The sequence below is a fragment of the Mixophyes fleayi genome (genome assembly GCF_038048845.1).
Source record: "Mixophyes fleayi isolate aMixFle1 chromosome 4 unlocalized genomic scaffold, aMixFle1.hap1 SUPER_4_unloc_4, whole genome shotgun sequence".
Classification (NCBI taxonomy): domain Eukaryota; kingdom Metazoa; phylum Chordata; class Amphibia; order Anura; family Limnodynastidae; genus Mixophyes; species Mixophyes fleayi.
In genome coordinates this window covers 246644-307219 of record NW_027445890.1, presented here as the reverse complement: position 1 = coordinate 307219, position 60576 = coordinate 246644, and the positions used below count along the sequence as shown (strand labels likewise).

General features: G+C 47.4%; 13 protein-coding genes across 14 annotated transcripts in view; 5 read left to right on the top strand and 8 right to left on the bottom strand.

The window, feature by feature from the left end:
* Positions 1–11582: 11582 nt before the first annotated feature.
* On the bottom strand, positions 11583–11894 carry LOC142111713 (histone H4-like). The gene has a single exon (XM_075193870.1). It carries the CDS (start codon positions 11892–11894, stop codon positions 11583–11585), a length of 312 nt encoding a protein of 103 aa, XP_075049971.1.
* A 1070-nt stretch (positions 11895–12964) lies between these two features.
* On the top strand, positions 12965–13667 carry LOC142111696 (histone H1.01-like). The gene has a single exon (XM_075193855.1). It carries the CDS (start codon positions 12965–12967, stop codon positions 13643–13645), a length of 681 nt encoding a protein of 226 aa, XP_075049956.1. The 3' UTR covers positions 13646–13667.
* A 428-nt stretch (positions 13668–14095) lies between these two features.
* Positions 14096–14653, bottom strand: LOC142111726 (histone H2A type 1-like). The gene has a single exon (XM_075193881.1). It carries the CDS (start codon positions 14538–14540, stop codon positions 14148–14150), a length of 393 nt encoding a protein of 130 aa, XP_075049982.1. The 5' UTR covers positions 14541–14653; the 3' UTR covers positions 14096–14147.
* Positions 14654–14800: 147 nt separating this feature from the next.
* On the top strand, positions 14801–15269 carry LOC142111727 (histone H2B 1.1). The gene has a single exon (XM_075193882.1). It carries the CDS (start codon positions 14842–14844, stop codon positions 15220–15222), a length of 381 nt encoding a protein of 126 aa, XP_075049983.1. The 5' UTR covers positions 14801–14841; the 3' UTR covers positions 15223–15269.
* A 514-nt stretch (positions 15270–15783) lies between these two features.
* On the bottom strand, positions 15784–16196 carry LOC142111683 (histone H3). The gene has a single exon (XM_075193842.1). It carries the CDS (start codon positions 16192–16194, stop codon positions 15784–15786), a length of 411 nt encoding a protein of 136 aa, XP_075049943.1. The 5' UTR covers positions 16195–16196.
* Positions 16197–34586: 18390 nt separating this feature from the next.
* On the bottom strand, positions 34587–34898 carry LOC142111712 (histone H4). The gene has a single exon (XM_075193869.1). The coding sequence runs from the start codon at positions 34896–34898 to the stop codon at positions 34587–34589; it is 312 nt and encodes a 103-aa protein (XP_075049970.1).
* Positions 34899–35968: 1070 nt separating this feature from the next.
* LOC142111695 (histone H1.01-like) lies at positions 35969–36671 on the top strand. The gene has a single exon (XM_075193854.1). The coding sequence runs from the start codon at positions 35969–35971 to the stop codon at positions 36647–36649; it is 681 nt and encodes a 226-aa protein (XP_075049955.1). The 3' UTR covers positions 36650–36671.
* Positions 36672–37099: 428 nt separating this feature from the next.
* LOC142111728 (histone H2A type 1-like) lies at positions 37100–37657 on the bottom strand. The gene has a single exon (XM_075193883.1). The coding sequence runs from the start codon at positions 37542–37544 to the stop codon at positions 37152–37154; it is 393 nt and encodes a 130-aa protein (XP_075049984.1). The 5' UTR covers positions 37545–37657; the 3' UTR covers positions 37100–37151.
* A 147-nt stretch (positions 37658–37804) lies between these two features.
* LOC142111729 (histone H2B 1.1) lies at positions 37805–38273 on the top strand. Its single transcript, XM_075193884.1, has one exon. It carries the CDS (start codon positions 37846–37848, stop codon positions 38224–38226), a length of 381 nt encoding a protein of 126 aa, XP_075049985.1. The 5' UTR covers positions 37805–37845; the 3' UTR covers positions 38227–38273.
* A 514-nt stretch (positions 38274–38787) lies between these two features.
* Positions 38788–39200, bottom strand: LOC142111684 (histone H3). Its single transcript, XM_075193843.1, has one exon. The coding sequence runs from the start codon at positions 39196–39198 to the stop codon at positions 38788–38790; it is 411 nt and encodes a 136-aa protein (XP_075049944.1). The 5' UTR covers positions 39199–39200.
* Positions 39201–57582: 18382 nt separating this feature from the next.
* On the bottom strand, positions 57583–57894 carry LOC142111711 (histone H4). Its single transcript, XM_075193868.1, has one exon. It carries the CDS (start codon positions 57892–57894, stop codon positions 57583–57585), a length of 312 nt encoding a protein of 103 aa, XP_075049969.1.
* A 1070-nt stretch (positions 57895–58964) lies between these two features.
* On the top strand, positions 58965–59667 carry LOC142111694 (histone H1.01-like). 2 transcript variants are annotated; one of them, XM_075193853.1, is made up of 2 exons: positions 58965–59543; positions 59607–59645. In XM_075193853.1, exons 1-2 carry the CDS (start codon positions 58965–58967, stop codon positions 59643–59645), a joined length of 618 nt encoding a protein of 205 aa, XP_075049954.1. The 2 variants fall into 2 exon arrangements, with proteins under 2 accessions (XP_075049954.1, XP_075049953.1); XM_075193852.1 differs by having other exon boundaries at positions 58965–59667.
* A 428-nt stretch (positions 59668–60095) lies between these two features.
* Positions 60096–60576, bottom strand: part of LOC142111721 (histone H2A type 1-like) — a 558-nt gene continuing 77 nt past the window's right edge. The window contains exon 1 of the mRNA XM_075193877.1: positions 60096–60576. This exon is cut by the window's right edge and continues 77 nt beyond it. Coding sequence (XP_075049978.1) covers positions 60148–60540 — 393 coding nt within the window. The 5' untranslated portion in view covers positions 60541–60576 and the 3' untranslated portion in view covers positions 60096–60147.

The window sequence follows — 60576 nt, the reverse complement described above, 5'->3', positions numbered from 1 at the left end:
TTCATTCCTGGATTATCCTTGTCTGCTGCCAGTCCTGACATCTTGCCTGGCCTTGACCACAATACCTGCTCCTGGACCCAGACCGTGGCCTATCTTTTGACCATGCTAGATTCTACACCCCGTTACTCTACGCTACAGTACGTTCATACACCTGTACAACCGCGAGTATAAGTCCTTGCCTGTACAACCGCGAGTATAAGTCCTGGGGGCAACCAAGTACCTGTGAGCATAACGAGCTCTACTGGAAAGGCGGCTGCTAGAGGTGAAGAACTCTCTACCTGGTTCTACAGGTTGATGACAAGTCGTAGCATTATAACCGGTCAGTGAAGTTCTGGAAGAGTTCGCTTCCATGGATGAAAGCGGGACGAACCCCACTCCAGCCCAAGTTGTTGCAGGCCAGATCCAGACCATATCACAGGTGGTCCAGAACCTAGTTCAGCATTTGTCTGCCCAGGAAGAGGCCACCAGAGCCTCGCAAGCCCAGCAAGGCCTTCCGGGTCCTGCAATGGAGCCCAAATTGAAGCTACAAGACCGCGTCTACGGTGACAAGGCTTCTTTTCACAATTTTAAGGAGAGCTGCAAACTCTACTTTCGCTTGAGACCACGCTTCTCTGGCTCTGAACAGCAAAGAGTTGGCATCATTATCTCCCTGCTCCAGGGTGATCCTCAGTCCTGGGCGTTTAGCCTTGCTTCCACATGCCCTCCACTATAGTCCGTTGATGCATTATTTGATGCCCTGGGGTTGCTTTATGAAGAGCCTGACAGAGCTGCATCGGCTGAATCACATCTCAGGGCACTAAAACGGGGTCACCGCTCTGCTGAGGAATATTGTGCTGAGTTCAGGCGCTGGTCCACAGATAACGAGTGGAATGATCTGGCACTCCGGAGCCAGTTCCGTTTGGGTCTCTCGGAACACATAAAAGACTCCCTGTTGTAATATCCTATTCCTGCTACACTGGAGAGTCTAATGCAATTGGTCATTAAAATTGACCGTAGATTTAAAGAGAGAAAAGCTGAGAGGGATACTACCGTCACCTCATGCTCTTTTTAGACTCCTCCTGCTGCACCTTTTGAAGCTGCTGAGCCCATGCAGCTAAGTGCTTATCGCCTTTCTTCGGAAGAGAAAACCCAGAGACGAACCTTAGCCCGTTGTCTATATTGTGGCAACTGGTGTCATCTCCTCCAAAACTGTGCCAACAAGTCAGACCAGCCGGGAAAAGAACAGGCCTAGAGATGGTGGAAGAGGTTTGTCTAGGTCTGCAGATTATATCTTCCAATAAAGCACTCTTGGTTCCTGCAGTAATTTCCTTTGGTGCACAATCCACATCTGTCTCTGCTTTCCTAGACAGCGGTGCTGCAGGGAATTTTCTGGATCTGGATTTCGCTTGTACTTTGGGATTTCCTGCCATTAAGCTCGAGTCGCCCATCACTGTATGTGGTCTGGATGGTGGTCCTTTACCAGGTGGTAAAATTTGTTCCCAACCACAACTGTTGCCGCTCACAGTGGGGGCGCTACATTCTGAAGTCTTGTCCATTGTTATGAATCCCAGTGCATTCACAAAGTGCAACGGAAGTGTAAGGCTAAGTGTCTTTATTCAGGTAAATATATTAACAAAGATAACTCAAATCCACGGATAACAGGTTCCAAAAGAGACTGTATAGTAAAATGTCAGGAACAAGTATAATAAGTTTACCCCAGTCCAGAAGGCACAAGGCTGTCCAGGAAAGCAGACAGAGTCCAGGGATCAAATAGAGACCAGACAAACAAATCCAAATAGCCAGGCAGAGATCAAGCAAATAGGCGAGGTCCAGAAGTCTTTTCAAAAGGTCAGGGCAACAGGCAAAACAGTGTGGTCCAAGGTACAGGCAAATGATTCAGGGTCTCAGGCAAGCAGGCAAGGTCCAAGGTACAGGCAGGGGTCATACACAGAAGTTCAGTCCAGCAGGTATATACCAAATAGCACAAGAGCAGGTTAGCAGCAGCCAGGAACAAATGGATGAACTGCTCAGAGCACAGCTAGAGGCAGGTACTTAAAACAGTGTACAAGGTGCAGTTCTAATTAGCATCAGACAAGGAGATTAACTCCTTCAGGCATGTTGCAGAGTTCAGGTGCAGGACAGCAGCAGCACCTCTGATGGATTATAGGTACTGCTGCCAGATACAAAACAAAGGCAGTCATAACATAGCCGCCCCTTTAAGGAGCGGATTCCAGACGCTCCATACATGCTCCCTTCAGGTTTTTCTCCTCTTCTTTTTCTTTTTATAAGATCTCCCTGGAGACACAATTGGGCTCTTCTCTAATGGAGTACAGAGAAGACCCCATTCTTCAGAAGCAGAAGAATTGTAAAGTTTGTCCACTAACTCTCTAGTATCCTCCACAAATTCAATTTCAGAGTCTGAGTCCCAGCCTAGAGTCGGGATAGGACCTTTTATTTTATCACCCGATGATGATATGCCCAAAAAGCCAGTCACCAAGGTTGGTGTTTGTTGTGACTGAAGTGGCAAAGCAAAGGTTTTTCCATTCTTGTTAACCTTCTCCCTAGGTGACCTAGACTGTCTGATGGAAGACACATTCATAGAGGTCTTATGGACAGGTGCAGGAACTGACGCACAGGTTGGAACGGGCACAGAAAAATCGTGATCAAATGACTTGACTGTGGATGGAGTGTACTTCTGACAAACAGTATTAACAGTCCATGGTATTATGAATAATGGGGTCATCGGAATTTAGTAATGAGAAGTCCCAGGTTTGTGGCTCCCCTCTAAAACACATAATAATTGAACCCACTTGGTTAAATTGATCAACAAAATAAACCGGACAATCTTGAAACTGTTTCATGGAAAGTTTGAGTACCATAACAAACTGTTTGATGTCTCCATCAAAGAAGACTGGAGGAGGATCTGATGACTCGGAAAAGGCTTTTGGGCATTCAGGCTCAATAGCAGTCTCTGGAGAGTACCCAGCTTGTGCAGCAGTCTCTGGAGAGTCCTCAACTGGAACGGCAGAGCAGGAGTCCCGACTGGGATGGCAAGTTGGGCACACTTGATGGGAAGCCCGTACTGGGCACAGAACTCTGACTGGATTGCACTGTGAGATGCCTCAGAGCAGACAGCACTATGAGATGCCTCAGAGCAGACAGCACTGTGAGATGCCTCAGAGCAAACAGCACTGTGAGATGCCTCAATGCAGACAGTAGCAAGTGGTAACTCGGGCTAAACCGCATGGACAGTCAACTCGGGCTGAAACGCATGGGCAGGCAACTCGGGCTGGACCGCATGGACAAGCAACTCGGGCTGGACCGCATGGACAGGCAACTCGGGCTGAACCGCATGGAGAGGCAACCCGGGCTGAACCGCATGGACAGGCAACTCGATAGGGGACTGGAGGTACAGGGCCCTCTCTGGAACGGGCTGGAGGGACAGGGCCCTCTCTGGAACAGGCTGGAGGGACAGGGTCCTCTCTGGAATGGGCTGGAGGGACAGAGCCCTCTCTGGAGGAGACTGTAAGGGCAGCGCCCCCTCTGGAGCAGACTGTAAGGGCAGCGCCCCCTCTGGAGCAGATTTTAAGGGCAGCACCCTCTCTGGAGCAGATTGTAAGGGCAGCGCCCCCTCTGGAGCTGAAGACTCGGGAGTAGAGGCAGCGGCTGAAGCCCAGGGAGTAGAGGCAGCGGCTGAAGACCCGGGAGTAGAGGCAGCGGCTAAAGACCTGGGAGTAGAGGCAGCGGCTGAAGACTCGGGAGTAGAGGGAGCAGACTCAGGACCGGACACAGCGGACTCAGAACCGGACACAGCGGACTCGGGACAGACACAGCTGACTCAGGACCGGACACAGCGGACTCAGGACTGAAGGCAGAGGCTGGCACCTCGGAACAGGAGGCAATGGCCGGAGACCCAGTCCTGGCGGTAGCTGGAACTGGCATCACAGGATAGGCAGTAGCTGGAACTGGCACCGCAGGACAGGCGGCAACTGGAACTGGCACCGCAGGAAAGACGGCAACTGGAACTGGCACCGCAGGACAGGTGGCAACTGGAACTGGCACCGCAGGACAGGTGGCAACTGGAACTGGCAGATTAGGCTGAAGTAAAGCAACAGGAGGTGCTGTGCAGAACAATCTAGGGTCTGGAGAGGAGCACACTGAAGGCTGCTCCATAGGATGTTGTTGTCTGCGGAGCGGACAACTTTGTAAGAGATGTTCGCCACTGGCGCAGTAGAGGCATAGTTTAACAATCCTTCTGCGCCATCGTTCCTCCTCAGTGAGAGGGGGACGCAGGTAGCTTGGTCGTTTAGAATCCCTAATGGTAGGGACCGCTGGCAATATCATAGATGCAGCACCAATGTCAGAAAAAGTTCTGGGAGAATTCTCTGCAGTCTGAATGCTTTCATTAGAGGAGTTTGTTGCTTTAAAATCAGAATTAGTGTTGAAATTACTTATCACAGCAGCAGGAAGAGTTTTAAGTAGTTCTTGGAGTAAAATGGATAGTTGTATGATTTGGTAACAGAGCTGAACAATGTCCATTTGCAGCATTTGTAATTGTGGATTTACAGACATGTCTAATAGCCAAACACAGAGTTCAATGCAACAACACTAGGAATTCCAGGACTAAGGCAGAGAGTGTGCAATCAGCAGGCCCAGATTGTATGGCAGTTCATCATGTTATGAATCCCAGTGCAGTCACAAAGTGCAACAGAAGTGTAAGGCAAAGTGTATTTATTCAGGTTAATATATTAACAAAGATAACTGAAATAAACGGATAACAGGTTCCAAAAGAGACTGTATAGTAAAATGGCAGGAACAAGTATGATAAGTTTACCCCAGTCCAGAAGGCACAAGGATGTCCAGGAAAGCAGACAGAGTCCAGGGATCAAATAGAGACCAGACAAACAAATCCAAATAGCCAGGCAGATATCAAGCAAATAGGCGAGGTCCAGAAGTCTGTCCAAAAGGTCAGGGCAACAGGTAAAACAGCGTGGTCCAAGGTACAGGCAAATGATTTGGGGTCTCAGGCAAGCAGGCAAGGTCCAAGGTAAAGGCAGGGGCAGGGCCATCTTTTCCATTGGGCACGGTGGGCAGCTGCCCGGGGGGCCCCACGAGCAAGTGGGCCCCATAGGCACTTCTCTTAATGAGAATAAATAATCCTGCAAAAGAAAAAAAAAACAACAAAAAAAAACTACACCGGTCACTGAGCAAGTACATCTATCTATCTATATATATCTATATCTGTATCTGTATCTGTATCTGTATCTGCATACATCTAAATATCTATATCTATATCTATATCTATGGGCCCCGGTGCACTGCTTTTCCCAGGGGCCCATAATGTTGTTAAGATGGCCCTGTGCAGGGGTCATACACAGAAGTTCAGTCCAGCAGGTATACCAAATAGCACAGGAGCAGGTTAGCAGCAGCCAGGAACAAATGGATGAACTGCTCAGAGCACAGCTAGAGGCAGGTACTTAAAGCAGTGCAACAGGTGCAGTTCTAATTAGCATCAGACAAGGAGATTAACTCCTTCAGGCATGTTGCAGAGTTCAGGAGCAGGACAGCAGCAGCACCTCTGATGGATTATAGGTTCTGCTGCCAGATACAAAACAAAGACAGTCATAACATCCATTTATCTAATTAATTGCTCTTCCGTTCTGGTGATCTTGGGGCATACCTGGCTGCAGCTCCACAGTCCGGTCATCGATTGGAACAAGGGAGACATCATTCATTGGAGTCCTTCTTGTTCTTCATCCTGCTTATCTGTGCCTGTTAGTCTGCTCCAGGTTCCTCTAGATCAGCTTCCGTCACCCTACAATAAGTTTTCTGATGTATTCTCTAAGCAGTCAGCTGACACGCTACCTCCTCATCATGATTACGATTGCACTATTGACATAGATCCTGGCTCTAAAACTCCCAAAAGGGAGACTGTACTCTCTCTCGTTACCAGAAACACATTCCATGGAGGAGTATATTAAGGATAACCTTAAAATGGGCTTTATTAGGCCTTCTAAATCCCCGGTAGGAGCCAGGTTCTTCTTTGTGACTAAAAAAGGACGGTTCTCTTCGACCTTGAATTGACTTTCGTGGGTTAAGTACAATCACATCAGAAACACCTACCCACTTCCACTCATATCAGTCCTTTTTTTTTATAAACTCAGAAGTGCTTCAGTATTCACCAAGATTGATCTACGAGGAGCATACAACCTTATACGTATCAAGGACAGGGATGAAGGGAAGAACGCATTCAACACCCACTCAGGTCACTATGAGTACCTGTCCATGCCTTTTCGTTTATGCAACGCACATGCTGTCTTTCAGGATCTAATAAGCAATGTTCTACGAGAGTTATTAGGGCGCTTTGTCGTGTTATACCTGATATATTCTTCATCCGTGGACCAACACCGCCTTCACGTGAAACATGTCCTTTCTAAACTTCGGCAACATCAACTCATTGCCAAGCTAGAAAAGTGTGAATTTGAGATCCATAAGGTCTCATTTCTAGGTTATATTTCTAGGATGGGTTACTCATGGATCCCAGCAAGGTCCAAGCAGTCTTAGATTGGGTATGCCCAACCAATCTGAAGGCCGTACAAAGATTCCTGGGCTTTAGAATTATTACCTGATATTTATTAATTCCTTCTTGGACCTGGTAGCTCCTCTAACTGCCCTAATCTGGCAAACGTCTAAATTCCAGACAAGCACGCTGGGCCTTGTTTTCTACCCGCTTCAAGTTTATTATTTCTTACAGACCTGGTTCCAAGAATGTTTAAGCGGATGCACGGACGCACTCTCCTGCCGCTTTATGACCTCTCATGCCCCTTCCACTGTTCTGCTGTCTACAGTTCCTTCATCCTCAATTCATTTAGGATTTACCCAGGATTTGGGTGCTGCTCTCCACCATTTCCAAAGAATTGCTCCTCCTCAGACTCCTTCAGATAAATTGTTTGTACCAGTCCATCTCAGGAAGGCTGTACTATCTGAGGCTCATGACAACAAGATTGTCGGACATCCTGGAGTTTTCAAAACCACTGAAGTCCTCCTGCGCACAGTTTTGTGGCCCTATTTGGCCACTGATTTTAAAGAGTTTGCACTCTCATGTAGAGATTGTGCTAGAAACAAGAGTATCAGAAGCTCTCCGTCGGGACAAATAATGTCGTTGTCCACTCCAAGTAAACCTTGGTCACATCTGTCGATGGACCTCATTGTAGATTTACCCTGGTCACCCGGTCACAAAACAATCTGGGTGGTGGTAGATGAATTTAACAAGATGGCCCACTTTATCGCTTTGGCAGGTCTACCCAATGCCCGAACTCTGGCATCACTATTCATTCGCTATATCTTCCATCTCCACGGTCTGCCTGAAGATATTGATTCTGATCGTGGGTCTCAGTTCATGGCTCAGTTTTGGAGATCTTTCTGCAACCACCTTGACATCAACATCAGTCTGTCTTTTGCTTACCATCCACAGTCAAACAGAAAAAGACAATCAGTCATTGGAACAATTCATCTTATTATATTTTTCCAAATGTCATAACAATTGATCTTCTTTACTTCCGTGGGACGAATTTGCCTATAATAACTCTTGCCATTTTTCCACCCGCACATCTCCATTCTTTTGCAACTATGGCCTCCATCCCAGGTCTAATTCTCTTGCTTCAATCAACTCTTCTGGTTCTCCTGGGGTACGCCAAACAGCCTCCCATCTCACAATTATTTGGAAGAAGTTCCATTCCGCCCTGCTTCAGGCCACCTCTCGGTCAATTTTTTTTGCAGATCGTCATTTCAGGAACTGTTCTCTTAAGGTGTGAGACAAAGTCTGGTTGTCCACCCGGAATATTAGGCTCAAACAACCCTGCAAGAAATTGGGACCTAGGTTCATTAGACCGTTTTCTATTGTTAAAAAAAGTTAACCCTGTTGCCTTCAGGCTGAAGATTCCACCTTCTTTGAGAATCCCTAATATGTTTTACTGTTCCCTCCTGAAACTTGTTGTCTTGTCCTCCAAGTTTGAGACTCCTGAACAACCCAAACCCCGACCAGTCAACTTGCATGGTTCTCATGAATTTATTGTGGAAAAATTCTCGACTCCAAGCGGATTCAGGGACAAACCCATTTTCTGGTGCATCCGAAGGGATCCAGTCCAGAAGAACGCTCTTGGGTTCCTGAGAGGCGCCTGCACGCTGACAGACTGCTCAAGAGATTATTTAAACAATTCCCTGGAAAACTTGGTTTTTGAGGTTCCTTGATCCCTCCTCAAGGGGGGGGTGGGAAGTACTGTAACAGGTCGTGGTGGTCCCTCAGGTCACCGCAACTATCCATGCCCGCAGAAAGTGTCCAGGCTGTCTCCATGCCGGGACGTCACTTCCTGTATCACCCCGGCCGTTGCCTAGACAACAGTCTGGACGCTGTGAGTGATAGTGCCGGGTCTCGGCATTAGGGGCAACCAGGCACGTGCGCAAGTAATTGAATTAATTAATCAATCAGCTTCTGGGGCTGATTATCATGCTGTCCTCTCTGTTTTGACATTGGTCAGTGTCTGTTTATAAGGCAGTGAGGGCTTAGCCTCCCTGCAGGTTATAGTTCCTGTTTTCTGTGTCTTAGCCTGCTGCTGTGCTTGGCTTTGTTCTTGTGGATTTGATTCTTGCCTGTTGCCCTGACCCTTGCTTTGTTCCTGCTTTATCCCAGTCTGCTGCCATTCCTGACCTTGACCATGATATCTGCTCTGGACCCAGACCTTGGCCTGTCTTTTTACCACGCTAGACTCTACACCACATTACTCTACGCTACGGTACGTTCATACACCTGTACCACCGCGAGAATAAGTCCTGGGGGCATCCGAGTACCTTTGAGCATAACAAGCTCTACGGGGAAGGCGGCTGCTAGAGGTGAGGAACTCTCTACCTGATTCTACAGGTTGAATATAAGACCGTTAGTCGTAACACTTCCATCGTACATTCATAGTTGACTTCTTTGTCCTCTTTTTCACTGTTCGCTGAACACCTAAATTGTCCACCAGTAGCGGTGTTGCATAATGCCCCTCAAGGGGAGCCGCGTTGTTCCAATAACGTACCGTCTAGGGATATCACTGGATGACGTCATCCACACGCAGTTCGATGGACCGTGATGCAACCGGAACCAAAGTGTCGCCAGTCCTGGCTCTTAAACTCCCACTGTTTTGTCCTTTGTAGTCCCTATAAAGAGAGTCTAAGACCACACGTAACTTGCAATCCGGTTGCTGGGGCTACCCAAGATTGTCCTCAGGGGCCTTATGGGAGGCAGGATAGCGGGCAAGGCCCTGTGGGGCTGTCTCCTACTAGGACTGGAAGAGGGGTCTGGATGACCGTATCTTTGGCAGGTGGGGGATTTGCTACATCCTCAATGTGTGGGAACATGAACCAGAAGTCCTCCATCACCACCAGTGGGTCAACTTGTTCTTCCGCAATTGGTACCACCAAGTGTGATTCTGAAAATAAACAGGGTCGCAGCATATTCCTGTGCTGTACTGTCACCCGTCCATCTCCATGTTCGGGCACTATATCATGCACCGGCCATCTGGATACATGTGCCTTCAGACTACGTACGGTGTTACCTGTCAGCGATCACTCAACTTGTAGCTCAGCCTCTTCATGCATACCTGCACCCTCTGTCCCAAGCGTCATGCTCCTGACGTTGCTAGCGACAGACCTTGGTGCAACCGTTTGCTAACCACATTGTGAGCTACCCCCAACTGGTGGTTACTGCTGCTAGACACAGCTGGTTGGTTCCATTTTCTTCATTATCAGGGGATGTGAGTGAGAGATAGGTCTTGCATCTCCCTTCCCTGGCAGTTGAACACTAAAATTTACGGTGTGTACCCAGTGGTGTATTGAACGCAGTTGTTATAAAACTATGCCACTTCTTGCACACATTTAACCCTTATTACTCAGTGTCTCGACTTATCCCAAGCACATCTTCCTTCTCCAGGTCCAAAGACTCTGGCCTAAGCCACTGATCTGTCCCGTAAGGATCTCACCTGGTTCTGGTGGTGGGGTAGACAGCAGTACACAGTTCCTGGATGTCCCATTGGAACTCATTAGTGCGGTCACTCAGCTAGAGTGGAGGTTGACACTGTCATGTAGCAAAGTATGAGGCAACAGGGGAGAAATTGGGCCACGCATATGTGCAAAATAGTGGTAGCAGAGTTGTTGTCTGACATTCGTTGGGTGACTTCCCCAACCCCAAATCCCCAATTGCAAGTAACCCATTGGCAGACGGGGCTTCTCGATGCCTATCTCCTGGTTAACCCTGTGGCTGGCTGTCTGACTGGTTTGCTGGCTGTCGAGATTATGAGCCAAATATATGAAATGTGATATCAGGGATAAAGTTGCCTGTACTACTATGTGACATGTAGTGGAATGCAAAGCAACCTCATCTATGACATAACTTTAAAGCTACAATGAACCGCTATAGGAGACAAAAGCTTTCACTGTAAACAATGTCCTGTCATTGAAGTAACTCTTAACACATAACAAGACACCAGGGATCCAGATCAGAGAGGGGGGCTGCCAATCACACACAAAGGGACCATGTGATCCGAGAGCGCATGCATGTTTCCTATAATCCACATAAGAAAAATCTAATCCTTCCTAAATATACTTCCTATAATTGATATTAATACTTAACAAACATGTGTCCATTAATTATGAATATAATTTCTCCCCCTAATCTTCGCTCCTAATAAAGAGAGAACAATGTTATACAGCTAATATGTCAGTTATACAGCTAATATGTCACAATACAAAAACAGGACTAACATCTGTATTGAGGCACATTGTAACAGTCTCTCTTAGAATGCAGGGAAGTGTACAGACTGAAACAAAGAACAGATTTAATATACAGTGTCAAATCACATATTATATTTACTATGTATCATAACCGCTGCATGAACAGTGGCAATCACATCTCCATTTTCACAGTGCTACATTGTCCCATGCTATGAATTAAAACTATTGTATGTATGATTAAAACAAATACCCAGTTCTGTGGTGAATGCTTTCTGCTGTCCTTTGAAATGTAAGAGGGAATGAGCCAGGCTGACTTAAACTTTACTTTCATTCATGCCATCTCCCTGCTCTTACCAGACCTCACATATATTATAAAGTCTGCACCAAGATATCAATTATAGGGACACATATTTAGAGTTTTCTGGAAAGATAATATATTGTTCAAATCGTGAGTTGCACCGTTTAATGTTTTACACAGACTGCAATACCACTGGTCACATTTACTCAGCAAAGGTATCTGTGCAAGATGTAATTATTATATAATCTGGTATGCTTTACAATCGTGCATTGTTACCAGCAGGACACGATAGTCTCTTATTAACAAACTTTTCTAAGGCAACACTGACACGCAGCGATCACCTTTGCATATGTTTCAAATAGCTAATCGTGTATCCTCGAGGATACAAAAGTTAAACAGATCACCGATATATAGTGGGGAGAATTCCACACATTCTACCGAGTACTAGGGCAATATTACAGCTCTCTAATGGAAGAGATGGGCGGCCCTGAAAAGGACCTTTGTGTGTGTAATGAAATTAGACGAGAGGAGTCAGTGCTCAGCCTCCGAATCCATACAGAGTGCGGCCCTGTCTCTTCAGAGCATAGACCACATCCATAGCGGTGACAGTCTTCCGCTTGGCGTGCTCAGTGTAGGTGACGGCGTCCCGGATGACGTTCTCCAGGAAAACCTTCAGCACCCCACGGGTCTCTTCATAAACGAGGCCAGAAATACGCTTCACACCTCCTCTACGAGCCAGGCGGCGGATCGCGGGCTTTGTGATACCCTGGATATTATCCCGCAAGACTTTCCTGTGCCTCTTGGCGCCTCCTTTTCCGAGTCCTTTACCGCCTTTCCCTCTGCCAGACATGTTCAAAGGTAATCTTCTTTCCGTCTACAACAAACGAACTAAGTTACACGCTAGACAAGCTGTCCTTTTATACAGGAGAGGCGGACCTGATTGGGAACTTGAGGGAAATAGGGGAGGAGCACCAAGCAACAGGTTCCTGAGTCATACCAACACTGCCAGTTTTCAGGCCGTTGTAGTACAATTATATTTTGGTCCTGTAATGTCAATCAGGGCGACCTTTTGTTGTTAGAACGCAGAACGTAGATGTGTTCGGTTAACTCAGTATATGTTTCTGTTTTCTGAGCTCTCAGGCTGGGAATAAAGCTCTGCTTGCACTTTCACTCACTTTCTGTACCAGTGTGTGACCATTTATTCAGCGGCGGTGGCTGCATTCTGCATGCTCCGTGTTCAAACTGCCGTGTGACCATCCTTTCAGTGTTGTCTGGTAGGAGACTGTCGCAAATGTTAAATCGGGAATAGTGATTACTGGACATATACAGAGCTGACGATTGTGATGCATGACTGTATGCCTGTCAGTATGGAACATCTGTGTAACGTGACAGTCTCACACGAGTCTGAAGGTTTAAAAAGGTAGAAATAAGACGTGAGAAGTGAAACATGACATAAAAGGAGAAGTAGGAAGGTTTACTCTGCTCAGTCACTGGGGGATCCGGGAGCTTTCTTTGGGCGCATCCACGTATTTGATCATAAGTTAAGATACAGAGAGGAGATTTAGGGAGATGGGGGTGTTGGGTGTATTTTCAGTGTATTTGCCCGGGGTTCCTCAATATAAAAAGTCTACACACGACGAAAGGGCGTCACAATGTGCTGATGAAATAAAGGACAACGAGCCGGTATTATTACACTTCATATTAAACTCATTTCTTTCAGCCATAGAAACACAAAGCGGGAGCCGACATTCTAGAACGGCGTCCATGAGGATAATGGGCGTGGTAACAATACCCCCGGAATCTGCGCACATGATTGGCTCTTCACCACAGCCAATGGCTTCGCATTCCTGGGCTCTATATAACAACTCAGTTGATGATTATCTGCATGTAAAAGTTTTGTTTCTATTTGGTGCACGGAAAATGTCAGAGACAGCTCCCGCCGCAGCGCCCGCTGCTCCAGCAGAGGCCCCCGTCAAGGGAAAGCGTCAGCCGAAGAAAGCAGCTGCAGGAAGCTCCAAGAAGGGCAACAAAACGTCCGGTCCAAGCGTGTCTGAGCAGATTGTTAAATGCGTGTCCGCATCCAAGGAGCGCAGCGGTGTTTCCCTGGCCGCCCTGAAGAAGACCCTCGCTGCTGGAGGTTACGATGTGGAGAAGAATAACAGCCGCCTGAAAGTGGCGCTCAAGAGCTTGGTGACGAAAGAGACCCTGATCCAGGTGAAAGGCAGCGGCGCCTCCGGTTCCTTCAAGCTGAACAAGAAGCAGCTGGAGAGCAAGGATAAGGCAGCTAAGAAGAAGGTGGCGGTGGTTAAACCCAAGAAAGCGGCAGCCAAGAAAGTGCCCAAGTCCCCGAAGAAGTCTCCCAGCGCAGCCAAGAGCCCGAAAAAGGCCAAGAAACCGGCAGCAGCCAAGAAAGCAGTAAAAAGCCCTAAGAAGCCGAAACCTGCTGTGAAACCCAAGAAGGCGGCCAAGAGCCCGGCTAAAAAGGCAGCTAAGCCCAAAGTGGCTAAGAGTCCGGCTAAAAAGGCAGCTAAGCCCAAAGTAGCCAAGAGCCCGGCTAAAAAGGCAGCTAAGCCGAAGAAGGCTGCTCCTAAGAAGAAGTAACTTGGAGCCGCACTCCTGTCAATCACACAAAGGCTCTTTTCAGAGCCACCCACTCGGTCTCGACAGAGCTATATAGTATATATTCCCCTCCACACACACTTTTCTGTTACTCTATGGGGGTGGATGTGTGCGCTATGAAGCTGAGCTCTAGAGTAGCTGTTTCTTTCCGGCGGTGGTGCGAGAAAAGAGATTATAGCCGTATATACTGACTCCTGCCGTCTTATTATAAAGTGTCTGCAGCTTGTTTAAACGTAACGTCAGTGCACCGTGACAGTGCCATATATGGTTCACTTTTGTTTAATAGACGACACCGCCAATCTGGATGGGGGAGTTTAGTTCAACTGTGTCCGTTATCTAACGAGCATTACAATGTAACCTCGTCTAACTCGAGTTAACACACAGCTAAAGCGGGATGTTATAGTCGTGGATCAGCTCTTTAGGGACGGGGTGGGTGGCTCTGAAAAGAGCCTTTGTGTTGTGGGGACAATTATCCAGCAGGAAATTACTTGCTCTTGGTTGGTTTATGGCTCTCGGTTTTCTTGGGCAGTAGGACGGCCTGGATGTTGGGCAGGACTCCTCCTTGGGCGATAGTCACCCCACCGAGTAGCTTGTTGAGCTCTTCATCGTTGCGCACAGCCAGCTGTAGGTGACGGGGGATGATGCGGGTCTTCTTGTTATCACGGGCGGCATTCCCAGCCAGCTCCAGAATCTCAGCAGTCAGGTACTCCAGCACCGCTGCCAGATACACCGGGGCGCCAGCTCCCACACGCTCCGCATAGTTCCCCTTCCTCAGCAGACGGTGAACGCGACCGACCGGGAATTGGAGACCGGCTCGAGATGAGCGAGTCTTGGCCTTAGCACGGGTCTTACCGCCCTGTTTGCCTCTTCCAGACATTTCAACTTATGTGTAAGTCAATCTACAACAATAAGGCTATCTGTCCCGCCTCCGTATATTTATACGCTGTAGGGACAGACACCCTTCTCTCATTGGTCCGCTATCAAATTAGCTAGTGCCGCTCAAGTTCAAACAAACACCAATCCGCAGCAGCGGGTGGGATTTGACATCGCACAACATCCAATAGTGCACAGAGCAGACTGTGGGTCTCATTTACATGGGCTGCCTATAAATAGAGCGGCTGTGGGAGGTATCAGGAACAGTTTCTGCACATTGTGATTGGGATCGTTTTGTCGCTATAATGCCTGAACCAGCCAAGTCTGCCCCAGCAGCCAAAAAGGGCTCAAAGAAAGCCGTCACCAAGACCCAGAAGAAAGATGGCAAGAAGCGGAGAAAGAGCAGGAAGGAGAGTTATGCTATTTATGTCTACAAGGTGCTTAAGCAGGTCCACCCCGACACCGGCATCTCCTCTAAGGCCATGGGCATCATGAACTCCTTCGTCAACGACATCTTTGAGCGCATTGCTGGAGAAGCTTCCCGCCTGGCTCACTACAACAAGCGCTCCACCATCACCTCCAGGGAGATCCAGACCGCCGTACGTCTGCTGCTGCCCGGAGAGCTGGCCAAGCACGCCGTGTCCGAGGGCACCAAGGCCGTCACCAAATACACCAGCGCCAAATAATTCACCCGTGATATCCTGAGACCACAAAGGCTCTTTTCAGAGCCACCCACCTTCTCTCTGATCGGGCTGTATTCACATTCCCTGTAAGTCATGGATAACAGGTTTTCCTATACTGTACCACCACCATCCCCTGTACGAATGTTTATTACAATACATACAATTCTACCAGCCAACGTTCTAAATAAGCCGACTTCAATTTAATATTTTGTCTGTCTTGCAGCATCTATTTAACGGCTTGTAGTATGAATCAGCTCTCGCCCATTGGGTAACCCAGACGTACTTTAGTTACTCTAGGAATCAGTATAGACCCAGGCAATGTTTCGTCCTGCACCGAAGGGAGAACTGTTGTTAAAATGAATTTTAGGGACGTTACAGTAACACTTAAAAAAACGGGATAACTTTTAAAACAGGTTTTAGATCTCAACATGTATAAAGCACCCGCCCCTCCCAGGTCATATAATGTCGGAAAGCTGGGTAGATGGGAGGATACAGCTCGTTCGAATGCGCATTTGGTGGCTCTGAAAAGAGCCTTTGTGCTGTGTACGTAGGAGGGACGAGTATCTATGCTCTCTCCCCTCGGATCCTGCGGGCCAGCTGGATGTCTTTTGGCATGATGGTCACTCTCTTGGCGTGGATGGCGCACAGGTTGGTGTCCTCGAAGAGCCCCACCAGATAAGCCTCGCTGGCCTCTTGCAGAGCCATGACTGCTGAGCTCTGGAAGCGCAGGTCGGTCTTGAAGTCCTGGGCGATCTCACGTACTAAGCGCTGGAAGGGCAACTTGCGGATCAGCAGCTCGGTGGACTTCTGGTAGCGGCGGATCTCTCGCAGAGCAACAGTGCCGGGACGGTAGCGGTGAGGCTTCTTCACGCCGCCAGTAGCTGGGGCGCTTTTCCTGGCAGCTTTGGTCGCCAGCTGCTTGCGGGGAGCTTTCCCGCCGGTGGACTTGCGAGCGGTTTGCTTAGTTCTAGCCATTATTCAAAATTATAATGAATATTAAAGACGGCAGCTTAACAATCCTATTTAGACATAGCGCTGCACGATGATTGGATGAGTTAAGCATGCCCCCCTCCTTTGATTGGCTTAAATAAACTGTGGACTATTTCAAATTAACCCGCCAGTAGTAACGTACTTCCCAGATCAACGGTATACTAAGTCTTATTAGCAACTCGGGAATGAAAGGATTTGAGCGGGAAAGCATTACTTTGTTTCCACGCAGCGTTCAAACAGATGTTCTATTTACTGTGTGGGAAAAAACAGCCACCATTAACCCCATGCTCACCACCAGTTATTGGGATCCGCCGATCATTTGTTGCCACCGAACAGCCTGAAATTGCAGTCAACACTTTCTTCACATTTTAGTTTTTTCTTATTTTTATTGGTATTCTCTTAAAACTAAGCCGATATCAATCCATCACACAAGTACCCAGCAACATCAATAAAGGTCCAGTACCCGTTGGAGTCCCCCTGTTCTCTGAAATATGCCAGTCACACTTCTCCAAAATGCTCCACGTGTATAGTATAACCATGTATGTCACCGTGCCATTAGAATATGGTCTCTCAGGGTTATATCATAGGACAAAAGGTTTCCCTTTCTGAGGCAGGTGATAGCTTGGCAAATAAGGTTGCTTTTGGGCCAGTCAGTAAGCTGGCAACAAACATGGGCTATGCGTTACCCTGGTATCCTCACAGATGCCAAGCAATATAGAGCAGACGGATTACCTTTTATCCAGAGACACATAAAATAACACAACTTAAGTTTTCACATGTAACATAATTTGTGGGCAGTGTTAGAGCACAGTTACAATCTGTTTGTTCCTTTTTAAGCTAAACTGTGGTCATCATAAACACGCACAACTCTTTGTTCCCTCATGCTCCCCTCCCCTTCTCATATACCCCTCCTCCACTCCATGCAGTCCTTCCATTCCCTCTCCTTTATCTACCCTCTGTCTCTCACCATGGGGTATATTTAAGAAAGCATGATAGTGCTCTTACCGGCAAATTAAGCTTCCTGGGTGTCCTCCGCAAATTTATGAAAGGTGCATTGCAGCAGATATCGTGGATATCTGCTGCTTTGCACTCATCTTCGTTTTTAGGAGTAGTTGACATTCAACAGTATGGTGACTGCTCCCAGCTCAAATCTAACAAGTTCCGAAAAAATCCAATGCTGTCATCTCTGCTCCGAAGAGCAGAGCTGGACAGCGCATGTGTGGAGGGATCACAGGATCCCTCCCTGTCACTTACAGCTCTATCTCTGCAACGATAGTTGCAGAGACAGAGCAGGGATCTCTGTGCGCATGTGCAGTTCTTCGAAATGCACATGCGCAATTGAAGGATGAAGAGAACGAGGAGTAGATCCGGAGACAGCGCTTCCGAAGAGGGGGGGTAAGTATGATTTTTTTGTAATCACAGAAACAGCAGTTTTTCGAAACAGCTGTTCCTATGATCTGTTGTTCATAAATTTGAGAAATAGTTCAATCCTTATCCATGCGATAAGGATTGATAACTATTTCTCACTTTTGCCGATGATTGATAAATGCGCCCCATGTCTCCTTGCTCAAGTCCTATACCCATCCTCACCCCCAGCTCCCCCCGTCCTACCCTAATCACAACCCACCTCCCCGCTCAAGTAACCCTGCCAATCTCATCCATATCTCCCCACTTCCCTCCCTCGCTTTCTCCTGTGCCCTCTGGAACTGCAGTGTCATGTGCAATAAACTGCCCTCTGTCCGCAACCTCTTCATCTCCATCTCTCTTAGGGGTCTATTATTACCCTTCGCTTTTTCAGTATAAACTTTTCAATCCCCATCCCATAGATGCGGATTCAAAAGTTTCTCAAATTTATTAACTCTCCGTTGGTGCCCCCTTTGGTTCCTTCCACTTACCTTGTCTTCCGATCAGCACCTGTAAGACAAGAGAGACAGCACAATGACAGCCCTTCCCAACACCTCTGTTACTTACCCGATCCAGAGGGACCGCTATGGAACTCACCACACCGGACGTTACCTTAGACCGACCACTCTCACGTCCTGAGACGCTGTGCCCCACAGGCCTGCGCCCGCGGCCGTTAAGCCCGTCTTGTCCTGAACTTGGGTGCCCTTCCGGACGGATGGATGGGGTTCTATAAACCGCTCCAGAACTCTTCTTAGTACCTACTTAGGAACCGAGTGTTCCGTACTCTACGTCAGGTCCTAGCGTCCTGCTAAAAGAGTAATTGGTACTCACTTGTTCCGCGCAGGAAACTCAGCTTGACCCGCCTTCTTCGGGTCTTCCAGGCTCTCCAACCGCCGGCGCCTCTTCTCCTGTTTGGCGCTGTCAAAGGCTGCTTTGCGGGGGCGCTCTTAGCCCTTACAAGGGCTCCCCACCGACGATCTCTGCTCCGGCGTCTTGCTTGAAGTCTTCGGGCATCAGGGTAGCTCACAGCCCTTACAAGGGCTCCCTAACGCTTCCGCCGCTGCTGGACGTCTGGACGCGACGTCCTCCTACTTCCCCTCCGCCGCCGCACAGCCCTCGCGTTGGCGCCCGGCGACAGAAAAAGCCGCGGGCACACTGACGATATCAGCCGTTGCCGCGAGCCCTGATTGGCTAGCGGTGGCACCAGTAGTTTGAATGGCCGGAGGCGAGCCAGGATTGGTTCGCCGACCCGGCCGCTGATTGGCCAGCAGCGGGAAGTAAGCCGGGATTGGCTCATTTGCCCGCTGCCACCGGGACCTTTCCAGGGAGGAATGAATACTCACCGCTGGACTGGTGAGTAGCTTTGTCCTGCGCCTCCCTCTCGGCCGCCTTGTCGCCGGGGCACTTCTCCACACTGCTCACCCCTCTTTCAATCCCTTTGCGCATGCTTCGACCGGTGACCTCGGGCATGCGCACAGAAATCCCTGAATGAAGAACATGCGGAAAGTGACATGGAGGGATCATGTGATCCCTTCACACATGCGCTGTGCAGCTCTGCTCTTCTGAGCAGAGCTGTTTTCAGTGAAAGTTTTCAATCATGTTAATGTTCGCCAGCTTCAGATGGCGTATATTAACATGGTTGAAAGCTAAGTTTCGGTCACTGTTGCATAGAGTTACTGAGCACTTCCCATGCACTGTTATGGGGAGTGCTCAGTAAAACGATGAGAGATGCAAAGCAGCAGATATCTGAGATATCTGCAGCGATGCTAGAATAATACATAGTAATTTAGCAGATAATCCTCGAAAACTGTTGTTTTCGAGGATTTACCGCTAAATTAAAAGACGGATAGCTTTGATAAATAGGCCCCTCTACCTTCTAGCCATCACTGAAACTTGGCTCTCTTTTTCCGACACAGCTTCCCCCACTGCTCTCTCCCATGGGGGCATATACTTTAACCCATTCCACCAGACCGGATGACCCTCCAGGAGATGGAGTATTGACATTACCATAACTAGCCATTTTAGTGCCCTGGACGAGACAGGGAACCGGCGCCCCCCATCTAAGTGGGAGTGCCAGTCGTCGAGTGGGCGTGATCAACCTTATGTGGGGGGCGTGGCTAGCGCTTTACAAGTTCTAGACCGCACTGAAGCCCCCTCCCTCCCCATTCTTCTCGGTCTGGCTTTGTAAGGATCTTTATGTAATAAGCCTCCATAGAATCAAAGTACTTTAAATGCAGATATCACATGCTAGCTGTATAAAAATTAATTGGTTATTGAAATAAAACTCACTGAAACAAATTAAAACATAAATGTAACGGTACCATCTGTATCACACTGCCCAATCATCACACTGTGCCCTCCATCACAGTTTCTCCTTTATCACACCGTGCCATGGAGCCATCTCTATCATTGTGCCCCCTTATCACCACCACACGAAATGAATTATATATATATATATATATATATATATATATATATATATATATATATATATATATATATATATATATATATATATACACATACATACACATATATACACACACATACAATATAAAGAGCCTCCTAGTGTCCGCCATACCTTACAGAGAGCATTCCTGTGACCTCCATACAATACAGAGAGCATTAGTTTGATCACCATACAATACAGAGAGCATTCCTATGACCCCATACTATACAGAGAGCATTCCTATAACCACCATACTATACAGAGAGCATTCCTATGACCGCCATACTATACAGAGAGCATTTCTATGACCACCATACTATACAGAGAGCATTCCTATGACCACCATACAATACAGAGAGCATTCTTATGACTGCAATACAGATAAATACCTCACCTGAAATTAAATCAACTAATTGGCTGGAATAATCATATGACTGGATGGTCGCCACTAACATTACTAAGTGACGCTAGTAAATCAGACAATTCGCTTATACAGTCACATGACCGGACGGTTGCCATCAACATCGTTAGGCGACGTCAGCAAATCAGATTATTGGCTGATGCAGTCCCATGACCGGACGGTTGCTATCAATGTCGCTGAGTGACGTCACCAATTATGGGAGGATTTTCCCATTTATAAAGCCAATTAACACACATCCCGGCTTGCCTCGAAAAAGCCTCTTAGCGAAACGCGCGTCGACGGACGCTGCGTATGCTACTCATGATAGATTTAGATTGTGAAAGCATTTAAGATTATCTAGAGAGACAACCAACTACTAAGTAGCTATGAAGTGATGCTCATTAGATATAGCGCTTTTTCATTGAAGTAATGTGTGAATGAGAATTCCAAAAAAGTAGCTCTGTATGAATGATATCTATACTAAGGAACAAGTAAATATATACTAGATAGAAAATCAGTCCCTAAAACGTGGGGAAGTGACCAATGATCCCTAAAAGGTGGAGTGAATGAAGTTTTGAGTATTATATACATGTACCAATGACAATAATTGAGCTATACAAATACTCTAGAAATAGACATTTGGGGGAAAAAACTTTTACTCAATAGTAATGGTTTGATGTGGATTGGATTAACAATTCCCACTGAAACTTTATAAATAAGCAACTTCTTTTGCTGCAGTAATTGAGCAACATTAGCTCTGAATAAATATCACTTGTTCTGAAATACAAAAATACTTCTTACCAAACAGACTTTAAAAAAAGTGGACCTGTAAAGTATAACTAGAAATGGATAACTGAGTTCTATATTTCACTATATTTCAAGGGTCCCGTATAATACGTTCATACCATATATAGTGACTATTGGTACAATATAATATATCACTTATAGGACGTCATGCCGCCAATGACCAAAGGTGGCAGACATCCCAGTTAATCCAATTTGTTCTCTTTAGTACATTTAGAAGTATCAGCTATACTTCAGAGTAGCAGCGCAGCAAGGTATTTTTTCCTGTTTCTACCTTCTTAACAGTACATATTAACCTGGTAAATACAATTCACATTCTATTTTAATATTTCGCTACAGGCCTACTGGAAAACACTCTCCATATAATAAATAAATAATATACTTTTGAATGCAAATTAATAAAGTTATATATTTAAAAAAATTCTGGCCATTAGAGTGCCTCTATTCTAAGACACACTTTTATTTTTCTCCTTTTTTGTCAATTGTTACCTCGCCAGCTGACTGATACTGAGGGCCGCGACTTGCATGTCCCTTGCAGCGAAGTCCATACCTTCTTGCGGTGGTTCCTGGTGAAAACCATGGGCGTGTTAGACTCTGCGCCTAAGTACTCAGTAGCGCCAACTGCTGGCAGGTATCATCAATTCCACCTAGTGATTCTGACAAACGTAGTCTCTCCCTGACCCCTAGTTGGTTTGTGGTTAGGTCCCTGGTGGATCCGCTGGTAACAGTGTAAGAGTGCCCCACCATAGCCTCACAGTTGGAGTTGGTGGGAGGCTGGGTAGTGTCATTACAGGTGACGTTAGGACGCAAGGAGTCAGGAGCTAAGGAGATGAGTGATCAGGTGAGTAAAACACTAAGTCCCCTTTTTCAGAACGGGCTCCCACCTTTTGGTGGGTGGAGTACTTGGGCGGGATTGTTCCTAGGCCCTCGTACTCTCGGCGCCGAAGTATTAGACTAGAGCAAAATAAGGTGTCGGCAGCCGGGGTAGAGTCAGTGTCTCTGACTCGCAGCCGTCACCTCGGACATTGCCCTTTCGTCGAAGGGTAGTAGAGCCTCCAGTTTGTTTCCCCGTGCAAGGGTCGTACCGATGGCGTGCAGGAGGAGGAGGAGCAAGGCGAGCCTCAGATCATGGGAGGTGGTTTTCCATAGTATTCCCTCGGGATCAGGTGAGTAACTGGGGGTGGGATAGGGGATTGTGCTGCACGCTTTGTACCATTTTTAGCACCCCTTACATTCTTCTCCTGCCCTCCCCTCTCACCCAAATCTAGCTTTCCTAGGTGCAATCTAGATGCTCTTGACCCCACTACTTTCTCCTCCTCTCTCGATCCTCATGCCACCGCGATTCTCCGAGCCTGCAGGAAGTGTCCCGGCCGTCTCCTCGGCGACCGGGTTGTCACTTACTGGTTCGCCCCGGCCGTTTCCTAGACAAGAGTGGGGACGTTGTGAGTGATAGCGCCGCGTCCCAACATTAGGGGCAGCCGGGCGCGTGCGCTAGTACTTGAATTAATTAATTAAACAGCTCCTGGGGCCGATTATCATGCTGTCCTCTGTGTTTTGCCATTGATCAGTCTCTGTATATAAGGCATGGATGGCTTAGCCTCCCTGTCGGTTATAGTTCCAATTTTCTGTGTATTAGCCTGGTGCTGTGCTTGAACAAATATTTCTATTAGGCTTCCTGTGTATGACCTTTGGCTTTGTTCTTGTGGACTTGATTCTTGCCTGTTGCCCTGACCCTTGCTTCATTCCTGGATTATCCTTGTCTGCTGCCAGTCCTGACATCTTGCCTGGCCTTGACCACAATACCTGCTCCTGGACCCAGACCGTGGCCTATCTTTTGACCATGCTAGATTCTACACCCCGTTACTCTACGCTACAGTACGTTCATACACCTGTACAACCGCGAGTATAAGTCCTTGCCTGTACAACCGCGAGTATAAGTCCTGGGGGCAACCAAGTACCTGTGAGCATAACGAGCTCTACTGGAAAGGCGGCTGCTAGAGGTGAAGAACTCTCTACCTGGTTCTACAGGTTGATGACAAGTCGTAGCATTATAACCGGTCAGTGAAGTTCTGGAAGAGTTCGCTTCCATGGATGAAAGCGGGACGAACCCCACTCCAGCCCAAGTTGTTGCAGGCCAGATCCAGACCATATCACAGGTGGTCCAGAACCTAGTTCAGCATTTGTCTGCCCAGGAAGAGGCCACCAGAGCCTCGCAAGCCCAGCAAGGCCTTCCGGGTCCTGCAATGGAGCCCAAATTGAAGCTACAAGACCGCGTCTACGGTGACAAGGCTTCTTTTCACAATTTTAAGGAGAGCTGCAAACTCTACTTTCGCTTGAGACCACGCTTCTCTGGCTCTGAACAGCAAAGAGTTGGCATCATTATCTCCCTGCTCCAGGGTGATCCTCAGTCCTGGGCGTTTAGCCTTGCTTCCACATGCCCTCCACTATAGTCCGTTGATGCATTATTTGATGCCCTGGGGTTGCTTTATGAAGAGCCTGACAGAGCTGCATCGGCTGAATCACATCTCAGGGCACTAAAACGGGGTCACCGCTCTGCTGAGGAATATTGTGCTGAGTTCAGGCGCTGGTCCACAGATAACGAGTGGAATGATCTGGCACTCCGGAGCCAGTTCCGTTTGGGTCTCTCGGAACACATAAAAGACTCCCTGTTGTAATATCCTATTCCTGCTACACTGGAGAGTCTAATGCAATTGGTCATTAAAATTGACCGTAGATTTAAAGAGAGAAAAGCTGAGAGGGATACTACCGTCACCTCATGCTCTTTTTAGACTCCTCCTGCTGCACCTTTTGAAGCTGCTGAGCCCATGCAGCTAAGTGCTTATCGCCTTTCTTCGGAAGAGAAAACCCAGAGACGAACCTTAGCCCGTTGTCTATATTGTGGCAACTGGTGTCATCTCCTCCAAAACTGTGCCAACAAGTCAGACCAGCCGGGAAAAGAACAGGCCTAGAGATGGTGGAAGAGGTTTGTCTAGGTCTGCAGATTATATCTTCCAATAAAGCACTCTTGGTTCCTGCAGTAATTTCCTTTGGTGCACAATCCACATCTGTCTCTGCTTTCCTAGAAAGCGGTGCTGCAGGGAATTTTCTGGATCTGGATTTCGCTTGTACTTTGGGATTTCCTGCCATTAAGCTCGAGTCGCCCATCACTGTATGTGGTCTGGATGGTGGTCCTTTACCAGGTGGTAAAATTTGTTCCCAACCACAACTGTTGCCGCTCACAGTGGGGGCGCTACATTCTGAAGTCTTGTCCATTGTTATGAATCCCAGTGCATTCACAAAGTGCAACGGAAGTGTAAGGCTAAGTGTCTTTATTCAGGTAAATATATTAACAAAGATAACTCAAATCCACGGATAACAGGTTCCAAAAGAGACTGTATAGTAAAATGTCAGGAACAAGTATAATAAGTTTACCCCAGTCCAGAAGGCACAAGGCTGTCCAGGAAAGCAGACAGAGTCCAGGGATCAAATAGAGACCAGACAAACAAATCCAAATAGCCAGGCAGAGATCAAGCAAATAGGCGAGGTCCAGAAGTCTTTTCAAAAGGTCAGGGCAACAGGCAAAACAGTGTGGTCCAAGGTACAGGCAAATGATTCAGGGTCTCAGGCAAGCAGGCAAGGTCCAAGGTACAGGCAGGGGTCATACACAGAAGTTCAGTCCAGCAGGTATATACCAAATAGCACAAGAGCAGGTTAGCAGCAGCCAGGAACAAATGGATGAACTGCTCAGAGCACAGCTAGAGGCAGGTACTTAAAACAGTGTACAAGGTGCAGTTCTAATTAGCATCAGACAAGGAGATTAACTCCTTCAGGCATGTTGCAGAGTTCAGGTGCAGGACAGCAGCAGCACCTCTGATGGATTATAGGTACTGCTGCCAGATACAAAACAAAGGCAGTCATAACATAGCCGCCCCTTTAAGGAGCGGATTCCAGACGCTCCATACATGCTCCCTTCAGGTTTTTCTCCTCTTCTTTTTCTTTTTATAAGATCTCCCTGGAGACACAATTGGGCTCTTCTCTAATGGAGTACAGAGAAGACCCCATTCTTCAGAAGCAGAAGAATTGTAAAGTTTGTCCACTAACTCTCTAGTATCCTCCACAAATTCAATTTCAGAGTCTGAGTCCCAGCCTAGAGTCGGGATAGGACCTTTTATTTTATCACCCGATGATGATATGCCCAAAAAGCCAGTCACCAAGGTTGGTGTTTGTTGTGACTGAAGTGGCAAAGCAAAGGTTTTTCCATTCTTGTTAACCTTCTCCCTAGGTGACCTAGACTGTCTGATGGAAGACACATTCATAGAGGTCTTATGGACAGGTGCAGGAACTGACGCACAGGTTGGAACGGGCACAGAAAAATCGTGATCAAATGACTTGACTGTGGATGGAGTGTACTTCTGACAAACAGTATTAACAGTCCATGGTATTATGAATAATGGGGTCATCGGAATTTAGTAATGAGAAGTCCCAGGTTTGTGGCTCCCCTCTAAAACACATAATAATTGAACCCACTTGGTTAAATTGATCAACAAAATAAACCGGACAATCTTGAAACTGTTTCATGGAAAGTTTGAGTACCATAACAAACTGTTTGATGTCTCCATCAAAGAAGACTGGAGGAGGATCTGATGACTCGGAAAAGGCTTTTGGGCATTCAGGCTCAATAGCAGTCTCTGGAGAGTACCCAGCTTGTGCAGCAGTCTCTGGAGAGTCCTCAACTGGAACGGCAGAGCAGGAGTCCCGACTGGGATGGCAAGTTGGGCACACTTGATGGGAAGCCCGTACTGGGCACAGAACTCTGACTGGATTGCACTGTGAGATGCCTCAGAGCAGACAGCACTATGAGATGCCTCAGAGCAGACAGCACTGTGAGATGCCTCAGAGCAAACAGCACTGTGAGATGCCTCAATGCAGACAGTAGCAAGTGGTAACTCGGGCTAAACCGCATGGACAGTCAACTCGGGCTGAAACGCATGGGCAGGCAACTCGGGCTGGACCGCATGGACAAGCAACTCGGGCTGGACCGCATGGACAGGCAACTCGGGCTGAACCGCATGGAGAGGCAACCCGGGCTGAACCGCATGGACAGGCAACTCGATAGGGGACTGGAGGTACAGGGCCCTCTCTGGAACGGGCTGGAGGGACAGGGCCCTCTCTGGAACAGGCTGGAGGGACAGGGTCCTCTCTGGAATGGGCTGGAGGGACAGAGCCCTCTCTGGAGGAGACTGTAAGGGCAGCGCCCCCTCTGGAGCAGACTGTAAGGGCAGCGCCCCCTCTGGAGCAGATTTTAAGGGCAGCACCCTCTCTGGAGCAGATTGTAAGGGCAGCGCCCCCTCTGGAGCTGAAGACTCGGGAGTAGAGGCAGCGGCTGAAGCCCAGGGAGTAGAGGCAGCGGCTGAAGACCCGGGAGTAGAGGCAGCGGCTAAAGACCTGGGAGTAGAGGCAGCGGCTGAAGACTCGGGAGTAGAGGGAGCAGACTCAGGACCGGACACAGCGGACTCAGAACCGGACACAGCGGACTCGGGACAGACACAGCTGACTCAGGACCGGACACAGCGGACTCAGGACTGAAGGCAGAGGCTGGCACCTCGGAACAGGAGGCAATGGCCGGAGATCCAGTCCTGGCGGTAGCTGGAACTGGCATCACAGGATAGGCAGTAGCTGGAACTGGCACCGCAGGACAGGCGGCAACTGGAACTGGCACCGCAGGAAAGACGGCAACTGGAACTGGCACCGCAGGACAGGTGGCAACTGGAACTGGCACCGCAGGACAGGTGGCAACTGGAACTGGCAGATTAGGCTGAAGTAAAGCAACAGGAGGTGCTGTGCAGAACAATCTAGGGTCTGGAGAGGAGCACACTGAAGGCTGCTCCATAGGATGTTGTTGTCTGCGGAGCGGACAACTTTGTAAGAGATGTTCGCCACTGGCGCAGTAGAGGCATAGTTTAACAATCCTTCTGCGCCATCGTTCCTCCTCAGTGAGAGGGGGACGCAGGTAGCTTGGTCGTTTAGAATCCCTAATGGTAGGGACCGCTGGCAATATCATAGATGCAGCACCAATGTCAGAAAAAGTTCTGGGAGAATTCTCTGCAGTCTGAATGCTTTCATTAGAGGAGTTTGTTGCTTTAAAATCAGAATTAGTGTTGAAATTACTTATCACAGCAGCAGGAAGAGTTTTAAGTAGTTCTTGGAGTAAAATGGATAGTTGTATGATTTGGTAACAGAGCTGAACAATGTCCATTTGCAGCATTTGTAATTGTGGATTTACAGACATGTCTAATAGCCAAACACAGAGTTCAATGCAACAACACTAGGAATTCCAGGACTAAGGCAGAGAGTGTGCAATCAGCAGGCCCAGATTGTATGGCAGTTCATCATGTTATGAATCCCAGTGCAGTCACAAAGTGCAACAGAAGTGTAAGGCAAAGTGTATTTATTCAGGTTAATATATTAACAAAGATAACTGAAATAAACGGATAACAGGTTCCAAAAGAGACTGTATAGTAAAATGGCAGGAACAAGTATGATAAGTTTACCCCAGTCCAGAAGGCACAAGGATGTCCAGGAAAGCAGACAGAGTCCAGGGATCAAATAGAGACCAGACAAACAAATCCAAATAGCCAGGCAGATATCAAGCAAATAGGCGAGGTCCAGAAGTCTGTCCAAAAGGTCAGGGCAACAGGTAAAACAGCGTGGTCCAAGGTACAGGCAAATGATTTGGGGTCTCAGGCAAGCAGGCAAGGTCCAAGGTAAAGGCAGGGGCAGGGCCATCTTTTCCATTGGGCACGGTGGGCAGCTGCCCGGGGGGCCCCACGAGCAAGTGGGCCCCATAGGCACTTCTCTTAATGAGAATAAATAATCCTGCAAAAGAAAAAAAAAACAACAAAAAAAAACTACACCGGTCACTGAGCAAGTACATCTATCTATCTATATATATCTATATCTGTATCTGTATCTGTATCTGTATCTGCATACATCTAAATATCTATATCTATATCTATATCTATGGGCCCCGGTGCACTGCTTTTCCCAGGGGCCCATAATGTTGTTAAGATGGCCCTGTGCAGGGGTCATACACAGAAGTTCAGTCCAGCAGGTATACCAAATAGCACAGGAGCAGGTTAGCAGCAGCCAGGAACAAATGGATGAACTGCTCAGAGCACAGCTAGAGGCAGGTACTTAAAGCAGTGCAACAGGTGCAGTTCTAATTAGCATCAGACAAGGAGATTAACTCCTTCAGGCATGTTGCAGAGTTCAGGAGCAGGACAGCAGCAGCACCTCTGATGGATTATAGGTTCTGCTGCCAGATACAAAACAAAGACAGTCATAACATCCATTTATCTAATTAATTGCTCTTCCGTTCTGGTGATCTTGGGGCATACCTGGCTGCAGCTCCACAGTCCGGTCATCGATTGGAACAAGGGAGACATCATTCATTGGAGTCCTTCTTGTTCTTCATCCTGCTTATCTGTGCCTGTTAGTCTGCTCCAGGTTCCTCTAGATCAGCTTCCGTCACCCTACAATAAGTTTTCTGATGTATTCTCTAAGCAGTCAGCTGACACGCTACCTCCTCATCATGATTACGATTGCACTATTGACATAGATCCTGGCTCTAAAACTCCCAAAAGGGAGACTGTACTCTCTCTCGTTACCAGAAACACATTCCATGGAGGAGTATATTAAGGATAACCTTAAAATGGGCTTTATTAGGCCTTCTAAATCCCCGGTAGGAGCCAGGTTCTTCTTTGTGACTAAAAAAGGACGGTTCTCTTCGACCTTGAATTGACTTTCGTGGGTTAAGTACAATCACATCAGAAACACCTACCCACTTCCACTCATATCAGTCCTTTTTTTTTATAAACTCAGAAGTGCTTCAGTATTCACCAAGATTGATCTACGAGGAGCATACAACCTTATACGTATCAAGGACAGGGATGAAGGGAAGAACGCATTCAACACCCACTCAGGTCACTATGAGTACCTGTCCATGCCTTTTCGTTTATGCAACGCACATGCTGTCTTTCAGGATCTAATAAGCAATGTTCTACGAGAGTTATTAGGGCGCTTTGTCGTGTTATACCTGATATATTCTTCATCCGTGGACCAACACCGCCTTCACGTGAAACATGTCCTTTCTAAACTTCGGCAACATCAACTCATTGCCAAGCTAGAAAAGTGTGAATTTGAGATCCATAAGGTCTCATTTCTAGGTTATATTTCTAGGATGGGTTACTCATGGATCCCAGCAAGGTCCAAGCAGTCTTAGATTGGGTATGCCCAACCAATCTGAAGGCCGTACAAAGATTCCTGGGCTTTAGAATTATTACCTGATATTTATTAATTCCTTCTTGGACCTGGTAGCTCCTCTAACTGCCCTAATCTGGCAAACGTCTAAATTCCAGACAAGCACGCTGGGCCTTGTTTTCTACCCGCTTCAAGTTTATTATTTCTTACAGACCTGGTTCCAAGAATGTTTAAGCGGATGCACGGACGCACTCTCCTGCCGCTTTATGACCTCTCATGCCCCTTCCACTGTTCTGCTGTCTACAGTTCCTTCATCCTCAATTCATTTAGGATTTACCCAGGATTTGGGTGCTGCTCTCCACCATTTCCAAAGAATTGCTCCTCCTCAGACTCCTTCAGATAAATTGTTTGTACCAGTCCATCTCAGGAAGGCTGTACTATCTGAGGCTCATGACAACAAGATTGTCGGACATCCTGGAGTTTTCAAAACCACTGAAGTCCTCCTGCGCACAGTTTTGTGGCCCTATTTGGCCACTGATTTTAAAGAGTTTGCACTCTCATGTAGAGATTGTGCTAGAAACAAGAGTATCAGAAGCTCTCCGTCGGGACAAATAATGTCGTTGTCCACTCCAAGTAAACCTTGGTCACATCTGTCGATGGACCTCATTGTAGATTTACCCTGGTCACCCGGTCACAAAACAATCTGGGTGGTGGTAGATGAATTTAACAAGATGGCCCACTTTATCGCTTTGGCAGGTCTACCCAATGCCCGAACTCTGGCATCACTATTCATTCGCTATATCTTCCATCTCCACGGTCTGCCTGAAGATATTGATTCTGATCGTGGGTCTCAGTTCATGGCTCAGTTTTGGAGATCTTTCTGCAACCACCTTGACATCAACATCAGTCTGTCTTTTGCTTACCATCCACAGTCAAACAGAAAAAGACAATCAGTCATTGGAACAATTCATCTTATTATATTTTTCCAAATGTCATAACAATTGATCTTCTTTACTTCCGTGGGACGAATTTGCCTATAATAACTCTTGCCATTTTTCCACCCGCACATCTCCATTCTTTTGCAACTATGGCCTCCATCCCAGGTCTAATTCTCTTGCTTCAATCAACTCTTCTGGTTCTCCTGGGGTACGCCAAACAGCCTCCCATCTCACAATTATTTGGAAGAAGTTCCATTCCGCCCTGCTTCAGGCCACCTCTCGGTCAATTTTTTTTGCAGATCGTCATTTCAGGAACTGTTCTCTTAAGGTGTGAGACAAAGTCTGGTTGTCCACCCGGAATATTAGGCTCAAACAACCCTGCAAGAAATTGGGACCTAGGTTCATTAGACCGTTTTCTATTGTTAAAAAAAGTTAACCCTGTTGCCTTCAGGCTGAAGATTCCACCTTCTTTGAGAATCCCTAATATGTTTTACTGTTCCCTCCTGAAACTTGTTGTCTTGTCCTCCAAGTTTGAGACTCCTGAACAACCCAAACCCCGACCAGTCAACTTGCATGGTTCTCATGAATTTATTGTGGAAAAATTCTCGACTCCAAGCGGATTCAGGGACAAACCCATTTTCTGGTGCATCCGAAGGGATCCAGTCCAGAAGAACGCTCTTGGGTTCCTGAGAGGCGCCTGCACGCTGACAGACTGCTCAAGAGATTATTTAAACAATTCCCTGGAAAACTTGGTTTTTGAGGTTCCTTGATCCCTCCTCAAGGGGGGGGTGGGAAGTACTGTAACAGGTCGTGGTGGTCCCTCAGGTCACCGCAACTATCCATGCCCGCAGAAAGTGTCCAGGCTGTCTCCATGCCGGGACGTCACTTCCTGTATCACCCCGGCCGTTGCCTAGACAACAGTCTGGACGCTGTGAGTGATAGTGCCGGGTCTCGGCATTAGGGGCAACCAGGCACGTGCGCAAGTAATTGAATTAATTAATCAATCAGCTTCTGGGGCTGATTATCATGCTGTCCTCTCTGTTTTGACATTGGTCAGTGTCTGTTTATAAGGCAGTGAGGGCTTAGCCTCCCTGCATGTTATAGTTCCTGTTTTCTGTGTCTTAGCCTGCTGCTGTGCTTGGCTTTGTTCTTGTGGATTTGATTCTTGCCTGTTGCCCTGACCCTTGCTTTGTTCCTGCTTTATCCCAGTCTGCTGCCATTCCTGACCTTGACCATGATATCTGCTCTGGACCCAGACCTTGGCCTGTCTTTTTACCACGCTAGACTCTACACCACATTACTCTACGCTACGGTACGTTCATACACCTGTACCACCGCGAGAATAAGTCCTGGGGGCATCCGAGTACCTTTGAGCATAACAAGCTCTACGGGGAAGGCGGCTGCTAGAGGTGAGGAACTCTCTACCTGATTCTACAGGTTGAATATAAGACCGTTAGTCGTAACACTTCCATCGTACATTCATAGTTGACTTCTTTGTCCTCTTTTTCACTGTTCGCTGAACACCTAAATTGTCCACCAGTAGCGGTGTTGCATAATGCCCCTCAAGGGGAGCCGCGTTGTTCCAATAACGTACCGTCTAGGGATATCACTGGATGACGTCATCCACACGCAGTTCGATGGACCGTGATGCAACCGGAACCAAAGTGTCGCCAGTCCTGGCTCTTAAACTCCCACTGTTTTGTCCTTTGTAGTCCCTATAAAGAGAGTCTAAGACCACACGTAACTTGCAATCCGGTTGCTGGGGCTACCCAAGATTGTCCTCAGGGGCCTTATGGGAGGCAGGATAGCGGGCAAGGCCCTGTGGGGCTGTCTCCTACTAGGACTGGAAGAGGGGTCTGGATGACCGTATCTTTGGCAGGTGGGGGATTTGCTACATCCTCAATGTGTGGGAACATGAACCAGAAGTCCTCCATCACCACCAGTGGGTCAACTTGTTCTTCCGCAATTGGTACCACCAAGTGTGATTCTGAAAATAAACAGGGTCGCAGCATATTCCTGTGCTGTACTGTCACCCGTCCATCTCCATGTTCGGGCACTATATCATGCACCGGCCATCTGGATACATGTGCCTTCAGACTACGTACGGTGTTACCTGTCAGCGATCACTCAACTTGTAGCTCAGCCTCTTCATGCATACCTGCACCCTCTGTCCCAAGCGTCATGCTCCTGACGTTGCTAGCGACAGACCTTGGTGCAACCGTTTGCTAACCACATTGTGAGCTACCCCCAACTGGTGGTTACTGCTGCTAGACACAGCTGGTTGGTTCCATTTTCTTCATTATCAGGGGATGTGAGTGAGAGATAGGTCTTGCATCTCCCTTCCCTGGCAGTTGAACACTAAAATTTACGGTGTGTACCCAGTGGTGTATTGAACGCAGTTGTTATAAAACTATGCCACTTCTTGCACACATTTAACCCTTATTACTCAGTGTCTCGACTTATCCCAAGCACATCTTCCTTCTCCAGGTCCAAAGACTCTGGCCTAAGCCACTGATCTGTCCCGTAAGGATCTCACCTGGTTCTGGTGGTGGGGTAGACAGCAGTACACAGTTCCTGGATGTCCCATTGGAACTCATTAGTGCGGTCACTCAGCTAGAGTGGAGGTTGACACTGTCATGTAGCAAAGTATGAGGCAACAGGGGAGAAATTGGGCCACGCATATGTGCAAAATAGTGGTAGCAGAGTTGTTGTCTGACATTCGTTGGGTGACTTCCCCAACCCCAAATCCCCAATTGCAAGTAACCCATTGGCAGACGGGGCTTCTCGATGCCTATCTCCTGGTTAACCCTGTGGCTGGCTGTCTGACTGGTTTGCTGGCTGTCGAGATTATGAGCCAAATATATGAAATGTGATATCAGGGATAAAGTTGCCTGTACTACTATGTGACATGTAGTGGAATGCAAAGCAACCTCATCTATGACATAACTTTAAAGCTACAATGAACCGCTATAGGAGACAAAAGCTTTCACTGTAAACAATGTCCTGTCATTGAAGTAACTCTTAACACATAACAAGACACCAGGGATCCAGATCAGAGAGGGGGGCTGCCAATCACACACAAAGGGACCATGTGATCCGAGAGCGCATGCATGTTTCCTATAATCCACATAAGAAAAATCTAATCCTTCCTAAATATACTTCCTATAATTGATATTAATACTTAACAAACATGTGTCCATTAATTATGAATATAATTTCTCCCCCTAATCTTCGCTCCTAATAAAGAGAGAACAATGTTATACAGCTAATATGTCAGTTATACAGCTAATATGTCACAATACAAAAACAGGACTAACATCTGTATTGAGGCACATTGTAACAGTCTCTCTTAGAATGCAGGGAAGTGTACAGACTGAAACAAAGAACAGATTTAATATACAGTGTCAAATCACATATTATATTTACTATGTATCATAACCGCTGCATGAACAGTGGCAATCACATCTCCATTTTCACAGTGCTACATTGTCCCATGCTATGAATTAAAACTATTGTATGTATGATTAAAACAAATACCCAGTTCTGTGGTGAATGCTTTCTGCTGTCCTTTGAAATGTAAGAGGGAATGAGCCAGGCTGACTTAAACTTTACTTTCATTCATGCCATCTCCCTGCTCTTACCAGACCTCACATATATTATAAAGTCTGCACCAAGATATCAATTATAGGGACACATATTTAGAGTTTTCTGGAAAGATAATATATTGTTCAAATCGTGAGTTGCACCGTTTAATGTTTTACACAGACTGCAATACCACTGGTCACATTTACTCAGCAAAGGTATCTGTGCAAGATGTAATTATTATATAATCTGGTATGCTTTACAATCGTGCATTGTTACCAGCAGGACACGATAGTCTCTTATTAACAAACTTTTCTAAGGCAACACTGACACGCAGCGATCACCTTTGCATATGTTTCAAATAGCTAATCGTGTATCCTCGAGGATACAAAAGTTAAACAGATCACCGATATATAGTGGGGAGAATTCCACACATTCTACCGAGTACTAGGGCAATATTACAGCTCTCTAATGGAAGAGATGGGCGGCCCTGAAAAGGACCTTTGTGTGTGTAATGAAATTAGACGAGAGGAGTCAGTGCTCAGCCTCCGAATCCATACAGAGTGCGGCCCTGTCTCTTCAGAGCATAGACCACATCCATAGCGGTGACAGTCTTCCGCTTGGCGTGCTCAGTGTAGGTGACGGCGTCCCGGATGACGTTCTCCAGGAAAACCTTCAGCACCCCACGGGTCTCTTCATAAATGAGGCCAGAAATACGCTTCACACCTCCTCTACGAGCCAGGCGGCGGATCGCGGGCTTTGTGATACCCTGGATATTATCCCGCAAGACTTTCCTGTGCCTCTTGGCGCCTCCTTTTCCGAGTCCTTTACCGCCTTTCCCTCTGCCAGACATGTTCAAAGGTAATCTTCTTTCCGTCTACAACAAACGAACTAAGTTACACGCTAGACAAGCTGTCCTTTTATACAGGAGAGGCGGACCTGATTGGGAACTTGAGGGAAATAGGGGAGGAGCACCAAGCAACAGGTTCCTGAGTCATACCAACACTGCCAGTTTTCAGGCCGTTGTAGTACAATTATATTTTGGTCCTGTAATGTCAATCAGGGCGACCTTTTGTTGTTAGAACGCAGAACGTAGATGTGTTCGGTTAACTCAGTATATGTTTCTGTTTTCTGAGCTCTCAGGCTGGGAATAAAGCTCTGCTTGCACTTTCACTCACTTTCTGTACCAGTGTGTGACCATTTATTCAGCGGCGGTGGCTGCATTCTGCATGCTCCGTGTTCAAACTGCCGTGTGACCATCCTTTCAGTGTTGTCTGGTAGGAGACTGTCGCAAATGTTAAATCGGGAATAGTGATTACTGGACATATACAGAGCTGACGATTGTGATGCATGACTGTATGCCTGTCAGTATGGAACATCTGTGTAACGTGACAGTCTCACACGAGTCTGAAGGTTTAAAAAGGTAGAAATAAGACGTGAGAAGTGAAACATGACATAAAAGGAGAAGTAGGAAGGTTTACTCTGCTCAGTCACTGGGGGATCCGGGAGCTTTCTTTGGGCGCATCCACGTATTTGATCATAAGTTAAGATACAGAGAGGAGATTTAGGGAGATGGGGGTGTTGGGTGTATTTTCAGTGTATTTGCCCGGGGTTCCTCAATATAAAAAGTCTACACACGACGAAAGGGCGTCACAATGTGCTGATGAAATAAAGGACAACGAGCCGGTATTATTACACTTCATATTAAACTCATTTCTTTCAGCCATAGAAACACAAAGCGGGAGCCGACATTCTAGAACGGCGTCCATGAGGATAATGGGCGTGGTAACAATACCCCCGGAATCTGCGCACATGATTGGCTCTTCACCACAGCCAATGGCTTCGCATTCCTGGGCTCTATATAACAACTCAGTTGATGATTATCTGCATGTAAAAGTTTTGTTTCTATTTGGTGCACGGAAAATGTCAGAGACAGCTCCCGCCGCAGCGCCCGCTGCTCCAGCAGAGGCCCCCGTCAAGGGAAAGCGTCAGCCGAAGAAAGCAGCTGCAGGAAGCTCCAAGAAGGGCAACAAAACGTCCGGTCCAAGCGTGTCTGAGCAGATTGTTAAATGCGTGTCCGCATCCAAGGAGCGCAGCGGTGTTTCCCTGGCCGCCCTGAAGAAGACCCTCGCTGCTGGAGGTTACGATGTGGAGAAGAATAACAGCCGCCTGAAAGTGGCGCTCAAGAGCTTGGTGACGAAAGAGACCCTGATCCAGGTGAAAGGCAGCGGCGCCTCCGGTTCCTTCAAGCTGAACAAGAAGCAGCTGGAGAGCAAGGATAAGGCAGCTAAGAAGAAGGTGGCGGTGGTTAAACCCAAGAAAGCGGCAGCCAAGAAAGTGCCCAAGTCCCCGAAGAAGTCTCCCAGCGCAGCCAAGAGCCCGAAAAAGGCCAAGAAACCGGCAGCAGCCAAGAAAGCAGTAAAAAGCCCTAAGAAGCCGAAACCTGCTGTGAAACCCAAGAAGGCGGCCAAGAGCCCGGCTAAAAAGGCAGCTAAGCCCAAAGTGGCTAAGAGTCCGGCTAAAAAGGCAGCTAAGCCCAAAGTAGCCAAGAGCCCGGCTAAAAAGGCAGCTAAGCCGAAGAAGGCTGCTCCTAAGAAGAAGTAACTTGGAGCCGCACTCCTGTCAATCACACAAAGGCTCTTTTCAGAGCCACCCACTCGGTCTCGACAGAGCTATATAGTATATATTCCCCTCCACACACACTTTTCTGTTACTCTATGGGGGTGGATGTGTGCGCTATGAAGCTGAGCTCTAGAGTAGCTGTTTCTTTCCGGCGGTGGTGCGAGAAAAGAGATTATAGCCGTATATACTGACTCCTGCCGTCTTATTATAAAGTGTCTGCAGCTTGTTTAAACGTAACGTCAGTGCACCGTGACAGTGCCATATATGGTTCACTTTTGTTTAATAGACGACACCGCCAATCTGGATGGGGGAGTTTAGTTCAACTGTGTCCGTTATCTAACGAGCATTACAATGTAACCTCGTCTAACTCGAGTTAACACACAGCTAAAGCGGGATGTTATAGTCGTGGATCAGCTCTTTAGGGACGGGGTGGGTGGCTCTGAAAAGAGCCTTTGTGTTGTGGGGACAATTATCCAGCAGGAAATTACTTGCTCTTGGTTGGTTTATGGCTCTCGGTTTTCTTGGGCAGTAGGACGGCCTGGATGTTGGGCAGGACTCCTCCTTGGGCGATAGTCACCCCACCGAGTAGCTTGTTGAGCTCTTCATCGTTGCGCACAGCCAGCTGTAGGTGACGGGGGATGATGCGGGTCTTCTTGTTATCACGGGCGGCATTCCCAGCCAGCTCCAGAATCTCAGCAGTCAGGTACTCCAGCACCGCTGCCAGATACACCGGGGCGCCAGCTCCCACACGCTCCGCATAGTTCCCCTTCCTCAGCAGACGGTGAACGCGACCGACCGGGAATTGGAGACCGGCTCGAGATGAGCGAGTCTTGGCCTTAGCACGGGTCTTACCGCCCTGTTTGCCTCTTCCAGACATTTCAACTTATGTGTAAGTCAATCTACAACAATAAGGCTATCTGTCCCGCCTCCGTATATTTATACGCTGTAGGGACAGACACCCTTCTCTCATTGGTCCGCTATCAAATTAGCTAGTGCCGCTCAAGTTCAAACAAACACCAATCCGCAGCAGCGGGTGGGATTTGACATCGCACAACATCCAATAGTGCACAGAGCAGACTGTGGGTCTCATTTACATGGGCTGCCTATAAATAGAGCGGCTGTGGGAGGTATCAGGAACAGTTTCTGCACATTGTGATTGGGATCGTTTTGTCGCTATAATGCCTGAACCAGCCAAGTCTGCCCCAGCAGCCAAAAAGGGCTCAAAGAAAGCCGTCACCAAGACCCAGAAGAAAGATGGCAAGAAGCGGAGAAAGAGCAGGAAGGAGAGTTATGCTATTTATGTCTACAAGGTGCTTAAGCAGGTCCACCCCGACACCGGCATCTCCTCTAAGGCCATGGGCATCATGAACTCCTTCGTCAACGACATCTTTGAGCGCATTGCTGGAGAAGCTTCCCGCCTGGCTCACTACAACAAGCGCTCCACCATCACCTCCAGGGAGATCCAGACCGCCGTACGTCTGCTGCTGCCCGGAGAGCTGGCCAAGCACGCCGTGTCCGAGGGCACCAAGGCCGTCACCAAATACACCAGCGCCAAATAATTCACCCGTGATATCCTGAGACCACAAAGGCTCTTTTCAGAGCCACCCACCTTCTCTCTGATCGGGCTGTATTCACATTCCCTGTAAGTCATGGATAACAGGTTTTCCTATACTGTACCACCACCATCCCCTGTACGAATGTTTATTACAATACATACAATTCTACCAGCCAACGTTCTAAATAAGCCGACTTCAATTTAATATTTTGTCTGTCTTGCAGCATCTATTTAACGGCTTGTAGTATGAATCAGCTCTCGCCCATTGGGTAACCCAGACGTACTTTAGTTACTCTAGGAATCAGTATAGACCCAGGCAATGTTTCGTCCTGCACCGAAGGGAGAACTGTTGTTAAAATGAATTTTAGGGACGTTACAGTAACACTTAAAAAAACGGGATAACTTTTAAAACAGGTTTTAGATCTCAACATGTATAAAGCACCCGCCCCTCCCAGGTCATATAATGTCGGAAAGCTGGGTAGATGGGAGGATACAGCTCGTTCGAATGCGCATTTGGTGGCTCTGAAAAGAGCCTTTGTGCTGTGTACGTAGGAGGGACGAGTATCTATGCTCTCTCCCCTCGGATCCTGCGGGCCAGCTGGATGTCTTTTGGCATGATGGTCACTCTCTTGGCGTGGATGGCGCACAGGTTGGTGTCCTCGAAGAGCCCCACCAGATAAGCCTCGCTGGCCTCTTGCAGAGCCATGACTGCTGAGCTCTGGAAGCGCAGGTCGGTCTTGAAGTCCTGGGCGATCTCACGTACTAAGCGCTGGAAGGGCAACTTGCGGATCAGCAGCTCGGTGGACTTCTGGTAGCGGCGGATCTCTCGCAGAGCAACAGTGCCGGGACGGTAGCGGTGAGGCTTCTTCACGCCGCCAGTAGCTGGGGCGCTTTTCCTGGCAGCTTTGGTCGCCAGCTGCTTGCGGGGAGCTTTCCCGCCGGTGGACTTGCGAGCGGTTTGCTTAGTTCTAGCCATTATTCAAAATTATAATGAATATTAAAGACGGCAGCTTAACAATCCTATTTAGACATAGCGCTGCACGATGATTGGATGAGTTAAGCATGCCCCCCTCCTTTGATTGGCTTAAATAAACTGTGGACTATTTCAAATTAACCCGCCAGTAGTAACGTACTTCCCAGATCAACGGTATACTAAGTCTTATTAGCAACTCGGGAATGAAAGGATTTGAGCGGGAAAGCATTACTTTGTTTCCACGCAGCGTTCAAACAGATGTTCTATTTACTGTGTGGGAAAAAACAGCCACCATTAACCCCATGCTCACCACCAGTTATTGGGATCCGCCGATCATTTGTTGCCACCGAACAGCCTGAAATTGCAGTCAACACTTTCTTCACATTTTAGTTTTTTCTTATTTTTATTGGTATTCTCTTAAAACTAAGCCGATATCAATCCATCACACAAGTACCCAGCAACATCAATAAAGGTCCAGTACCCGTTGGAGTCCCCCTGTTCTCTGAAATATGCCAGTCACACTTCTCCAAAATGCTCCACGTGTATAGTATAACCATGTATGTCACCGTGCCATTAGAATATGGTCTCTCAGGGTTATATCATAGGACAAAAGGTTTCCCTTTCTGAGGCAGGTGATAGCTTGGCAAATAAGGTTGCTTTTGGGCCAGTCAGTAAGCTGGCAACAAACATGGGCTATGCGTTACCCTGGTATCCTCACAGATGCCAAGCAATATAGAGCAGACGGATTACCTTTTATCCAGAGACACATAAAATAACACAACTTAAGTTTTCACATGTAACATAATTTGTGGGCAGTGTTAGAGCACAGTTACAATCTGTTTGTTCCTTTTTAAGCTAAACTGTGGTCATCATAAACACGCACAACTCTTTGTTCCCTCATGCTCCCCTCCCCTTCTCATATACCCCTCCTCCACTCCATGCAGTCCTTCCATTCCCTCTCCTTTATCTACCCTCTGTCTCTCACCATGGGGTATATTTAAGAAAGCATGATAGTGCTCTTACCGGCAAATTAAGCTTCCTGGGTGTCCTCCGCAAATTTATGAAAGGTGCATTGCAGCAGATATCGTGGATATCTGCTGCTTTGCACTCATCTTCGTTTTTAGGAGTAGTTGACATTCAACAGTATGGTGACTGCTCCCAGCTCAAATCTAACAAGTTCCGAAAAAATCCAATGCTGTCATCTCTGCTCCGAAGAGCAGAGCTGGACAGCGCATGTGTGGAGGGATCACAGGATCCCTCCCTGTCACTTACAGCTCTATCTCTGCAACGATAGTTGCAGAGACAGAGCAGGGATCTCTGTGCGCATGTGCAGTTCTTCGAAATGCACATGCGCAATTGAAGGATGAAGAGAACGAGGAGTAGATCCGGAGACAGCGCTTCCGAAGAGGGGGGGTAAGTATGATTTTTTTGTAATCACAGAAACAGCAGTTTTTCGAAACAGCTGTTCCTATGATCTGTTGTTCATAAATTTGAGAAATAGTTCAATCCTTATCCATGCGATAAGGATTGATAACTATTTCTCACTTTTGCCGATGATTGATAAATGCGCCCCATGTCTCCTTGCTCAAGTCCTATACCCATCCTCACCCCCAGCTCCCCCCGTCCTACCCTAATCACAACCCACCTCCCCGCTCAAGTAACCCTGCCAATCTCATCCATATCTCCCCACTTCCCTCCCTCGCTTTCTCCTGTGCCCTCTGGAACTGCAGTGTCATGTGCAATAAACTGCCCTCTGTCCGCAACCTCTTCATCTCCATCTCTCTTAGGGGTCTATTATTACCCTTCGCTTTTTCAGTATAAACTTTTCAATCCCCATCCCATAGATGCGGATTCAAAAGTTTCTCAAATTTATTAACTCTCCGTTGGTGCCCCCTTTGGTTCCTTCCACTTACCTTGTCTTCCGATCAGCACCTGTAAGACAAGAGAGACAGCACAATGACAGCCCTTCCCAACACCTCTGTTACTTACCCGATCCAGAGGGACCGCTATGGAACTCACCACACCGGACGTTACCTTAGACCGACCACTCTCACGTCCTGAGACGCTGTGCCCCACAGGCCTGCGCCCGCGGCCGTTAAGCCCGTCTTGTCCTGAACTTGGGTGCCCTTCCGGACGGATGGATGGGGTTCTATAAACCGCTCCAGAACTCTTCTTAGTACCTACTTAGGAACCGAGTGTTCCGTACTCTACGTCAGGTCCTAGCGTCCTGCTAAAAGAGTAATTGGTACTCACTTGTTCCGCGCAGGAAACTCAGCTTGACCCGCCTTCTTCGGGTCTTCCAGGCTCTCCAACCGCCGGCGCCTCTTCTCCTGTTTGGCGCTGTCAAAGGCTGCTTTGCGGGGGCGCTCTTAGCCCTTACAAGGGCTCCCCACCGACGATCTCTGCTCCGGCGTCTTGCTTGAAGTCTTCGGGCATCAGGGTAGCTCACAGCCCTTACAAGGGCTCCCTAACGCTTCCGCCGCTGCTGGACGTCTGGACGCGACGTCCTCCTACTTCCCCTCCGCCGCCGCACAGCCCTCGCGTTGGCGCCCGGCGACAGAAAAAGCCGCGGGCACACTGACGATATCAGCCGTTGCCGCGAGCCCTGATTGGCTAGCGGTGGCACCAGTAGTTTGAATGGCCGGAGGCGAGCCAGGATTGGTTCGCCGACCCGGCCGCTGATTGGCCAGCAGCGGGAAGTAAGCCGGGATTGGCTCATTTGCCCGCTGCCACCGGGACCTTTCCAGGGAGGAATGAATACTCACCGCTGGACTGGTGAGTAGCTTTGTCCTGCGCCTCCCTCTCGGCCGCCTTGTCGCCGGGGCACTTCTCCACACTGCTCACCCCTCTTTCAATCCCTTTGCGCATGCTTCGACCGGTGACCTCGGGCATGCGCACAGAAATCCCTGAATGAAGAACATGCGGAAAGTGACATGGAGGGATCATGTGATCCCTTCACACATGCGCTGTGCAGCTCTGCTCTTCTGAGCAGAGCTGTTTTCAGTGAAAGTTTTCAATCATGTTAATGTTCGCCAGCTTCAGATGGCGTATATTAACATGGTTGAAAGCTAAGTTTCGGTCACTGTTGCATAGAGTTACTGAGCACTTCTCATGCACTGTTATGGGGAGTGCTCAGTAAAACGATGAGAGATGCAAAGCAGCAGATATCTGAGATATCTGCAGCGATGCTAGAATAATACATAGTAATTTAGCAGATAATCCTCGAAAACTGTTGTTTTCGAGGATTTACCGCTAAATTAAAAGACGGATAGCTTTGATAAATAGGCCCCTCTACCTTCTAGCCATCACTGAAACTTGGCTCTCTTTTTCCGACACAGCTTCCCCCACTGCTCTCTCCCATGGGGGCATATACTTTAACCCATTCCACCAGACCGGATGACCCTCCAGGAGATGGAGTATTGACATTACCATAACTAGCCATTTTAGTGCCCTGGACGAGACAGGGAACCGGCGCCCCCCATCTAAGTGGGAGTGCCAGTCGTCGAGTGGGCGTGATCAACCTTATGTGGGGGGCGTGGCTAGCGCTTTACAAGTTCTAGACCGCACTGAAGCCCCCTCCCTCCCCATTCTTCTCGGTCTGGCTTTGTAAGGATCTTTATGTAATAAGCCTCCATAGAATCAAAGTACTTTAAATGCAGATATCACATGCTAGCTGTATAAAAATTAATTGGTTATTGAAATAAAACTCACTGAAACAAATTAAAACATAAATGTAACGGTACCATCTGTATCACACTGCCCAATCATCACACTGTGCCCTCCATCACAGTTTCTCCTTTATCACACCGTGCCATGGAGCCATCTCTATCATTGTGCCCCCTTATCACCACCACACGAAATGAATTATATATATATATATATATATATATATATATATATATATATATATATATATATATATATATATATATACACATACATACACATATATACACACACATACAATATAAAGAGCCTCCTAGTGTCCGCCATACCTTACAGAGAGCATTCCTGTGACCTCCATACAATACAGAGAGCATTAGTTTGATCACCATACAATACAGAGAGCATTCCTATGACCCCATACTATACAGAGAGCATTCCTATAACCACCATACTATACAGAGAGCATTCCTATGACCGCCATACTATACAGAGAGCATTTCTATGACCACCATACTATACAGAGAGCATTCCTATGACCACCATACAATACAGAGAGCATTCTTATGACTGCAATACAGATAAATACCTCACCTGAAATTAAATCAACTAATTGGCTGGAATAATCATATGACTGGATGGTCGCCACTAACATTACTAAGTGACGCTAGTAAATCAGACAATTCGCTTATACAGTCACATGACCGGACGGTTGCCATCAACATCGTTAGGCGACGTCAGCAAATCAGATTATTGGCTGATGCAGTCCCATGACCGGACGGTTGCTATCAATGTCGCTGAGTGACGTCACCAATTATGGGAGGATTTTCCCATTTATAAAGCCAATTAACACACATCCCGGCTTGCCTCGAAAAAGCCTCTTAGCGAAACGCGCGTCGACGGACGCTGCGTATGCTACTCATGATAGATTTAGATTGTGAAAGCATTTAAGATTATCTAGAGAGACAACCAACTACTAAGTAGCTATGAAGTGATGCTCATTAGATATAGCGCTTTTTCATTGAAGTAATGTGTGAATGAGAATTCCAAAAAAGTAGCTCTGTATGAATGATATCTATACTAAGGAACAAGTAAATATATACTAGATAGAAAATCAGTCCCTAAAACGTGGGGAAGTGACCAATGATCCCTAAAAGGTGGAGTGAATGAAGTTTTGAGTATTATATACATGTACCAATGACAATAATTGAGCTATACAAATACTCTAGAAATAGACATTTGGGGGAAAAAACTTTTACTCAATAGTAATGGTTTGATGTGGATTGGATTAACAATTCCCACTGAAACTTTATAAATAAGCAACTTCTTTTGCTGCAGTAATTGAGCAACATTAGCTCTGAATAAATATCACTTGTTCTGAAATACAAAAATACTTCTTACCAAACAGACTTTAAAAAAAGTGGACCTGTAAAGTATAACTAGAAATGGATAACTGAGTTCTATATTTCACTATATTTCAAGGGTCCCGTATAATACGTTCATACCATATATAGTGACTATTGGTACAATATAATATATCACTTATAGGACGTCATGCCGCCAATGACCAAAGGTGGCAGACATCCCAGTTAATCCAATTTGTTCTCTTTAGTACATTTAGAAGTATCAGCTATACTTCAGAGTAGCAGCGCAGCAAGGTATTTTTTCCTGTTTCTACCTTCTTAACAGTACATATTAACCTGGTAAATACAATTCACATTCTATTTTAATATTTCGCTACAGGCCTACTGGAAAACACTCTCCATATAATAAATAAATAATATACTTTTGAATGCAAATTAATAAAGTTATATATTTAAAAAAATTCTGGCCATTAGAGTGCCTCTATTCTAAGACACACTTTTATTTTTCTCCTTTTTTGTCAATTGTTACCTCGCCAGCTGACTGATACTGAGGGCCGCGACTTGCATGTCCCTTGCAGCGAAGTCCATACCTTCTTGCGGTGGTTCCTGGTGAAAACCATGGGCGTGTTAGACTCTGCGCCTAAGTACTCAGTAGCGCCAACTGCTGGCAGGTATCATCAATTCCACCTAGTGATTCTGACAAACGTAGTCTCTCCCTGACCCCTAGTTGGTTTGTGGTTAGGTCCCTGGTGGATCCGCTGGTAACAGTGTAAGAGTGCCCCACCATAGCCTCACAGTTGGAGTTGGTGGGAGGCTGGGTAGTGTCATTACAGGTGACGTTAGGACGCAAGGAGTCAGGAGCTAAGGAGATGAGTGATCAGGTGAGTAAAACACTAAGTCCCCTTTTTCAGAACGGGCTCCCACCTTTTGGTGGGTGGAGTACTTGGGCGGGATTGTTCCTAGGCCCTCGTACTCTCGGCGCCGAAGTATTAGACTAGAGCAAAATAAGGTGTCGGCAGCCGGGGTAGAGTCAGTGTCTCTGACTCGCAGCCGTCACCTCGGACATTGCCCTTTCGTCGAAGGGTAGTAGAGCCTCCAGTTTGTTTCCCCGTGCAAGGGTCGTACCGATGGCGTGCAGGAGGAGGAGGAGCAAGGCGAGCCTCAGATCATGGGAGGTGGTTTTCCATAGTATTCCCTCGGGATCAGGTGAGTAACTGGGGGTGGGATAGGGGATTGTGCTGCACGCTTTGTACCATTTTTAGCACCCCTTACATTCTTCTCCTGCCCTCCCCTCTCACCCAAATCTAGCTTTCCTAGGTGCAATCTAGATGCTCTTGACCCCACTACTTTCTCCTCCTCTCTCGATCCTCATGCCACCGCGATTCTCCGAGCCTGCAGGAAGTGTCCCGGCCGTCTCCTCGGCGACCGGGTTGTCACTTACTGGTTCGCCCCGGCCGTTTCCTAGACAAGAGTGGGGACGTTGTGAGTGATAGCGCCGCGTCCCAACATTAGGGGCAGCCGGGCGCGTGCGCTAGTACTTGAATTAATTAATTAAACAGCTCCTGGGGCCGATTATCATGCTGTCCTCTGTGTTTTGCCATTGATCAGTCTCTGTATATAAGGCATGGATGGCTTAGCCTCCCTGTCGGTTATAGTTCCAATTTTCTGTGTATTAGCCTGGTGCTGTGCTTGAACAAATATTTCTATTAGGCTTCCTGTGTATGACCTTTGGCTTTGTTCTTGTGGACTTGATTCTTGCCTGTTGCCCTGACCCTTGCTTCATTCCTGGATTATCCTTGTCTGCTGCCAGTCCTGACATCTTGCCTGGCCTTGACCACAATACCTGCTCCTGGACCCAGACCGTGGCCTATCTTTTGACCATGCTAGATTCTACACCCCGTTACTCTACGCTACAGTACGTTCATACACCTGTACAACCGCGAGTATAAGTCCTTGCCTGTACAACCGCGAGTATAAGTCCTGGGGGCAACCAAGTACCTGTGAGCATAACGAGCTCTACTGGAAAGGCGGCTGCTAGAGGTGAAGAACTCTCTACCTGGTTCTACAGGTTGATGACAAGTCGTAGCATTATAACCGGTCAGTGAAGTTCTGGAAGAGTTCGCTTCCATGGATGAAAGCGGGACGAACCCCACTCCAGCCCAAGTTGTTGCAGGCCAGATCCAGACCATATCACAGGTGGTCCAGAACCTAGTTCAGCATTTGTCTGCCCAGGAAGAGGCCACCAGAGCCTCGCAAGCCCAGCAAGGCCTTCCGGGTCCTGCAATGGAGCCCAAATTGAAGCTACAAGACCGCGTCTACGGTGACAAGGCTTCTTTTCACAATTTTAAGGAGAGCTGCAAACTCTACTTTCGCTTGAGACCACGCTTCTCTGGCTCTGAACAGCAAAGAGTTGGCATCATTATCTCCCTGCTCCAGGGTGATCCTCAGTCCTGGGCGTTTAGCCTTGCTTCCACATGCCCTCCACTATAGTCCGTTGATGCATTATTTGATGCCCTGGGGTTGCTTTATGAAGAGCCTGACAGAGCTGCATCGGCTGAATCACATCTCAGGGCACTAAAACGGGGTCACCGCTCTGCTGAGGAATATTGTGCTGAGTTCAGGCGCTGGTCCACAGATAACGAGTGGAATGATCTGGCACTCCGGAGCCAGTTCCGTTTGGGTCTCTCGGAACACATAAAAGACTCCCTGTTGTAATATCCTATTCCTGCTACACTGGAGAGTCTAATGCAATTGGTCATTAAAATTGACCGTAGATTTAAAGAGAGAAAAGCTGAGAGGGATACTACCGTCACCTCATGCTCTTTTTAGACTCCTCCTGCTGCACCTTTTGAAGCTGCTGAGCCCATGCAGCTAAGTGCTTATCGCCTTTCTTCGGAAGAGAAAACCCAGAGACGAACCTTAGCCCGTTGTCTATATTGTGGCAACTGGTGTCATCTCCTCCAAAACTGTGCCAACAAGTCAGACCAGCCGGGAAAAGAACAGGCCTAGAGATGGTGGAAGAGGTTTGTCTAGGTCTGCAGATTATATCTTCCAATAAAGCACTCTTGGTTCCTGCAGTAATTTCCTTTGGTGCACAATCCACATCTGTCTCTGCTTTCCTAGACAGCGGTGCTGCAGGGAATTTTCTGGATCTGGATTTCGCTTGTACTTTGGGATTTCCTGCCATTAAGCTCGAGTCGCCCATCACTGTATGTGGTCTGGATGGTGGTCCTTTACCAGGTGGTAAAATTTGTTCCCAACCACAACTGTTGCCGCTCACAGTGGGGGCGCTACATTCTGAAGTCTTGTCCATTGTTATGAATCCCAGTGCATTCACAAAGTGCAACGGAAGTGTAAGGCTAAGTGTCTTTATTCAGGTAAATATATTAACAAAGATAACTCAAATCCACGGATAACAGGTTCCAAAAGAGACTGTATAGTAAAATGTCAGGAACAAGTATAATAAGTTTACCCCAGTCCAGAAGGCACAAGGCTGTCCAGGAAAGCAGACAGAGTCCAGGGATCAAATAGAGACCAGACAAACAAATCCAAATAGCCAGGCAGAGATCAAGCAAATAGGCGAGGTCCAGAAGTCTTTTCAAAAGGTCAGGGCAACAGGCAAAACAGTGTGGTCCAAGGTACAGGCAAATGATTCAGGGTCTCAGGCAAGCAGGCAAGGTCCAAGGTACAGGCAGGGGTCATACACAGAAGTTCAGTCCAGCAGGTATATACCAAATAGCACAAGAGCAGGTTAGCAGCAGCCAGGAACAAATGGATGAACTGCTCAGAGCACAGCTAGAGGCAGGTACTTAAAACAGTGTACAAGGTGCAGTTCTAATTAGCATCAGACAAGGAGATTAACTCCTTCAGGCATGTTGCAGAGTTCAGGTGCAGGACAGCAGCAGCACCTCTGATGGATTATAGGTACTGCTGCCAGATACAAAACAAAGGCAGTCATAACATAGCCGCCCCTTTAAGGAGCGGATTCCAGACGCTCCATACATGCTCCCTTCAGGTTTTTCTCCTCTTCTTTTTCTTTTTATAAGATCTCCCTGGAGACACAATTGGGCTCTTCTCTAATGGAGTACAGAGAAGACCCCATTCTTCAGAAGCAGAAGAATTGTAAAGTTTGTCCACTAACTCTCTAGTATCCTCCACAAATTCAATTTCAGAGTCTGAGTCCCAGCCTAGAGTCGGGATAGGACCTTTTATTTTATCACCCGATGATGATATGCCCAAAAAGCCAGTCACCAAGGTTGGTGTTTGTTGTGACTGAAGTGGCAAAGCAAAGGTTTTTCCATTCTTGTTAACCTTCTCCCTAGGTGACCTAGACTGTCTGATGGAAGACACATTCATAGAGGTCTTATGGACAGGTGCAGGAACTGACGCACAGGTTGGAACGGGCACAGAAAAATCGTGATCAAATGACTTGACTGTGGATGGAGTGTACTTCTGACAAACAGTATTAACAGTCCATGGTATTATGAATAATGGGGTCATCGGAATTTAGTAATGAGAAGTCCCAGGTTTGTGGCTCCCCTCTAAAACACATAATAATTGAACCCACTTGGTTAAATTGATCAACAAAATAAACCGGACAATCTTGAAACTGTTTCATGGAAAGTTTGAGTACCATAACAAACTGTTTGATGTCTCCATCAAAGAAGACTGGAGGAGGATCTGATGACTCGGAAAAGGCTTTTGGGCATTCAGGCTCAATAGCAGTCTCTGGAGAGTACCCAGCTTGTGCAGCAGTCTCTGGAGAGTCCTCAACTGGAACGGCAGAGCAGGAGTCCCGACTGGGATGGCAAGTTGGGCACACTTGATGGGAAGCCCGTACTGGGCACAGAACTCTGACTGGATTGCACTGTGAGATGCCTCAGAGCAGACAGCACTATGAGATGCCTCAGAGCAGACAGCACTGTGAGATGCCTCAGAGCAAACAGCACTGTGAGATGCCTCAATGCAGACAGTAGCAAGTGGTAACTCGGGCTAAACCGCATGGACAGTCAACTCGGGCTGAAACGCATGGGCAGGCAACTCGGGCTGGACCGCATGGACAAGCAACTCGGGCTGGACCGCATGGACAGGCAACTCGGGCTGAACCGCATGGAGAGGCAACCCGGGCTGAACCGCATGGACAGGCAACTCGATAGGGGACTGGAGGTACAGGGCCCTCTCTGGAACGGGCTGGAGGGACAGGGCCCTCTCTGGAACAGGCTGGAGGGACAGGGTCCTCTCTGGAATGGGCTGGAGGGACAGAGCCCTCTCTGGAGGAGACTGTAAGGGCAGCGCCCCCTCTGGAGCAGACTGTAAGGGCAGCGCCCCCTCTGGAGCAGATTTTAAGGGCAGCACCCTCTCTGGAGCAGATTGTAAGGGCAGCGCCCCCTCTGGAGCTGAAGACTCGGGAGTAGAGGCAGCGGCTGAAGCCCAGGGAGTAGAGGCAGCGGCTGAAGACCCGGGAGTAGAGGCAGCGGCTAAAGACCTGGGAGTAGAGGCAGCGGCTGAAGACTCGGGAGTAGAGGGAGCAGACTCAGGACCGGACACAGCGGACTCAGAACCGGACACAGCGGACTCGGGACAGACACAGCTGACTCAGGACCGGACACAGCGGACTCAGGACTGAAGGCAGAGGCTGGCACCTCGGAACAGGAGGCAATGGCCGGAGACCCAGTCCTGGCGGTAGCTGGAACTGGCATCACAGGATAGGCAGTAGCTGGAACTGGCACCGCAGGACAGGCGGCAACTGGAACTGGCACCGCAGGAAAGACGGCAACTGGAACTGGCACCGCAGGACAGGTGGCAACTGGAACTGGCACCGCAGGACAGGTGGCAACTGGAACTGGCAGATTAGGCTGAAGTAAAGCAACAGGAGGTGCTGTGCAGAACAATCTAGGGTCTGGAGAGGAGCACACTGAAGGCTGCTCCATAGGATGTTGTTGTCTGCGGAGCGGACAACTTTGTAAGAGATGTTCGCCACTGGCGCAGTAGAGGCATAGTTTAACAATCCTTCTGCGCCATCGTTCCTCCTCAGTGAGAGGGGGACGCAGGTAGCTTGGTCGTTTAGAATCCCTAATGGTAGGGACCGCTGGCAATATCATAGATGCAGCACCAATGTCAGAAAAAGTTCTGGGAGAATTCTCTGCAGTCTGAATGCTTTCATTAGAGGAGTTTGTTGCTTTAAAATCAGAATTAGTGTTGAAATTACTTATCACAGCAGCAGGAAGAGTTTTAAGTAGTTCTTGGAGTAAAATGGATAGTTGTATGATTTGGTAACAGAGCTGAACAATGTCCATTTGCAGCATTTGTAATTGTGGATTTACAGACATGTCTAATAGCCAAACACAGAGTTCAATGCAACAACACTAGGAATTCCAGGACTAAGGCAGAGAGTGTGCAATCAGCAGGCCCAGATTGTATGGCAGTTCATCATGTTATGAATCCCAGTGCAGTCACAAAGTGCAACAGAAGTGTAAGGCAAAGTGTATTTATTCAGGTTAATATATTAACAAAGATAACTGAAATAAACGGATAACAGGTTCCAAAAGAGACTGTATAGTAAAATGGCAGGAACAAGTATGATAAGTTTACCCCAGTCCAGAAGGCACAAGGATGTCCAGGAAAGCAGACAGAGTCCAGGGATCAAATAGAGACCAGACAAACAAATCCAAATAGCCAGGCAGATATCAAGCAAATAGGCGAGGTCCAGAAGTCTGTCCAAAAGGTCAGGGCAACAGGTAAAACAGCGTGGTCCAAGGTACAGGCAAATGATTTGGGGTCTCAGGCAAGCAGGCAAGGTCCAAGGTAAAGGCAGGGGCAGGGCCATCTTTTCCATTGGGCACGGTGGGCAGCTGCCCGGGGGGCCCCACGAGCAAGTGGGCCCCATAGGCACTTCTCTTAATGAGAATAAATAATCCTGCAAAAGAAAAAAAAAACAACAAAAAAAAACTACACCGGTCACTGAGCAAGTACATCTATCTATCTATATATATCTATATCTGTATCTGTATCTGTATCTGTATCTGCATACATCTAAATATCTATATCTATATCTATATCTATGGGCCCCGGTGCACTGCTTTTCCCAGGGGCCCATAATGTTGTTAAGATGGCCCTGTGCAGGGGTCATACACAGAAGTTCAGTCCAGCAGGTATACCAAATAGCACAGGAGCAGGTTAGCAGCAGCCAGGAACAAATGGATGAACTGCTCAGAGCACAGCTAGAGGCAGGTACTTAAAGCAGTGCAACAGGTGCAGTTCTAATTAGCATCAGACAAGGAGATTAACTCCTTCAGGCATGTTGCAGAGTTCAGGAGCAGGACAGCAGCAGCACCTCTGATGGATTATAGGTTCTGCTGCCAGATACAAAACAAAGACAGTCATAACATCCATTTATCTAATTAATTGCTCTTCCGTTCTGGTGATCTTGGGGCATACCTGGCTGCAGCTCCACAGTCCGGTCATCGATTGGAACAAGGGAGACATCATTCATTGGAGTCCTTCTTGTTCTTCATCCTGCTTATCTGTGCCTGTTAGTCTGCTCCAGGTTCCTCTAGATCAGCTTCCGTCACCCTACAATAAGTTTTCTGATGTATTCTCTAAGCAGTCAGCTGACACGCTACCTCCTCATCATGATTACGATTGCACTATTGACATAGATCCTGGCTCTAAAACTCCCAAAAGGGAGACTGTACTCTCTCTCGTTACCAGAAACACATTCCATGGAGGAGTATATTAAGGATAACCTTAAAATGGGCTTTATTAGGCCTTCTAAATCCCCGGTAGGAGCCAGGTTCTTCTTTGTGACTAAAAAAGGACGGTTCTCTTCGACCTTGAATTGACTTTCGTGGGTTAAGTACAATCACATCAGAAACACCTACCCACTTCCACTCATATCAGTCCTTTTTTTTTATAAACTCAGAAGTGCTTCAGTATTCACCAAGATTGATCTACGAGGAGCATACAACCTTATACGTATCAAGGACAGGGATGAAGGGAAGAACGCATTCAACACCCACTCAGGTCACTATGAGTACCTGTCCATGCCTTTTCGTTTATGCAACGCACATGCTGTCTTTCAGGATCTAATAAGCAATGTTCTACGAGAGTTATTAGGGCGCTTTGTCGTGTTATACCTGATATATTCTTCATCCGTGGACCAACACCGCCTTCACGTGAAACATGTCCTTTCTAAACTTCGGCAACATCAACTCATTGCCAAGCTAGAAAAGTGTGAATTTGAGATCCATAAGGTCTCATTTCTAGGTTATATTTCTAGGATGGGTTACTCATGGATCCCAGCAAGGTCCAAGCAGTCTTAGATTGGGTATGCCCAACCAATCTGAAGGCCGTACAAAGATTCCTGGGCTTTAGAATTATTACCTGATATTTATTAATTCCTTCTTGGACCTGGTAGCTCCTCTAACTGCCCTAATCTGGCAAACGTCTAAATTCCAGACAAGCACGCTGGGCCTTGTTTTCTACCCGCTTCAAGTTTATTATTTCTTACAGACCTGGTTCCAAGAATGTTTAAGCGGATGCACGGACGCACTCTCCTGCCGCTTTATGACCTCTCATGCCCCTTCCACTGTTCTGCTGTCTACAGTTCCTTCATCCTCAATTCATTTAGGATTTACCCAGGATTTGGGTGCTGCTCTCCACCATTTCCAAAGAATTGCTCCTCCTCAGACTCCTTCAGATAAATTGTTTGTACCAGTCCATCTCAGGAAGGCTGTACTATCTGAGGCTCATGACAACAAGATTGTCGGACATCCTGGAGTTTTCAAAACCACTGAAGTCCTCCTGCGCACAGTTTTGTGGCCCTATTTGGCCACTGATTTTAAAGAGTTTGCACTCTCATGTAGAGATTGTGCTAGAAACAAGAGTATCAGAAGCTCTCCGTCGGGACAAATAATGTCGTTGTCCACTCCAAGTAAACCTTGGTCACATCTGTCGATGGACCTCATTGTAGATTTACCCTGGTCACCCGGTCACAAAACAATCTGGGTGGTGGTAGATGAATTTAACAAGATGGCCCACTTTATCGCTTTGGCAGGTCTACCCAATGCCCGAACTCTGGCATCACTATTCATTCGCTATATCTTCCATCTCCACGGTCTGCCTGAAGATATTGATTCTGATCGTGGGTCTCAGTTCATGGCTCAGTTTTGGAGATCTTTCTGCAACCACCTTGACATCAACATCAGTCTGTCTTTTGCTTACCATCCACAGTCAAACAGAAAAAGACAATCAGTCATTGGAACAATTCATCTTATTATATTTTTCCAAATGTCATAACAATTGATCTTCTTTACTTCCGTGGGACGAATTTGCCTATAATAACTCTTGCCATTTTTCCACCCGCACATCTCCATTCTTTTGCAACTATGGCCTCCATCCCAGGTCTAATTCTCTTGCTTCAATCAACTCTTCTGGTTCTCCTGGGGTACGCCAAACAGCCTCCCATCTCACAATTATTTGGAAGAAGTTCCATTCCGCCCTGCTTCAGGCCACCTCTCGGTCAATTTTTTTTGCAGATCGTCATTTCAGGAACTGTTCTCTTAAGGTGTGAGACAAAGTCTGGTTGTCCACCCGGAATATTAGGCTCAAACAACCCTGCAAGAAATTGGGACCTAGGTTCATTAGACCGTTTTCTATTGTTAAAAAAAGTTAACCCTGTTGCCTTCAGGCTGAAGATTCCACCTTCTTTGAGAATCCCTAATATGTTTTACTGTTCCCTCCTGAAACTTGTTGTCTTGTCCTCCAAGTTTGAGACTCCTGAACAACCCAAACCCCGACCAGTCAACTTGCATGGTTCTCATGAATTTATTGTGGAAAAATTCTCGACTCCAAGCGGATTCAGGGACAAACCCATTTTCTGGTGCATCCGAAGGGATCCAGTCCAGAAGAACGCTCTTGGGTTCCTGAGAGGCGCCTGCACGCTGACAGACTGCTCAAGAGATTATTTAAACAATTCCCTGGAAAACTTGGTTTTTGAGGTTCCTTGATCCCTCCTCAAGGGGGGGGTGGGAAGTACTGTAACAGGTCGTGGTGGTCCCTCAGGTCACCGCAACTATCCATGCCCGCAGAAAGTGTCCAGGCTGTCTCCATGCCGGGACGTCACTTCCTGTATCACCCCGGCCGTTGCCTAGACAACAGTCTGGACGCTGTGAGTGATAGTGCCGGGTCTCGGCATTAGGGGCAACCAGGCACGTGCGCAAGTAATTGAATTAATTAATCAATCAGCTTCTGGGGCTGATTATCATGCTGTCCTCTCTGTTTTGACATTGGTCAGTGTCTGTTTATAAGGCAGTGAGGGCTTAGCCTCCCTGCATGTTATAGTTCCTGTTTTCTGTGTCTTAGCCTGCTGCTGTGCTTGGCTTTGTTCTTGTGGATTTGATTCTTGCCTGTTGCCCTGACCCTTGCTTTGTTCCTGCTTTATCCCAGTCTGCTGCCATTCCTGACCTTGACCATGATATCTGCTCTGGACCCAGACCTTGGCCTGTCTTTTTACCACGCTAGACTCTACACCACATTACTCTACGCTACGGTACGTTCATACACCTGTACCACCGCGAGAATAAGTCCTGGGGGCATCCGAGTACCTTTGAGCATAACAAGCTCTACGGGGAAGGCGGCTGCTAGAGGTGAGGAACTCTCTACCTGATTCTACAGGTTGAATATAAGACCGTTAGTCGTAACACTTCCATCGTACATTCATAGTTGACTTCTTTGTCCTCTTTTTCACTGTTCGCTGAACACCTAAATTGTCCACCAGTAGCGGTGTTGCATAATGCCCCTCAAGGGGAGCCGCGTTGTTCCAATAACGTACCGTCTAGGGATATCACTGGATGACGTCATCCACACGCAGTTCGATGGACCGTGATGCAACCGGAACCAAAGTGTCGCCAGTCCTGGCTCTTAAACTCCCACTGTTTTGTCCTTTGTAGTCCCTATAAAGAGAGTCTAAGACCACACGTAACTTGCAATCCGGTTGCTGGGGCTACCCAAGATTGTCCTCAGGGGCCTTATGGGAGGCAGGATAGCGGGCAAGGCCCTGTGGGGCTGTCTCCTACTAGGACTGGAAGAGGGGTCTGGATGACCGTATCTTTGGCAGGTGGGGGATTTGCTACATCCTCAATGTGTGGGAACATGAACCAGAAGTCCTCCATCACCACCAGTGGGTCAACTTGTTCTTCCGCAATTGGTACCACCAAGTGTGATTCTGAAAATAAACAGGGTCGCAGCATATTCCTGTGCTGTACTGTCACCCGTCCATCTCCATGTTCGGGCACTATATCATGCACCGGCCATCTGGATACATGTGCCTTCAGACTACGTACGGTGTTACCTGTCAGCGATCACTCAACTTGTAGCTCAGCCTCTTCATGCATACCTGCACCCTCTGTCCCAAGCGTCATGCTCCTGACGTTGCTAGCGACAGACCTTGGTGCAACCGTTTGCTAACCACATTGTGAGCTACCCCCAACTGGTGGTTACTGCTGCTAGACACAGCTGGTTGGTTCCATTTTCTTCATTATCAGGGGATGTGAGTGAGAGATAGGTCTTGCATCTCCCTTCCCTGGCAGTTGAACACTAAAATTTACGGTGTGTACCCAGTGGTGTATTGAACGCAGTTGTTATAAAACTATGCCACTTCTTGCACACATTTAACCCTTATTACTCAGTGTCTCGACTTATCCCAAGCACATCTTCCTTCTCCAGGTCCAAAGACTCTGGCCTAAGCCACTGATCTGTCCCGTAAGGATCTCACCTGGTTCTGGTGGTGGGGTAGACAGCAGTACACAGTTCCTGGATGTCCCATTGGAACTCATTAGTGCGGTCACTCAGCTAGAGTGGAGGTTGACACTGTCATGTAGCAAAGTATGAGGCAACAGGGGAGAAATTGGGCCACGCATATGTGCAAAATAGTGGTAGCAGAGTTGTTGTCTGACATTCGTTGGGTGACTTCCCCAACCCCAAATCCCCAATTGCAAGTAACCCATTGGCAGACGGGGCTTCTCGATGCCTATCTCCTGGTTAACCCTGTGGCTGGCTGTCTGACTGGTTTGCTGGCTGTCGAGATTATGAGCCAAATATATGAAATGTGATATCAGGGATAAAGTTGCCTGTACTACTATGTGACATGTAGTGGAATGCAAAGCAACCTCATCTATGACATAACTTTAAAGCTACAATGAACCGCTATAGGAGACAAAAGCTTTCACTGTAAACAATGTCCTGTCATTGAAGTAACTCTTAACACATAACAAGACACCAGGGATCCAGATCAGAGAGGGGGGCTGCCAATCACACACAAAGGGACCATGTGATCCGAGAGCGCATGCATGTTTCCTATAATCCACATAAGAAAAATCTAATCCTTCCTAAATATACTTCCTATAATTGATATTAATACTTAACAAACATGTGTCCATTAATTATGAATATAATTTCTCCCCCTAATCTTCGCTCCTAATAAAGAGAGAACAATGTTATACAGCTAATATGTCAGTTATACAGCTAATATGTCACAATACAAAAACAGGACTAACATCTGTATTGAGGCACATTGTAACAGTCTCTCTTAGAATGCAGGGAAGTGTACAGACTGAAACAAAGAACAGATTTAATATACAGTGTCAAATCACATATTATATTTACTATGTATCATAACCGCTGCATGAACAGTGGCAATCACATCTCCATTTTCACAGTGCTACATTGTCCCATGCTATGAATTAAAACTATTGTATGTATGATTAAAACAAATACCCAGTTCTGTGGTGAATGCTTTCTGCTGTCCTTTGAAATGTAAGAGGGAATGAGCCAGGCTGACTTAAACTTTACTTTCATTCATGCCATCTCCCTGCTCTTACCAGACCTCACATATATTATAAAGTCTGCACCAAGATATCAATTATAGGGACACATATTTAGAGTTTTCTGGAAAGATAATATATTGTTCAAATCGTGAGTTGCACCGTTTAATGTTTTACACAGACTGCAATACCACTGGTCACATTTACTCAGCAAAGGTATCTGTGCAAGATGTAATTATTATATAATCTGGTATGCTTTACAATCGTGCATTGTTACCAGCAGGACACGATAGTCTCTTATTAACAAACTTTTCTAAGGCAACACTGACACGCAGCGATCACCTTTGCATATGTTTCAAATAGCTAATCGTGTATCCTCGAGGATACAAAAGTTAAACAGATCACCGATATATAGTGGGGAGAATTCCACACATTCTACCGAGTACTAGGGCAATATTACAGCTCTCTAATGGAAGAGATGGGCGGCCCTGAAAAGGACCTTTGTGTGTGTAATGAAATTAGACGAGAGGAGTCAGTGCTCAGCCTCCGAATCCATACAGAGTGCGGCCCTGTCTCTTCAGAGCATAGACCACATCCATAGCGGTGACAGTCTTCCGCTTGGCGTGCTCAGTGTAGGTGACGGCGTCCCGGATGACGTTCTCCAGGAAAACCTTCAGCACCCCACGGGTCTCTTCATAAATGAGGCCAGAAATACGCTTCACACCTCCTCTACGAGCCAGGCGGCGGATCGCGGGCTTTGTGATACCCTGGATATTATCCCGCAAGACTTTCCTGTGCCTCTTGGCGCCTCCTTTTCCGAGTCCTTTACCGCCTTTCCCTCTGCCAGACATGTTCAAAGGTAATCTTCTTTCCGTCTACAACAAACGAACTAAGTTACACGCTAGACAAGCTGTCCTTTTATACAGGAGAGGCGGACCTGATTGGGAACTTGAGGGAAATAGGGGAGGAGCACCAAGCAACAGGTTCCTGAGTCATACCAACACTGCCAGTTTTCAGGCCGTTGTAGTACAATTATATTTTGGTCCTGTAATGTCAATCAGGGCGACCTTTTGTTGTTAGAACGCAGAACGTAGATGTGTTCGGTTAACTCAGTATATGTTTCTGTTTTCTGAGCTCTCAGGCTGGGAATAAAGCTCTGCTTGCACTTTCACTCACTTTCTGTACCAGTGTGTGACCATTTATTCAGCGGCGGTGGCTGCATTCTGCATGCTCCGTGTTCAAACTGCCGTGTGACCATCCTTTCAGTGTTGTCTGGTAGGAGACTGTCGCAAATGTTAAATCGGGAATAGTGATTACTGGACATATACAGAGCTGACGATTGTGATGCATGACTGTATGCCTGTCAGTATGGAACATCTGTGTAACGTGACAGTCTCACACGAGTCTGAAGGTTTAAAAAGGTAGAAATAAGACGTGAGAAGTGAAACATGACATAAAAGGAGAAGTAGGAAGGTTTACTCTGCTCAGTCACTGGGGGATCCGGGAGCTTTCTTTGGGCGCATCCACGTATTTGATCATAAGTTAAGATACAGAGAGGAGATTTAGGGAGATGGGGGTGTTGGGTGTATTTTCAGTGTATTTGCCCGGGGTTCCTCAATATAAAAAGTCTACACACGACGAAAGGGCGTCACAATGTGCTGATGAAATAAAGGACAACGAGCCGGTATTATTACACTTCATATTAAACTCATTTCTTTCAGCCATAGAAACACAAAGCGGGAGCCGACATTCTAGAACGGCGTCCATGAGGATAATGGGCGTGGTAACAATACCCCCGGAATCTGCGCACATGATTGGCTCTTCACCACAGCCAATGGCTTCGCATTCCTGGGCTCTATATAACAACTCAGTTGATGATTATCTGCATGTAAAAGTTTTGTTTCTATTTGGTGCACGGAAAATGTCAGAGACAGCTCCCGCCGCAGCGCCCGCTGCTCCAGCAGAGGCCCCCGTCAAGGGAAAGCGTCAGCCGAAGAAAGCAGCTGCAGGAAGCTCCAAGAAGGGCAACAAAACGTCCGGTCCAAGCGTGTCTGAGCAGATTGTTAAATGCGTGTCCGCATCCAAGGAGCGCAGCGGTGTTTCCCTGGCCGCCCTGAAGAAGACCCTCGCTGCTGGAGGTTACGATGTGGAGAAGAATAACAGCCGCCTGAAAGTGGCGCTCAAGAGCTTGGTGACGAAAGAGACCCTGATCCAGGTGAAAGGCAGCGGCGCCTCCGGTTCCTTCAAGCTGAACAAGAAGCAGCTGGAGAGCAAGGATAAGGCAGCTAAGAAGAAGGTGGCGGTGGTTAAACCCAAGAAAGCGGCAGCCAAGAAAGTGCCCAAGTCCCCGAAGAAGTCTCCCAGCGCAGCCAAGAGCCCGAAAAAGGCCAAGAAACCGGCAGCAGCCAAGAAAGCAGTAAAAAGCCCTAAGAAGCCGAAACCTGCTGTGAAACCCAAGAAGGCGGCCAAGAGCCCGGCTAAAAAGGCAGCTAAGCCCAAAGTGGCTAAGAGTCCGGCTAAAAAGGCAGCTAAGCCCAAAGTAGCCAAGAGCCCGGCTAAAAAGGCAGCTAAGCCGAAGAAGGCTGCTCCTAAGAAGAAGTAACTTGGAGCCGCACTCCTGTCAATCACACAAAGGCTCTTTTCAGAGCCACCCACTCGGTCTCGACAGAGCTATATAGTATATATTCCCCTCCACACACACTTTTCTGTTACTCTATGGGGGTGGATGTGTGCGCTATGAAGCTGAGCTCTAGAGTAGCTGTTTCTTTCCGGCGGTGGTGCGAGAAAAGAGATTATAGCCGTATATACTGACTCCTGCCGTCTTATTATAAAGTGTCTGCAGCTTGTTTAAACGTAACGTCAGTGCACCGTGACAGTGCCATATATGGTTCACTTTTGTTTAATAGACGACACCGCCAATCTGGATGGGGGAGTTTAGTTCAACTGTGTCCGTTATCTAACGAGCATTACAATGTAACCTCGTCTAACTCGAGTTAACACACAGCTAAAGCGGGATGTTATAGTCGTGGATCAGCTCTTTAGGGACGGGGTGGGTGGCTCTGAAAAGAGCCTTTGTGTTGTGGGGACAATTATCCAGCAGGAAATTACTTGCTCTTGGTTGGTTTATGGCTCTCGGTTTTCTTGGGCAGTAGGACGGCCTGGATGTTGGGCAGGACTCCTCCTTGGGCGATAGTCACCCCACCGAGTAGCTTGTTGAGCTCTTCATCGTTGCGCACAGCCAGCTGTAGGTGACGGGGGATGATGCGGGTCTTCTTGTTATCACGGGCGGCATTCCCAGCCAGCTCCAGAATCTCAGCAGTCAGGTACTCCAGCACCGCTGCCAGATACACCGGGGCGCCAGCTCCCACACGCTCCGCATAGTTCCCCTTCCTCAGCAGACGGTGAACGCGACCGACCGGGAATTGGAGACCGGCTCGAGATGAGCGAGTCTTGGCCTTAGCACGGGTCTTACCGCCCTGTTTGCCTCTTCCAGACATTTCAACTTATGTGTAAGTCAATCTACAACAATAAGG

Coding starts and splice junctions, on each gene's coding strand:
- LOC142111713 (XM_075193870.1), bottom strand. CDS start 11,894: ATGTCTGGCAGAGGGAAAGGCGGTAAAGGACTCGGAAAAGGAGGCGCC.
- LOC142111696 (XM_075193855.1), top strand. CDS start 12,965: ATGTCAGAGACAGCTCCCGCCGCAGCGCCCGCTGCTCCAGCAGAGGCC.
- LOC142111726 (XM_075193881.1), bottom strand. CDS start 14,540: ATGTCTGGAAGAGGCAAACAGGGCGGTAAGACCCGTGCTAAGGCCAAG.
- LOC142111727 (XM_075193882.1), top strand. CDS start 14,842: ATGCCTGAACCAGCCAAGTCTGCCCCAGCAGCCAAAAAGGGCTCAAAG.
- LOC142111683 (XM_075193842.1), bottom strand. CDS start 16,194: ATGGCTAGAACTAAGCAAACCGCTCGCAAGTCCACCGGCGGGAAAGCT.
- LOC142111712 (XM_075193869.1), bottom strand. CDS start 34,898: ATGTCTGGCAGAGGGAAAGGCGGTAAAGGACTCGGAAAAGGAGGCGCC.
- LOC142111695 (XM_075193854.1), top strand. CDS start 35,969: ATGTCAGAGACAGCTCCCGCCGCAGCGCCCGCTGCTCCAGCAGAGGCC.
- LOC142111728 (XM_075193883.1), bottom strand. CDS start 37,544: ATGTCTGGAAGAGGCAAACAGGGCGGTAAGACCCGTGCTAAGGCCAAG.
- LOC142111729 (XM_075193884.1), top strand. CDS start 37,846: ATGCCTGAACCAGCCAAGTCTGCCCCAGCAGCCAAAAAGGGCTCAAAG.
- LOC142111684 (XM_075193843.1), bottom strand. CDS start 39,198: ATGGCTAGAACTAAGCAAACCGCTCGCAAGTCCACCGGCGGGAAAGCT.
- LOC142111711 (XM_075193868.1), bottom strand. CDS start 57,894: ATGTCTGGCAGAGGGAAAGGCGGTAAAGGACTCGGAAAAGGAGGCGCC.
- LOC142111694 (XM_075193852.1), top strand. CDS start 58,965: ATGTCAGAGACAGCTCCCGCCGCAGCGCCCGCTGCTCCAGCAGAGGCC.